A 72,089-nucleotide genomic window follows, 5' to 3' on the forward strand; every position below is an offset into this window, starting at 1 on the left:
ATTATTCTTTAGACTTCCATTATTTCCCATCTTAACTATTGCTAGGTCCTCTTCCCGGACTCGCATTGCCTCTTGCATTCCATATAATCTCTGGCTACTGAAGTTCTTTCCCTTGCCTATCATTTTGAATGTCACCCTGCCCTTCCATTGCCCCTTCGAATCTCTCCACTGGCTATCTTTCTGCCATTGAACAAAATACAAACTTCCTGTCACTGTCTTCAAAGCCCACCATTGATAGTTCTTCTTCTCCTTACTTATTGAATAGAATTTATTTAGTGATATATAAAAACATATTCTTGTTTTCCCAACAGGAAGCCAATTTCCACCTTAACCCCCCCAACCCCCCCACACTTATATGTTGTACTCCTTTAACTTCTTCTTGTCTGTCTGGTAAGTGCCTAGCACACTGTGGGGAGGGGGTCACCATAAACAAATAATAAATGTTACTCCCACTTGAGATGCTTCTAACTTAACAAAAGGAGTCTGTGGACACTTTATTCATAAAGTAAAGGGCTAAAGTTACTGAATATTTTTTTCATTGTGAACTGCTTGATTAGAACTATTATGAGAAAGCACAGTCGTTGTCATTATAAACGTATTTGGATATCATGGTGAGGAGCATAAATGGTATAAAAACCAAGGTACTAAAGCTGCTCAAAAAATAGAAATTCAATCTTGTGCTAAATTCTGACATTTTGAAATTTTGTCTTTGTCTGAAATTGAGATGAAATCAAAATATTTTAATTTTTTTATTGAACAGAAAGTTCCAAAATATTTCAAATATGAGATGTCAAATATTGCATTTTGGCTCAATTCAACATTAATCTGTGTTCCCATGAGCTGGCGCAGTGCCTCATGGGAATTGTAGATCAGATGTCTCATTCCCCCATTTATCCTGTCTGGGCCTAGACCGACAGACTACATTGCCCATGATGCATTGTATCTATTCAACCAGAAAATGCATCATGGGTGATGTAGTCCAGAAGACTAAATTTTTTGGTCCTTATTAGTGAAGTTTCTAGGTTAGGCTTTATTTACCATGATGGGACAGTATGCATATGTGTATGCATGAGGCAGTATGGATGAAGCTTGCTCTTCTACTGTCTTTTTGTTATACCTTTTCTACAGATAAATATAACACATGAGTTTGAATTCACATGTTCATAAATATTTTGGTCTAGTAAAGAATTACTTAATGTTGTAATTTATCTGGTAAAATTATACTTAAAGCTAGAATGTTGTGAACAATCGTGAGTCACACGTTGTTTAGAAAATGTACTTTTTTGAACTGTCATGGTTATGGAGCTAATTTCACTTCTGTCCCCATTCTGGCTTCTCTGAGAGCTGCCACCATAGGTTGTGGGCTTCTTGCCCTTTCCTGTCTTGGGATGGAATCTCACAATTCTTACCAGGCCTGGGCATGGGGCCCTGTGTATATCAAATGCTTATCCTGAAGAGCTGTCTTGGATGCAGGTACCTGGATATCTCCCTTTTGGGAGCCTGTGACCTTTAATCTACCCCACTTTGAAATGTGGTAAATCACTACAGAACTTTTAGTGCATGGAAGCAGGGTCTACAGAGACGATTAGTGCATGGCAGGCTAGTGTGAGGTAGATTTACATCCCATTTTACAGTGCATTGTGTTCATATAGACAAGTCCTTAGTCCTGTCTAATCTTACACTTCCACTAAAAGCTAAATTAAATAGGCAGAACGAAACCAATTTGCATCCTTCTAGCAAGCCCTTAATCCTCTTCTGTGTCTCCCACTCTGATTGTCTCTGCCCCCCCCTTGAAAGAGTCTGTCCTTCTAACAACCACCCTCCCATTTCTTTATCCTCCTGGCTTCTTTAACATATTTACATGATTCCTGACTCTCCTTGTTCCAACCAGCTTGGGAGCTGCCTGGAGAATGGGCTAGAACCATTAAAGGTACATCTAGACTGCAGTTAGACACCTGTAGCTGGCCAATGCCCAGCTGACTCAGACTCGTTGGACTTGGACTAATGGACTGTTTCATTGCAGTGTAGATATTCACATTTGGACTAGACCTGTGCTCTGGGACCCTGCAAGCTGGGAGGGTCCCAGAGCCCAGAATGCCACCCAAGCCTGGATGTCTACACTACGGTAGACAACGGTAACAAACCCTTAGCCTGTGCCCCATGAGCCCAGCTCACATGGTTGAGTCACAGATGGCCAATTGCAATGTAGACTACCCTTGGGCTAATGACTCTGCTATTGTACCTCAATGACTCTTAAAGGCATTTATGCACCTAACTTTCCTCAATTAAAATCTGGCCCTAAAATATTGCCCAAAAAGTGATAATCTGAGACAACCCAGACAGGAGGAATGAGGATGGGGCTCAAGATGGTCACTTAACTTCCATTCATACATCCCCCACAGCAGATACTTAAGTATCATTAGGCTATTTCTTTATTATTCAGGGTAAAGCTAGCCAGCTTTGTATTTGGAAATGATTAGTGACACTGTGATTTCCTTCCATAATTTTTATCATGCATATTTGTTGGTATTTCATATTGTAGTTCATGCAGTTGCTCTATTTTGCCTGGCAACCAATTTGTGATTGTTGTCTGAGTGAGAAAAATAAGAATGGCCCACTATATCTGTTTTAGTCTACTGAATATGATTGAGTTAACTTTCTGCTAACTTTCACACAGATGTACTTTTATATTTTTTGTGTGTGTATATACAGTTAGAGGTTTTGACTCAAGTTCATCTCATTGAGCATAAACTCCCAGTAAAATAGTATAAACTTTTAAAATGCAGTAGTTTGGTGTGAAAGAAGCCAATGAGGGACTCCTAGGAATTCACTCTTCAGTAGACACAGTTTGTGAAGAATTAGTTTGAAAGGGATTATTGCAAGTAGTTTTAGGTCCAAATAGCAGAGCTCAAGGCACACATTTGCGTCTGTATCCAAAGGGTACAAAAACTCAGGGATATACAGCATCTGGTAGGGTCCAACAATGACAGTGTAGAACCCAGGGTGAAGCTTAAGGCTATTTAGATGTGGGGGGTTTTTCTTTTGGCGAATCTCCATTTTAAACTCCCCCTGATCCTACCAGTACTGGAAACCTAAAGATAGCCAGGCAGGAATCAGCATCCAAGAGGCACATGTGGTTGCATGAGCAACAGAGAAAAGGCGACACTGATTCTGGGGAATATTAAAACTTTTATCAAACAAACCCTTAAGGTACTTTATAGATCAAAGAAAACCAAAAAGTAAAACTGGACAGTGACACAAGGATTTCATTATCTAAACTGAGTGAAGTGTGTGTATAAATCATCTAACTGACAAATATATTCCGTTTTTGTTTTTTACACTATTCACTTTTAATAATCTAATCTGTGAAGGAGGTAAAGTGTTTGTTTGTTTTGTTTGTTAGTTTCGGGTTTTTTTTACTCAACATTGTTCTTTTAAAGCTCAACTGCAAAGCTATTAACTTTGGTTCCATTCTACTAGATTTGATTCTGCCTAAAGGTAGAAAAGTTAAACCAAGTGTTCATTGCTTCTGTAGCCCTTCTGAGCAAAGAATATTTGCAGACAAGAACACTTCAGCCTGTTATCACATTACACAATGAAAAATAGTGTGTATTGTATCATTTCACAGTACTGTTGTTAATATCAACATTGTACCACACTCAAGAAATAGTATTGTCTCAGGAATTTCAGTGCTTCACTTTAACACTTTCAACTTTTAAGCCGAGTATGTAATAAGAAAGAAGGAATAAATATGCAATATTTCAGCTGTCAGTGAAAGACAAGGAGTAATAAAATATCCAGGTATAAATGCAACAACAGATCAGAAGAAAGTGCCCTTAAAATTCTTACCATAACAGCTGCTCAAGACCTGAAAGTGTCTTTTCTATTTAACCATAGCCCAAGGTTTACTTTAAACCTATGAATGCATCTTAAAGAAAGAAAAACCATAGGAAACATTGTCCCATTGGACCTCAACAATCTATGAATATTTTTTTTCTTTATTACTGTAAGGAACTCTATCCTTTCAGTGGAAGGTTTTAAAGGGTTGATAAACTGCAAGCCTTAAGTCACCATGCACTTTTACTTAATATATCCTCCAAAATGCAGATTATGGGCAAGATTCTGGCTTTTAAAACCAGTAACATGCTGAAGGGCATGCAAAGATTCCTTACTACATTGAGAGACCCCAAAAGATTCCTTTTGTAGTTACCTGGTAATTCCGTGCTGTAATGTCAGATGTGACCCCTTACAATGAGCAATGTCTATTAATCACATACCTAATGTAATCTCACCCTATCTATTCCTGCTGTATTTTGACTAGCTAGTGTCTATGAGTGCACAAACCAGGATCATTGCCCATATTCATCAGTGGCTCTGTTCCTGGCCCCTGTGTGGCCCTCTCTTTTCCCTCCGTTGACTTCCACACAGCATAATATGATCTGTCCCTAAATGTATTTAATTTCCTTGGATTGCCAAATTTCCTAACTGGATGAGTGTGTCATGTGACCTTATATATTGTTGTGGTAGTTGTCACCAGATGGCACTGTTACAATGTGAGCAAACATTCAGTCTTAGGAAGACATGCTGTGTGGTGGTGTTAGTTTGGAGCTATGCAGGGTTCTAGGTGGAAGGAGCTATATGCGTCGCAGGCATTTACTCTGTACTTTGATCTCTGATTATATTAAATTCTCTCAGGATCGTTGCTCCCTAAGAACTGGGCACAGGCATCAGACTGATATTTCTGGGGAGAAAAAGGGGATTGCCTGTATGCTGTTTGTGACCATCTAGCACTAGGATGCATGGAAAATAAAACAAGTTCCATTTAAAATATTACCAGACTCTGCATCACTGATTTCTCTTCCAATGAGAAACTGACCTGAGAGGCCCCAGACATCCTAGTACCACTCAAAAGAGGGGCAACAATACTTTTGCACACTCGCTCACCTAGTTGGAAAATAGTTTCTGGTGGTGTTTACTCAACCCCTCCTACTTTTTATAACCGCAGATAAGTAACCTTTATCTCTCTCATATACTTTAAAGTAGGGGGCTAAATACTGATCAGTATATCTTCTTGTAAATAGTAAGTGGTGGTATGAGCGCCATAGGCTCTGAAACTTCAGAGTCATTGAAGTTGGTTTAAATGGATAATCACCATGGTGATGTTGTTTATTATTTGTATTATCGTAGCACCTAGGAGTCCTAGTAAAGGAACAGAACCCCATTGTGCTAGGTGCTATAGAAACACCAGCTCCATTTATGGTGCAGTGTGAACAGAATGGAAATCCCCTTTAAAGGAACCATATTATTTGAACTACTTTCCCTTTTTCAGTGTATTTTAAAAAAATCAAATAGTGTTTTTACATGGCTTAATACAAAGACTGAAATTACTAATTCTGCTGCTTTTACTCTATGCACAGTATATATGCTTGGAGGCCTCCTTATTTGTTTCTACCTATCTCCAGCAAGTTTCAATAGATTCTTATTTTTAATATCTTGTAGTGATTTTACAGCTGTGTATTTGTCTGCATCTGCTAACTGAAAGTTTTTTATAATTTTGAGTACAGTATTTGGAGATATGCTGAGAGAGTTGTCACCAGTCCTCAGGATCACTTTAAGCCTACATCTAACTGCTCATTCACAATTAGGCATGTATAGCCTAATTATGTTGTCATAATACCCCCAAAAGTGATAGCTCTAATCATGGTGCTTCAGTGTAAAGGCTGATTGACTAGTGTAGCAGTGAATGTCATTTTGGAAACTGCTGTTCTGGATGCAGCACACGTGATTGTATGAACACTGATCCTCTGCAGGACCAGGTATATTAACCACTTTGCTGCTGTTGAAGCCATCTTTCTGCTGCTGTCTGTGACTTCAGTCCTTCAGCTAATGTTAGTTGCTGTTCATAGTTGAAAAGACTGAGAGATTTGGTGGCCAATACGAGATACAGTTATCTCAACCAAAGAAAAATCAGGAGTGCTGCATAGATGTATTGCCATTTGTTATGTACACTATATTGAACAATTAATTTACACCATATATTCTGGAACTTTGAGACATACAATTTTATTAACTTTCCCATTTTATGAACTCCCCAGTTCCCAGTTAGTTGATAAAAATAAGGTTCTACTGTACAGGCACAGTGAAGCTATGTGCTAGTCATGTAGGTACACGGGATTGTTGTATAATAGTGATTATAAAGATTTTTATTCTAGCCCAGTGTTTTTCAACCTGTTTTTCATTTGCAAGTCCCTAAAAAATTTCAAATAGAGGAGTGGATCCCTTTGGGAATTTTAGACATAGGCCACAGACTTTTTTTGGATCCCTTGCACATGGTCTGCAGAGCCACCCTGAACACCACTTTTCCATCCCTTTTTAATACTTGGAACCTGGCTAAAGATTCTGGCTTGCTAGCTGGGGAGCCCTCCTATCATCTCTTTTTTTGGTGCTTCTCTTGTGGAAAGCTTTGCCCCTACAAGGACAGTCCATACAGCTGTTCTCAAAGTTCCAGAGGATGTTCCGAAAGTCAAGGGTAAAAGCACCAAGGTGGTCCAGAATAAGTGGAAATTTCCTCGCAGATTAAATATGCTGTATAAATGTTTGTTTGGCTCACTGATGCTGAAGCACAGTTAGAATAAAATAAGTGCTTATTTAACCTAAATAATTTCTTGTAAAAAGCACAAATTAAAGTTTCCAGAAGGATTATGAAATATGTTCAAAGGTTTTAAAATCAATATTTCATGTCTGGTTCTCTTTGTTTACTGCCTACAGTATTCCTCACTATTGACTCTTTCCATGTATCATTCGATAAACATTTGATCTTAAAAGAGAGAGAAAGAATCCAAACTTCTTTTATAGTCTTGTTCACTTGCTTTATAAAATACCTACTGGGGCAAATATTTGTAAGAGCCACATATTATAAAGTTCTAAATCCATAAATTCTTTCAAGAATTGTTTTAAAAGATTACTTTTTCCTGAGTTACTGGCAGGAATGTCTATGTTGTAATTTTTTTTGTTTTGTTTTTACTTTTTGAACTAAAAAAGACATGAGGTGCTATGTATTGCAAAGAGTGAAAAGGATTTTAAAAGTACAACTTTTTCCTTCTGTTTCTTTTTCATGTATTCTCTTCCCCAGCTGCAATCAAGGCAGTGTTGTTCCACACAGCAGTTGCATCATGCAGAGAGATGTGCTTCCCTTCACAAGTGGGATATAGAAATGTTCTGATCTAAGATAGAGGTTCTCAACCTTTTCCTTTCTGAGCCCCTCCCCCCCACACACACACGCTATAAAAACTCCATGGCCCACTTGTGCCACAATAACTGGTTTTCTGCATATAAAAGCCAGGGTTGGCATTAGGGGGGAGCAAGCAGGGCAATTGCCTGGGGCTCCATTCCACAGGGGCCCCCACGAAGCTACATTGCTCAGGCTTCAGCTTTAGCCCTGAGTGACAGGGCTCAGGGACCTGGGCTTCAGCACCATGTGGTGCGATTTTAGCTTTCTGCCTGGGCCCCAGTGAGTCTAATGCTGGCCCTTTTTGGACACCCCCTAGGGGGTCCTGGACCCCTGGTTGAGAACCAGTGATCTAAGGAGCTCAGTTGGTACCACGTAATGTCTGTAACTCTACAGAGCTATTTGATATCCTCACAGTTTCTTATGCAGAAAAGGCTCAAGAGGAGTTCCCTGAAATCATTGAAGCCCATTTCTGGTTTCACAAACTGACTGTATCATGATTTCCAAAAAGTTAGGAAGCTTTACATCCCAGAATTGATTTGTTTCCCTTTTATGAATGTTTAATATGTACATTTCATGCAGAATAGAGTTTTAAACGGAGATGACTGTTAAATTATACTATTTTTGATATTTAGACCCTACAAGTACAAAACTTCCTTTAGCATTTAGCTAGTTGTCCTTTTCTCTGTCAGCAATATGCCATATTCTGTCAATTAATTGTATGGCACTGAAATTTTAAAGTGGGTTGTTGCTGTTGTAACCACAAGGGTGACGGTTTTTTGTATCTGAGCCTCTTTTGAGGAAGACCTGGGAAGACTGATAACAGCAAAGTTAAGGGTTATTCCCCTCACTCTTTCACAGAGCTCATATTCTTTCTTTCTCTCCTCCCCCCTCCACTGGTGCACCCTGAGAATTGTAATTCATGGACTCAAAGCTGTAGTAACCTCCTAGGAACAAACTTAGCTATCCCAGTTTGTGTTTCTATCAGTGCCTATCTAGATTGAACACACCCTTTCCTTTTAGAACAACCAAAATAAAACTTTAAACAGTCAGTTCCAAACTGCCACTTGAGTCTGGTAACAAATTCTTCCAATCTTTTATTAAGTCTCCTTTGTCTCTCACCTCTCCTAATACCTGAAGAGGCAGGAACCTGACTAGGTGGTGGAGCAATTCCTACTTCTATAGATTGAACCAGTGAACATCAATATCACTAATAGTGATGATGAACAAACAAGAGTAGGTGGTGAAGCAATTCCTAGCAGTATAGACTGGTCATCATCACTATAGGTGTCATCAATGTTCTCTGGTCCAAGGTGAAAAAACACATTCTCTTCTTCAGCTACTGGCTGATTAGCTACAGACAATATTGAAACGTTCCATTTCTTTCCAGATATTAATACAGCAGAATCTCCTCAGATTTCTGTTATCTGCAAAGGACATGAATACCTTGAACGTCCCTTTTTGACTCTGTATGGCAGTTTCACACAAACAAAATCTCCAATTAGAAACTTGGAGAATCTACATACTGTCTGTATTTCTCCTGTTTGCTCTTAACACATTCACAAATAGTTTCATCAAAAGGTCTGGCTGAAAAATGACAATGTGTGAGCCCTTCACAGGTCCTATATTAACTCTGTTGTCTTAACAGTTCAAAAGATGATACTCCTGTAGTTTAGTGTGGAATGGTCATGAAAGCAAACAGCATTTCATGTAAAGTTCCCCCCCCCCCATGGTCTCACTTGCAAAGTGGTAATTTGCAAACTTTCTTTCACTAGTCTAGTCTGTTTTCTCAACCAGACCATTAGTTCTTGGATTGTATAAAGAAACCATTTTGTGTTTTGATACCATTGCTACTGAGGTAGTGTTACATTTCAGCAGGGGTCAATTGCTTTTAATTGTCAGTTACCAATTTATTGAAAAATCCTTCTTCAGTGAAGACTGATTTACATTAACTGAATCATTGTCTATTTCAGTGAAAACCTTCCCACTGAATATAACTTCCGGCTACTTTGAATAATAGTTTGCTATTACTATGCCAAACTTTAGTGTAACTGGCTCATCTTCAAATGGTCATGTTATGTCAAGAGCAAGTTTCTCCCATGGACAGTTGGGATAGTCAACTGGTTTGAGAGGGGTGCTGAATGTTTTCTGTGAGTTTTCATTTCTAACACAAGCCATATCATTCTTGATTATTTCCTTAACCTGCTCGTCCATCCCTAGCCACCAGAAGTCTTGTTGCAGTAGTCTTTTGGTTAGATCATCCCCAGATGTCCTTCCGTATGCCAGGTGAATTCTCTCAGAAGTGTAGTCGCAACCAGATGGTCAATTCTCAAATCCCTTCATTTACAAGGGACAGCTCATGTGAAACTTGTGTGCGTGGTTGCAAGTGTTCTGGTGTCATAGTCTTCTCATATCATCTGTTGACTATATGTCTTTAGATACTGAAATACCTTCTCTTATTTCATAGCTGTTCCCTAATTTAAAACTGATCATTCTTTGATTTGTAGCAGAGATTTGTGCAATGACAATTTCTTCATCTTTCTCTCTTGCACCCTTATGATAAGGTATGGGCAGGGAAGGCAGACAATCTGTAGTGGTGTTCTTGGTACCTGAAAGATGCAACATATGGAAATCAAAGTCCATTAGTTTGGTGGCCCATTTGGCAATTCCTGGTGCTGCTTGTCCTGAACCTCATGTAGAGAATAAAGCTGAACAGGTTTGTGATCAGATCTTAAGTTAAATCACCTATCCCACAGCTCAGTTCTGAAGTGTCTTATGCCCAGAAATATGCTATAGCTTCTTTCTTAATGATAGAATAGGATTTTTCTGGATTCGTCAGGGTTCCGGAAGCAAATGTAATAGTGAGTTCTCATCCATTTTTTAGCCAAGTCAAAACATCACCAGCATCTATTGTGATCATTGTTGTTTCTCAGAATCAAGAGGGCTAAAAGCCAGGCTGTTGGAAATTGCATGTTTTATCTTGTTCTAAGTTCTGCCCCACTGTCATGGGTTGGATCACAGAAACCCCCTGGGAGTTGCTACCTGATGTGCCAAGACTACTTCTGCTCCTGCTTTCCTGCCCTGTCCGCTTAGGACTTCAGTGCCCTGCCTGGTTTGAGCCAGACCCGCTAGCCTGCTGCAAATCCAGACCCAGGTCTGGACCACGTCCCCTAACAGCTGTAGGCTTAATTGAAAGCAACTTAAGAAGTGTTCCTGTCCTTGACACTCAGATGCCCAACTCCCAATGGGGTCCAAACCCTAAATAAATCCGTTTTACTCTGTATAAAGCTTATAAAGTGTAAACTCATAAATTTTTCGCCCTCTATAACACTGACAGAGAGATCTGCACAGCTGTTTGCCCCCCACCTCCAGGTATTAATACATACTATGGGTTAATTAATAAGTAAAGAGTGATTTTATTAAATACAGAAAGTAGGATTTAAGTGGTTCCAAGTAATAAGACAGAACAAAGTGAATTACCAAGCAAAATAAAATAAAATACGCAAGTCTATGTTTAGTACGGTAATAAAACTGAATACAGATAAAAACCTCACCAGTTCCAGTAAGCTTTCTTTTACAGATTAATCTCCTTTTAGTCTGGGTCCAGCAATCACTCACACCCCCTGTAGTTACTGTCCTTTGTTCCAGTTTCTTTCAGGTATCTTTAGGTGTGGAGAGGCTCTCTCTTCAGCCAGCTGAAGACAAAATGGAGGGGTCACTTTCTCCTGTGGGTGGAGAATCCCTCCTCTCTCCTTTGCAAAGTCCAGCTACAAAATGGAATTTTGGAGTCACCTGGGCAAGTCACAGGTCCATGCATGACTGAGCTCCTTACCAGCCAAGCCACATTCCTCAGAAAACCCAGATGTGGATTCTTGACTCCAAGTTCATTGTTTCTTGATTGGACTTCTTGATTGGGCACTTATTGAAAATAGTCTTTTCTCAGGAAGCTGACCAAATGCTTCACTAAAACCTACTTAAAATCAAACAAGTACGCAGCCAATATTCATAACTTCAAATACAGAAAATGATATAGGCACAGAAATAGGCTGAATTGATTCAGTAGATGATAACCTTTACATAGATATGTTACATGGCATATGGAGCATAAAACATATTCCAGTTGTGTCAGATACATCTTGTGGGATTCTTCCATTGAGGGGATCTGGTGGTAAGTTGAGGATAAATCAAGGGTCTTAAAGACTCTCTTGCATCCCTTAAGGTGAGTAACATTTTGCTGATGTTGGTTAGAGGATGTCAATCCATAGTAATGTCAGAGTTTAGATCTCTCAAGTCCACATGTGTGGATAGCACCATTAGGCATCCTGGCAAAATGGATCAGAAATCCATTCTGATGAATCCGCTGGTTCAATATCTGCTTTGCATAGTTTCAGAATCTCCTCCTTGAGCTGTTGCCTCAGTGCAATTGGTGTCTCTTACACTTTATGCTGTACAGGCATCACATTGTGTTGTGTAGTTTGGGGTTTTTTTTGTTTTGTTTAAAGCCGGATGTTGTGCTTGAACTCTTTTTTGGAAGCACCTGTGGTATAAGTGAAAACTTCTGAAAAGTCAGAGTTGATTCCTGGTTATAGCCTATCCTCAGTTTTCAGGTCAGATTCTGTACTATTCAGATTTAATGTCATCTGAAGATCCCTTTGAGCCCATCCTAAAACAGAAACTCCCTTTTGGGAAAAATAGATTTTTTTTTCCTCTTGGGCATTATGGCCTTGAGGGTAGCTGTAAAATAGCCATTGATGGGGATGGGAGATCCACCATACCCTCTGGGGTATATGTCTGGAGGGTGCAACTCAGATTGGGAGCTGGCCAATACCACAATGTAGAGTTAGTTGGGAATTAGAGTGTAAGGCAAACCAGAATCTGCTAACATCCTCATTTCATTGCCATTGACTTGCACTTGGCAGTGTGGAGTGGTGTGGTGACCTCCTGTCACATTTCATTTGTTGGATGGTTTGTTTGGTTTTCTCCAAGATAAGAGCACCTTTTCATGAAGAGTTGTTCACAAATCTTGGAACTGGTCATTTTCATGACAATTTGATCGCTGATCATTTCACTTGTGAAATTTGCAAATTCACAGGTTGCGCTAAACTCGTGCAATACAGCTGTGTAGATTTCAACAGGTTTGTGAGGCACCTGAACTTAGAAATAGAACTTGAGGCATTCAGCAACAATATTTAATATAGGATTAATTAAAATAATCATATCAGGGATCAGAGGGCATGATATGGAGTCACATCTTGCGGTAAGTAGGTAACTGGGGAGATTCTTGAATTGTTGCCCTTCAGAACCAAGGCAATGAAGCAGTAAGGTTTTCTGCTTTTCTGGAGTGTAAGTAGAAGTTTCTATAGCAAGCATATAGCTGCTGAAGTAAGACTTTCATTGCTCCCATGTGAGCAGAGTATCTCTTGGGGTATTCATGAAGAGAAGCAGAGAAAGAACTTGCATCATTCTAGTAAGTGTGGAAGCAAGCTGGAGATGTCTGATAACTTGAGGAAGAAAGGTAGCGAATAAATGCTGGTCACAGAAATTGCCGACTGGCCCTGTAAAACTGTTTGTGCTGCACTTGAGGTACTCAGAACTTCAGAGGAACAAGCCATCTGGAAAAATGTCTCTCCTCAGCAAGCTGAAGTTGTAGCTAGCAGCAGGCTTTATTTAGGCTTATGGAATTTCCCTAGGAGGAGCAGCAGCAGCAGGTCGCAGCAGCAGGAATCATGAGGCCCTTGGGTAAGTCAGTTTTTTCTTTCTCTATGGTTCTTACATGCTCATTGCCATTTTATTTTGAAGAAGATTTGTGAAGCTTGATAACAGCAATTCCCCTCATTCTTTCACAGAGCTCACATTCTTCCTTTCCTTTTCCTCTTTCTCCTATCTCTCCTCCCCCTTTCCTATCCTGGGAACTGTAGTTTCTGGACTCAGACTACAGGAACCACCTAGGAACAAACTTACAAATACAAACTGGGGTAGCTATCTGCACCTAGGTGGATACAACAACAGTCCCTCTTGTCAACCATTTACATTGTCAGAAGTAGAGCTGGGTGAAAAATATTTTTTTTCAGTTTGTTGGGAATTCTGAAAAAAAAAAAAAAGCTTGCTTTTTAGATTGGACCAAACGCTTTTTGATTTGCTGTTTTTTAAAAAAAAAAAAAAAAACACCCCACATCCGGTTGGGTCACAATGAAACACTGTCTCCATCTGACTGAATGAATGTTATATTTGGTTTCAAGATATCTTATCAAAATGTCTTGGAAAGGAAGTCTAGGTTCACAAAACGGGAGGAGGTAGTGAAGGTGCCTCCCCTAATAGCCTTAGCCCAGTGGTTAAAGAACTCACCTGGGAGACCCAAGTTCAATCCCTTTTCCACTACAGGCCAAGGGGGGGAATGGAACCGAAGTCTCCCACATTCCAGAAGAGTGCCCTAACCACTGGGCTGAAGCTTACAGGGGAGGCAATGACAGCACCAGACTCTCCTTCGCCTTCCTGTTTTGTTAATCTAATCCTCCTTTCCAAGGCACTTTGACAAAATGCCTTGAAAACTCCAAAACTTTTTTTTTTGAGTTGGATCGAAACAAAATACTTTGTTTCAACATTAGAGAAACACTTGTTTGGGGGTTGAAACTATTTGGCAAACAGTTTCAGTTGACACCAAACTGTTTATTGGCTTTAAAAAAAAATATTGCCCAGCAGGTCCTATTCACTTGAGTGAGAAAGCCAAAAGACTGCAAGAATCAATCTCAAGTATAATAATCAAAATCTTTAGATGCCTTTGGGAATCAAATTCAATGAAAAGGAGATGAAAGGTGGAGATAGGGAGCTAAAGGACAACAGAAACAAAGTGGGGAAAGAAAAGAAAATGAATTTCTTAAGGAAACAACTTCCACATTATATAAGATCTTATGTCATAGGGGCCATGTCAAATGTTGTGCCACATTTTCCAAATGGCACTCAAAATCTGCAAATTACGATGTTAAATTTTGAGTACTAAAGGAATTTAGTGCCCTTTCTTATGCAGTTGCCATCATTTCTAAGTCTAGGATAAAAATTATCCTACTATGCATATATTACAAAGATTGTATTAACTTTCTTTTGATCTTGTGAAAATGTTAAATGCACTAATTTTATTTTTAGGATTTGAAGCTTGGATTGAATTGACCATCTGCAGTTCTAAGGTGAATCACCAAGTCATTATTTCTTTTAGAACCACTGTATTAGGTATAGAACATTTATTTCTATATAAAAAGAATGCCATACAAATACTACATATCTGTCTTACCAACTGAGTCTGTTTCTGCTAAACATGTTTCTTCAATGAAATGGAAAACACTTTTACCCTATTTGATCTTTTTTAGACTATTCTCTGTGGCCCAATTGATTTCTCAAAATCCTTTTCTTTTTTAGAAGAATATGTCAGCTCTCAAGTGTCCACTAGTTCTTTTTATCTGATGTGGCCTCTTTAAAACCCACAAGCATGTCTAGGTTATCAAATCTCCTTTAAAATGCTGCCATTCATCTGTTCAGTTTAATGCGTGCTCAGTAGGGAGTTACTATATTGGCTAAAGGCTATGCTACACTGCAGCTTAGAAGATGAGAAAAGAAAGGCAGGCAGGCCCAGGCTAACTATAGCATTAGCTTTCCCTCAGCCTACAATACATCAATAGAGAATCAGACCTAATCATGTTTTATATAGCTGGTCTACCACAGCAAATAATAATCAGATATTTATTCCGCAAGAATTCTGTTTAGTCCTTTGAGTATTTGCTATTCTCCTCACTCTTAAACATGATTTATAGTGATTGCCCATTAATCTTGTTATGCACTTTCTCTTCACTTTTAAAACTCTCCATGCTATGAAAGATAGAGGTTTTGGGGAAAGGGGGGGTGAACTTTTTGCCTGCAAAGTGCAAGGTGTGGTTCTTAATTTATCCCATAGAACATCATACATTAAGTATAAATAGATTTATGTTGCCTGTTCTATCGGTGAATATTTTTAGAGCTATATATGTATTGATTAACTAGTCATGTAAACGGACCCTTCAGTGTTCAATTGACTGGATCCACTTTGTACTTGTTAATATCGAATTAAGTCTCAAGGCAATAAAATTTGCTTTCAGTTTATAGGCAGTTTGCTTTCATCCTCAGTCTGTAAGGGGGGTGGGGGGGGGTTAAATACTATGGGAACACAAGATCCAGAGCTAATTGCCTGTAAATATTGAGGAAAATCAGTATGTGTTAGGATTCCTAAAAAATAGGTAAGCAATTGCAGGAAGGAATATCACATACAACAGATACACAATAGTGTTAATATGTATGATCTATTGTGAAGGGCATTCTGTAAGTTCAGTAATGAGTGTAGTCTTTGAACATAGATGAGCTGGAATTGAGAGACATATTTTCATATATTTCCTGCATTGCTGAATTAACTGCTTACCTCCACTGGGCCATGTAAATATGGGAGGCTGAAGTTGGAAATCAATGTATTGGTTATTGAACACTTTTAATTTACCCCCATCCCACCACCAAAATTCATTATTCATTTTTAAAATAAAATGAAGAGGCTTTTTCATGACTTTTTTTTAAATTCAATTAGGATAAAAATATTTGCATTCATTACCCTTTGCCATTTTTGTTTAGTGTAACTTGACTCTATTTCAGTGTTTGAAAAATTATCTTTTGTTTCCAAAATTTTGCAACTAGAAGTCATAGTAGTGATAAGTGACATGGCATAAAACTAAACAATTCTCGGAAAGAGATTTGGTCAGATGGGTTATGAATTACAACCAGGTTTATCTTTTGTCTTTGAAAAGTCAATAATGAACTAGAGAAAACTGAACTAGCTAATCCTCAAAGTCCGATTGTTTACACCTAAAACATAAAATAATTCCTAGAGACTTTAACTTTAATCTAGGACTCAGGAGACCAGGGTTTAGGTCCTTGCTCTGCTGTAGGCTATTCTCTTTGCCTCTCTTTGTCTTACTTCCCTGTCTATAAAATAAGAATAATAACACTTCCCTGTCTCACAGGGTTATTGCAAGGATAAATACAATAGATTGTGACATGCTCAGATACTATAGTAATGGAAGCCATATACTCGTAGAAAATAAATAGAAAGTGTATTGAGTTTTATTCCAGCTATCTCTGAACCAGTGGGCTTTTTTTCTTCTTTATCTGCAACTGGGGGGGGGGGGGAAGCAAGGAACTTACCTACATTTCAGTCCTTTGTATTTGGCCCTGTAAAGGAAACAAAACAAAAAAAAATCCCCCTGCAATAAGAACATTCTGATTTACAAAACGTAAAACATTTCTCTCATTACTGTTGATTACTCTAACTCCCAAATTCTCTCTCAGCCTTCCCTTTTTAGTGATATGTTCAAGAAAGTTTCTCTCATTTTTCCAATCACATTTAGCATAGCACTATCACCTGTCATTATCAATATGAATTTTATCCTTTTTTGCTTGTATTCATGGCACTCCTTTCTGTATAGTTAATGACTTCTTCCTTTCTGCTGATAAAAGCACATTCTTAGTCTGTAATTTATGTGCAGCCTTTGACACTGTAGATCTTTCCATCCTCCTGGATCAACACCATACTTATGCTGACATCTGGTTTCCTTTTGTCATGATTCCCATAGGGCTCAATTCTCAACAATGAACTGTTTTGTGTTCTTGGTCTCAGACAACTAACTTTACTGTCACTATCACTTTTATGCTGATGGAACTCATCTGTACTTTTACTTTGAGACCTTTAAAGACTCCCCTCTTGCCATTTTTTTGCCTATCTTCATCAAATAGCTTATAGTTCATTTTATCATCCTGCAGTTGAATAGCTCAAATAGAAGTGCTTCTTTTGTGCAAGGAGGACAATATCTCTTCTCTTGATTCAGGCCTTCCATTTTGTCTCCAGTGTCTGTAAACACTGGCAACATTTTTTTTGCCCTGAATTAGCTTCTCTCACCTTCTGCCATGGAAGAGGATAGGGGGAGAATGGTTTGGAGGACAGAGAATTGATTTGAGGAAGCTAAGAGGGGAAAAAATTGAATTGGGTGGGGGAAGGACAATGACTGAATGGGAAGCCTTGGAGAGGTATGGGTGTGGGTAGAGAAATAGCTGACTGAGAAGTTAGAGAACAAAAGTTGAAAATGGCTTGATTGTGGACAGAGAATTAGTGGTGGCAAGGTGTGTGTGTGTGAAAGGAGTGAGTGGAGGAAATGCTGGGAATGTCAGAGGACTAATAGAGGTGAGACTGGACAGACGGTCTGAACGCTGCAGAGGCTGCACTGGGGTGTGAGTAAAGGCAGAAGATGGATTGTGATATTGATCATGGGCTCTGAGGAGGGAAATAATTTTATCCATAGGCCATGGGATGTGGCAGTGCAGATGATCATGAGAATGTGACCTGATAGATGAAACTCCACAGCCCTCCGCCCCCCCCCCCCCCACACACACACACTGGGTAGGGGAGAATGTAATCTGCAAAATCCCACAAACAGGAGGTCTTGGCTGGATAAAGAAGTGGAAACTCAGAGTTGATTATATTGAATCAGCTCACTCCTGCTGCTACTGCTTTTCTTCCATCTCATTCTCCCCCCAAATTCATTTGCAGTGCAGATTTTCAGCCTTCCTCCCACACCCTTCCCCCCCTCCCCCCCACCCACTGCTGAATTTAAATGGAAGGAACACTTTAGGAAGCTGTGCAGCCAACTTCCTATGTATGGTGCTCATCAGAGCTGAACACTGTATGTGGTCAGAGCAAGGTTGGAGAAGCCTTCTCACCTAGCTGGCTGTTCACCAGCCCCATACATGCCAGTACCCCCTAAACAGGACCCCAAATTAGCCTTATTTGCCATGATCATAAACCTTGAAAAGTACATGTTTTATTAGAGATTCTCACTGATAAATTGGAACACGCCCATAGTGCTTCCAAGAGAGGCAATGTGACTGAGGGGGTAGGGCATTGGGCTGAGAGTGAAGGGACCTAGGTTCTAATCCTGGCTTCACCACTGATCTGTTGTGTGAAGTCACTTTACCTTTCTGCCTTTTGGTTTTCCCATCCTTTATGTGTCTTATTTAAATGGTCAGCTCTTCAGAACAGATGCTCTCTCTTAACTCTGTCGAGTGCTTAGTCCAATGGGAGCCTTGGTCTCAGCTGGAGCCTCTGGGTTGCTACTATGATGTAAATAATAATATAAACTTTCCTGGGTAGTTCTTTGGAAGCTCTCCTGTGGGTCTGCTCATGTTAGCCAGCACTATGCCTGATACTGTTTGCAACACTGATCTTTCAGCATTTACTCTTCTGAAACTGCACTCTTTGTCCTACCAAACTTCCTGCTGATTTCAATGGAGATTTTGGATGCCCAAAGAATGCAGGATAAGTACAAACAGAAATAATTTACTTCTGCACTTTTTTCAATGTGATATATATATATATATATATATATATATATATATATATATCCCCCCTTTCTCATCTCTCAAAATAATGTAATTTATTTTTAAATAAATGATGAATCCTAATCACACTGTTGTGTCAATGGTTTCACTTTAATGCATTCACTTTCCTTAGAACATTTACATGGAAATAAAAACCTTAATATTATTTAAGTTGAATCCCTTTTGTTTTTTAAACAATGTTCTTTGTTATACTATTGTTAAACTATTTGTTTGTTTGTTATACTATTGTTATACTTTGTTAAACTATTAACGCTTAAAGAAAGAAAAGTTTTATTCATTTTTGCGTCATTTTTTACATATTAAAGATTTATTCCAAAAATATTGTAATATTTCTCTCTACAGTATCTTTTCTATGTGGTATGCTGCAATCCTTTTCCAAAAAACAATTGGATTATTAGAGACCCTTCAAGAGGAAAATGAAGCAAGTAGCTGTTGGTTTATTTTTAACGGCTTTTTCAAAGAAGTACTTTGCTAAGCTTAACAAAAACCTTATCTCCCTAACTCTTTCATCATGGTAGCTTCTAGTAAAAATCTGTTTACGTGCTAAACTAAAAAGACCTCAACAAAGGATCTTCTTTGTATTTCTCATACAAAAGTGTGCTATACATCTGGGGATGAATAACTGAGAGAAAATGTCTCATAAAACACTATGTACATTTTCCATGATTATTTTGCTTTTCAAAATTGACTCAGTCACATTGGGAATTTTCATTATACAATAAGGTACTTAAGGAGTTCAACATGGGCACTATTATCTTCTACTAGAATTGGAGTCAATACTGCATATGCAGACTGTATCTTATCTGACAGGGTAACAGAGAGTAAAAGATATTGATTTGAAGGAATGCTTGGGGGAGTGACATTTGCAGTACAATGGATTAAGTTTAATGAGAGGGCTTACTACTTGTCAATAGAAGGCTTAACCATATCCCCATGTTGGTTAAGCATTATTGTTAAAATAAATTAAAGTAGATTAAATGATTTATTGACCACCTACAAATGTCTTAAAGAAGATAAACTTTTCTCTCCCTGATGTAAAATTGTTGTCAATATCCTTAATAAATGTTTTATTTCTTTAAAAAAGCCCAAAAAACACTAGTTTCTCAGTTAGTGGAACAACACTTCTTTTAAAAGTATTTATAAATACTATATTAATATACTATAGTTATAATGGCAAAGATGTACAATATTTTAAAAGAAAAAAAATGCATGCCCAAAATATTAGACATCTTCATAAAATGTCTTCACAAATTCTTCAGTAGTAAGTAAATTGAAGTAAGCACATTCTGGGTAACTGGGCCATAAGAAGAATAGTAGTTACTCCATCACTGTGTATAATGAGGACCTTTGCATCTTCCCAAGTATCTGGTACTGGACTACTTGCAATGTGACAATTCCAAGTTCCTGTTAAATGTACACTAAATACATATTGCTTTTTGAGAACATAATTCAAGCACTTGATTACATTAAATTTTTGTGAGTCTAAGAGGCTTATTGAAGTTCTTTGATTTCATTGTTAAAGGCCTATAATAGGAAGTTGGTGTGTGCAGAACCAGAAATTCTGGGACAAGTTCTGTTCTTAAGTTAGACCAGCATGAAGTCCTGAGCAATTCCATTGACCTCATGGTGTAAATGAGAACAGAATGTGAAAGAAGAGGGTCATATACAGTACTTGATTTGGTATTGCGTGGCTCCCAAAGTGGAGGGTATGCAAAAATCTCATCTGTAGGATCAGCCTCCAAAGTTACCAATTCTAAGGGTATGTTTACACTACCCGCCAGATCGGCAGGCAGTGATCGATCCAGCGAGTGTCGATTTATCGTGTCTAGTCTAGACGTGATAAATCAACCCCCCCCGAGCGCTTTCCTGTCGACTCCTGTATTCCACTGCCATGAGAGGCACAGGTGGAGTCGACGGGGGAGTGGCAGCATTTGACTCACAGCAGTGAAGACACCATGGTAGGTCAATCTAAGTACATCAACTTCAGCTACATTTTTTCACATAGCTGAAGTTGTGTAACTTAGATCGATCCCCCTCCAGTGTAGATCAGGGCTAAAAGACCTATGAAGAAGGTCAACTGGCTATTTCTTGAAGTGAGTGTTGCAATAAGTGCAGAGGAACTCTGTTAAGGTAAAACAAATACAAGGATGCTCAATGCACAACAAAAGAAAGCTGTGTGTTGTTTTAATAACTCTCTCCATTAAAACAAATATTTTCTTAATCACTAAGAAACCCTCTAACGTTATCAGCACAACTTGTTAATTTTGGATCTGTAATATTTTTTTCACTTGTAAACCTTTTCCCAAAACAACAGAACAATAAAGCATGAATAATAAGTCTTTAATGAAAATGCATAGGTAATACTGGCTACAGTCTTGTTGTAGTAATAGCAGTGAGAAGTGCTACCTACTGTTGTTTAAATTATGCAGATCATTATCTAGCACAATACAACAGATAATGATATTGTTCTCTAACACCTTAATTATGTCTTTTTGACATAAAAGAAACTGTTAACACTCTGCTGATTAACTTTGCTAATTAATACTGTATGGGTTGTTTCAAATCACTGTGGTTTAAAATAGCAAATATATCATTTATTAAAATTGATACTAAAACATGTAAAATAATCCTGTCTGTCAGATGTGCATATTTAAAGGCTGGGGTTTTTTGTTTGTTTTTAGATGCATGTGCAAATTACTGCAATAATATCTGAGTCTAGAAAGCTCTGATTTTTTTTAAAGTTTAAAAATAGTATCATTTTACTTTTAAATACAGCTTTAGGTACCAATATTTTCAGTCTCTATAGGGTTTATTGTTCTTTTCTTCCTTGGTTATATGTCTCTAGAGTGCCTAGCCTACCCTTAGGCTGTGCGAAAATAAGTTCTGTGAGGTTTTTGGTTCTTGCCAACCCAGCATCTCCTCTTTGACAAATCAATCACTCTGTAGATAACTCCTTTTGCTTTTCTATGACTTTTTTTTTTAATTGGAGTTAAGTAAATTACTTATTTCCCCATGAAAAGATAGTATTTTGCTATGTAGAAAAGTTAAATTGAATCCAGATTAAATGAAACAAGAGGTGTATTCATTACAAGATACCACAGAGAACAACTGAGACAAAAGGAGTTTATATCTTAACTTCACCAATCAGCATACTATCCAGAGGTCTGGTGAAGCAATTTTACTACGTTGTTTACAAAAACTAAAAAGGTTTATTTAAGACATTCAGAAATCTAACTCTCTGAATTTCCTTTCCAGAACTCATGTATCTCAAACAGTCTGTTTTGTCTCATTAAAAGGGAACACATTCCTCTTCTCCTTCAGATGGAACGATGTTGTGACACAAGGACATCTTTATGCCAACAGACAGAGGGCACAGAGGGTACACAGAATCCTCAAATCATAGGACTCAAAGGGAACCCGGGATGTCTTCTAGTTCAGTCCCCTGCACTCAAGCAGGACTAAGTATTATCTAGAGCATCCCTGACAGGTGGTTGTCTAAAACCTCTAAAAAATCTCCAATGATGAAGATTCTATAACCTCCCTAGGCAATTTTTTCTAGTGCTTAATCATCCTGACAGTTAGGAAGTTTTTCCTAATGTCCAATCTAAAGCTTCCTTGCTTCAATTTAAGCCTTTCATCTTCATCGATGAAACACACTCAATTTTTTCATAGGTCATGTTTTCTAGCACTTGGTCATTTTTGTTGCTCTCTTCTGGACTCTCCCCAATTTGTCCACATCTTTTCTGAAGTTTGACACAATAGTCCAGTTGAGGCATTGGCAGCACAAAGTAGAGTGGAAGAATTACTTCTTGTGTCTTGCTTACAACACTCCTGCTGATACATCCCAGAAGGATGTTTGCGTTTTTTTTTTTTTTTTTTTTTTTTTTTTTTTTTTTTTTTTTGCAACAGTATTACATGGCTGACTCAGATTTAGCTTGTGATCCACTATGACCTCAGATCCCTTTCTAAATTATTGCTTCCTATGCAGTCATTTCCCATTTTGTATATGTGCAACTGATTTGTTCCTTCCTAAGTGGAGTACTTTGCACTTGTCCTTATTGAATTTCATCCTATTTACTTCACGTCATTTCTCCAGTTTGTCCAGATCATTTTGAATTTTATTCCTATCCTGCAAAGAACTTGCAACCCCTCCTAGTTTGGTATCAACTGAAAACTTTATAAGCATACTCTCTATGCCATTATCTAAAACAGTGGTTCTCAACCAGGAGTATGTGTACTCCAGGGGTACACAGAGGTCTTCCCGTGGGTACATCAACTCATCTAGATATTTGCCTAGTTTTACAACAGGCTACAAAAAAAGCATTAGCAAAGTCAGTACAAACTAAAATATCATAAAGACAATGACTTGTTTATATTACTGTACGTAGTATACTATATAATGAAATGTAAGCAAAGCATTTATGTTCAACTTGATTTTTTATAATTATGTGGTAAAAATGAGAAAGTAAGCATGAAAAGGTTCCTTCCCCACTCTGAATTCTAGGGTACAGATGTGGGGACCTGCATGAAAACCTCGTAAGCTTACTTTTACCAGCTTAGATTAAAACTTCTCCAAGGTACAAACTATTTTACCTTTTGCCCTTGGTCTTTCACTGCCACCACTAAACGTCTAACAGGGGTTTTTTTTATTAGGAAAGAGCCGTATGGAAACATCTTCCCCCACAAAATCCTCGCCAAAACCTTGCACCCCCCTTCCTGGGGAAGGTTTGGTAAGAAACCTCATCAATTTGCATAGGTGACCACAGACCCAAACCCTTGGATCTTAACAATGAAAAAGCATTCAGTTTTCTTAAAAGAAGAATTTTAATAGAAGAGACAGTAAAAAGAATCACCTCTGTAAAATCAGGATGGTAAATACCTTACAGGGTAATTAGATTCAAAACATAGAGAATCCCTCTAGGCAAAACCTTAAGTTACAAAAAGACACAAAAACAGGAATATCCATTCTATTCAGCACAGCTTATTTTCTCAGCCATTTAAAGAAATCATAATCTAACGCATATCTAGCTAGTTACTTACTAAGTTCTAAGACTCCATTCCTGTTCTGTCCCCAGCAAAAGCATCACCCAGACAGACACAGCCTCTTTGTTTCCCCCCCCTCCAGCTTTGAAAGTATCTTGTCTCCTCATTGATCATTGTGGTCAGGTGTCAGCGAGGTTATCCTATCTTCTTAACCCTTTACAAGTGAAAGGGTTTTTCCTCAGGCCAGGAGGGATTTTAAAAGTGTTACCCTTCTCTTTATATTTATGACATGCCCCCCAAATCACAGATAGGGTGAAACCCTGGCTGGGATTTCTTCCTGGAGCTCTAGGAAAAAACAGAGTTAATAAGACACATGCACCTCTAAATACACTACCAAGTATATAAAGACTAACAATATTTTCCACATCTCAAGGACCATTTTAACTAGTTGATTCTGGGAAACTTTCACGGGAGAGTGCATCGGTCACTTTGTTAGAAGTTCCTGAGATGTGTTGGATGTCGAAATCAAAATCTTGCAGAGCTAAACTCCACAGAATAAGTTTGTTGTTATTTCCCGTGGCGGTATGAAGCCACTGTAGTGCAGCATGATTGGTTTACAGGTGGAAACGCTGTCCCCAAACATGTGGGCATAGCTTTTCCAGAGCGTAGACAATGGCGTAACATTCTTTTTCACTGACTGACCAGTTGCTTTCCCTCTGACGGTTTTTTGCTAAGAAACACTACAGGGTGGAATTCTTGAGCCGGTCCTTCCTGCATTAAAACTGCTCCCACACCACGCTCGGACGCATCTGTGGTTACTAAGAATGGTTTGTCAAAGTCTGGGGCCCTTAGCACAGGGTCAGACATGAGTGTCGCTTTAACCTAGCCTTCTGACACTCTTCGGTCCACTGAATGGCATTTGGCTGTTTCTTTTCGGTTAGGTCTGTCAGTGGGGCGGCGATTTGGCTGTATTGCGGTACAAATCGTCTGTAATAACCGACCAAGCCTAAGAAGGATTGAACCGGTTCGACTTTGGGACAAGCCACTTTTGGAGAAAATCCACTTTGGTCTGTAGGGGGTTGAAAGTTCCTTGACCCACCTGGTGTCCAAGGTAAGTCATTCTGTTTAGGCCTATTCGACACTTCTTAGCCTTAACAGTTAGTCCTGCCTCCCTTATGCACTCGAAGACTTTTTGTAGATGTTCCAGGTGTTCTGCCCAGGAATCCGAAAATATGGCCACATCATCAAGGTAGGCGACTGCATATTCTCCTAATCCCACTAGGAGACCATCTACAAATCTTTGGAAGGTGGTGAGTGAATTCCGCAGCCCGAAAGGGACTACATTAAGTTCATACTGCCCAACATGTGTGGTGAAGGCTGACCTTTCCTTGACAGATTCATCCAGCAGTACCTGCCAGTACCCCTTGGTTAAGTCCAAGGTAGAGATGAACTGGGCCCATCCCAGTTTCTCTAATAGTTCATCTGTGCATGGCATTGGATAGTTGTCTGGGGGAGTTACAGCATTTAGCTTTCAGTAGTCCACGCAAAAACATATCTCCCCATCTGGTTTGGGAACTAGAACCACTGGAGATGCCCATGCACTGCCAGAGGGGCAGATTACATCCATCTGAAACATATCTTGGATCTCCCATTCTATAGCAGTTTTAGCTTGAGGAGACACCTGGTAAGGATGGACTTTAATTGGGTGAGCATTACCTGTGTCAATGGAGTGGTATGCCTGTTCAGTCAGTCCTGCATGGCTGAGAACGTCGGCGCATAGCTGGTGCACAGCTCCTTGATCTGCTGTCACTGCATATGCCCGAGGGTCATGGAGAGGTTCACCTCTTCCATGCCACCAGCACTTTTCCCTTTGTAGTAGACACCTTCAGGCCACTCTGCATCATCTCCTCCCTGGGCTGTAAACTGACAAACTTTAAATTCTCTGGAATAAAAGGGCTTTAGAGAATTAATATGGTATACCTTAGGATTTCGGTTGGAGGTGGGGAATGCTGTGAGATAATTAACAGCTCCCAGGCGCTCCTGCACTGCGAATGGCCCTTTCCACAACGCTTCCATTTTATGGGCCTGGAGCACCTTTAAGACCATGACCAGGTCTCCTACTTTGTAGAAACACTCTCTGGCATGTTTATCATACCAGGCTTTTTGCTCTTTTTGAGCATCCTGTAGGTTTTCTTTATCAAGGGCTAGAGAGGTTCAGAGGATGTTTTGTAGGTTGGTTACAAAGTCCAGAATGTTAGTTCCTGGAGAAGGTGTAAATCCCTTCCTTTGCTGCTTCACCAACTGTAATGGCCCCTTAAGCTTGCAGCCATATACAAGTTCAAATGGTGAAAACTCTAAACTAGGATTCAGAGTTGCAGTTGTGTTCGTCTGTATTCACAAAAAGAAAAGGAGAACTTGTGGCACCTTAGAGACTAACAAATTTATTTGAGCGTAAGCTTGTGAGCTCCAGCTTATGCTCAAATAAATTTGTTAGTCTCTAAGGTGCCACAAGTACTCCTTTTCTTTTTGCTAAACTAAGAGGTGATACAGCTCTATAGGCAAAGAGCAACTGCTACAATACTAGGTCCCAATCATTGGAGTGCTCATTTACAAATTTACGTATCATGGCCCACAAAGTTCCATTAAACTTCTCCACCATGCCATTTGTTTGATGGTGGTAAGGAGTGGCAACCAAGTGATTTACCCCATGAGCTTCCCAAAGGTTTTCCATAGTTCCTGCCAGGAAATTAGTTCCTGCATCTGTGAGGATGTCGGAGGGCCAACCTACCCTGGCAAAAATGTCTGCTAGTGCCTGGCACACACTTTTAGCCCCGGTGTTGCTTAGAGCTACTGCTTCCGGCCATCAGGTGGCAAAATCTATGAAAGTCAGTATGTACTGCTTTCCTCTGGGTGTCTTTTTTTGGAAAAGGACCCAGAATATCCACAGCTACTCGCTGAAATGGAACTTCAATGATGGGGAGTGGCTGGAGAGGGGCCTTGACCTGGTCTTGGGGTTTTCCCAATTTTGGCATACCTCACAAGACCGGACATGGGTAGAAACATCCTTGCCCATTCCCTCCGAGTGGAATGACCTCCCCAACCGGTCTTTGGTCCTGTTCACCCCAGCATGGACACTAAGATGATGGTGGGCTAAGCTCAAGAGTTTGACCCGGTACTTAGTTGGAACTACCAACTGTCTCTGAGGATGCCAGTCTTCCTGGTGTCCACCAGAAAGCATTTCCTTGTATAAAAGTCCTCTTTTTCTACAACAAACCTGGATTGATTAGAAGAGCTGAGAGGTGGTGGGTTGCTCCGTGCCGCCCTCCAAGCTCTCTGGAGGCTTTCATCTACTTCCTGTTCTGTCTGGAACTGTTCCCTTGATGCTGGAGACATCAGTTTCTCATTAGATTGTGGACCTAGGCTTGCTCTCTCTGGAAGAGATGTAGGGGATGCGGCTGTTTCCGTTGACTGTGAACCGCTCTCCGCTGGTGCACTATGTTGGGGTTCAGGCTCTGGCTGAGTCTCTTGTGTAGGGTTATCGGCTGCTGCTGGTTCAGGTTTGGTGGGGCCCTCTGGGGTTGGGGTTGCAAGTACTGGATTCAGTGCTGGCAATGGGTCTGGTGCTGGCTGTTCCTCTGGTTTCAGTTCTGAGACTGGATCCATTACTGCTGTTGCAGACATTGGCCTGGTGTTCAGATCCATCACCTCTGACCGGGTCCTGGTAGAAGTTTCTGGAACAGAGCTGGGAATGACGGCTTGTTTAGCCTGGCTGTGGGTGACCATTCCCACCCTCTTGGCTGACTTCACACGATTGGCCAAGTCTTCCCCCAACAGCATGGGGATGGGATAATCATCATAGACTGCAAAAGTCTACGTTCCTGACCAGCCCTTGTAGTGGACAGGCAACTTGGCTGTAGGCAAATTGAAAGAGTTGGACTTGAAGGGATGAATCATTACTTGGTTCTCTGGGTTGATTAAATTGGGGTCCACTAAGGAAGCATGGATAGCTGACACTTGTGCTCTGGTGGCCCTCCATGTGGTGACCTTCTTCCCACCCACACTCACAGTTTCCTTCCGCTCCAAGGGTATCTAGGCCTGAGGACCTCTGGGGTGATTCTGGTGCAATGAACTGTAATCTGTTGGGGTTCTTGGGGAGGTTGGCCTTTACATGCCCCGACTCGTTGCATTTAAAACATCATTCAGCTGGCGGGTCACTGGGCGAGGTGGGTGGCTGGAGAATGGTGTGGCGGGACGATAAGGTGTCTGGAGGGTTCCTTGGGTGGTAGTTGGGGCTTTGGGTGGCCCCCAGTAGTAGTGGGTAGTCTGAGGTTGTCCCTTCTGGTATCTGCTCCAACTGTGACCAGTTTTCTTTTCTGCCACCTCCACCTATTTGGCTCCAATCTCCCCCACCTCGATTACAGTTTTGGACTTCCCATCTAGGATGTATCTTTCTATTTCCTCAGGAACACCCTCTAAGAACTGTTCCATTTGCATTAGGAAGTGCAAATCTGCTGGAGATTTAACACTTGCTCCTGATATCCATGCATCCCAATGTTTCACAATGTGGTAGGCATGTCGGGTAAATGACAAGACTGGTTTTCACCTTAGGGCTCTGAACCGCTGACGGGAATGCTCGGGGGTTAGCTCCATTCTGACTCTCGCCTTGGTTTTAAACAGTTCATACTGGTTCAGGTGTTCTTTAGGCATTTCAGCCACCACCTCAGCTAAGGGTCCACTGAGCTGCTGCCTCAGCTCTACCATGTATTGGTCTATAGAGATGCTGTACCTAAGGCAGGCCCTTTAGAAGTTTTCTAAGAAGGCTTCAGTAGCATCGCCTGCCTTGTAGGTGGGGAACTTTCTGGGATGGGACGTGGTACCTGGAGAAGGATTGCTAGGGTTTGTTGGTATATTCTGCTGAGCCTTTGCCTTCTCCATCTCCAGTGCATGCTTCCTCTCTCTTTCCTTCTCCTCCTGTTCTTTGGCCCTTGCCTCCATTTCTTTGTCCTTTGCCTCCATTTCTCTCCTGTGGGCAGCTTCTAGGGCCTTTTCTGCCTCTTTCGCTGCCTCCACCAAATGTCTAACCGGATTTGTTTGTTCTTTTTTAGGAAAGAGCCATTTGGAAATGTCTTTCCCCCAAAAAATCCTTGCCAAACCTTACACCCCCCTTCCTGGGGAAGGTTTGGTAAAAAAAATATCACCAATTTGCATAGGTGACCACAGACCCCAAACCCTTGGATCTTAACAATGAAAAAGCATTCAGTTTTCTTAAAAGAAGAATTTTAATAGAAAAGACCATAAAAAGAATCACCTTTATAAAATCAGGATGGTAAATACCTTACAGGGTAATTAGATTCAAAACATAGAGAATCCCTCTAGGCAAAACCATAAGTTACAAAAAGACACAAAAACAGGAATATCCATTCCCTCCAGCATAGCTTATTTTCTCAGCCATTTAAAGAAATCAGAATCTAACGCATATCTAGCTAGATTACTTACTAAGTTCTAAGACTCCATTCCTGTTCTGTCCCTGGCAAAAGCATCATCCAGACAGACACAACCCCTTTGTTCCCCCCCCCCCCAGCTTTGAAAGTATCTTGTCTCCTCATTGATCGTGGTCAGGTGCCAGCGAGGTTATCCTAGCTTTTTAACCCTTTACAGGTGAAAGGGTTTTTCCTCTGGCCAGGAGGGATTTTAAAGGTGTTTATCCTTCCCTTTATATTTTTTTGACAAAGCAATTTTTCAGTAAAGTGTACTATGATACTTTTTTGCATTTTTATGTCTGATTTTGTAAGCAAGTAATTTTTAAGTGAGGTGAAATTTGGGGGTGTGCAAGACAAATCAGACTGTACTAAAGCTGTACTAAGGTCAAGATATACCCTATCTACTGCTTCTCCCTATCCACAAGGTTTTTACCCTGTAAAAGAAAGCTATTAGTTAGTTTGATGTGATTTTGTTTTTGACAAATCACATGCCGTTTGTTAGTTATCACTTTATTATCTTCTAGGTGTTTACAGATTGCTTAATTATTTGCTCCATTATCTTTCTGGGTACTGTAATTCTCTGGGTTGGCCTCATTCCACTTCTTATAGAAAGGCATCTTTGCCCTTTTACAGTCCTCTACAATCAATCCTGTCATCCATGACTTTTTGAAAATAATTGCTAATGGCTCAAATATCTCTTCAGTCAGCTCTTTGAGTATTCTAGGCAGTAGTGTAGCTAGTGGGGGAGCTGGGCAGTAACCGCTCCCACACCGAGCAGAAGTGGCGCCTTTTTAATTACTTGGCGCCTTTAAAATTTTTACTCGCTCCAGGTCTTCGGTGGCAGGTCAGGGGGAGCGGAGATAAAAAGGCGCCATGCTGTGGTACTCACCCGGCGGTGCTCTGGGTCTTCAGCAGCACTTCGGCATCGGGTCCTTCACTCATTCCGGTCTTCAGTGGCATTGAGGTGGCAGGAGTGGGGGGTGTCCTTCAGTGCCGAAGACTGGAGTGAGTTAAGGGCCCAATGCTGAAGTGCTGCTGAAAGACCTGGAGCGCCACTTGGTGAGTACCAGGGGGTGGCACTTTTTTTTTATCTCCACTGTTTTTTCCACCTGGCTATGCCACTGATTCTAGGATGTATTTCATCAGGCCCTGGTGACTTGAAGACCTCTAACTTGTCTAAGTAATGTTTAACTTATTCTTTCCCTATTTTATCCACAGATCCTACCTCATTGTCACTGGAGTTCACTATGTTAGATGTCCAATCACTACTAAAATTTTTGGTGAAAATTGAAACGAAAGAGTCATTTAGCACTTCTGCCATTTCCACATTTTTCTTTTATCTGCACCCCCTTCCTGCCCCCAATAACAGAACTACCCTGTTGTTGGTCTTCCTCTTATTCTTATATATTTGTAGAATGTTTTCTTTTTACCCTTTGACTATAGCTAGTTTAATTTTGTTTTGTGCCTTGGCCTAAGTTTATCCCTACATGCTTGTGGTGTTTGTTTATATTCATCCTTGGTAATTTGACTTAGTTTCCACTTTTTGTAGGACTCTTCTTTGAGATACCTCCTGGTTCAGCCAAAGTAGACTCTTGCCATTCTTCCTATCTTTTCTACACAGTGGGATAGTTTGCTCTTGTGCTTTTAATAATGGCTCCTTGAAAAACTATCAACACTCTTGAACTGTTTTCCCCTTAGACTTGCTTCCCAAGGGATCTTACCTACCAGCTCCCTGAGTTTACTAAAATCTGCCTTCTTGAAATCCATTACATATAAAATTCGCTGCTCCCTCCTAGCTATTGCACCTACACTGCAATAAAAGACCCATGGCATGGCCACAGCTGGTTCAGGTCAGCTGACTTGGACCCGTGGAGCTATAAAATGACAGTGTAAGTGTTTGGGCTGGAGCCTGGGCTCAGAGACCCCTAAGAGAGGGGGTGGCTCTTGGAGCCCAAGCTCCAGGCCAAGCCTGAATGTCTACAGTGCTATTTTAAGCCTTGCAAGCCCAAGTCGGTGCCACAGGTTTTTTATTACCTTTATGTTCCACCTACACTTTTTTGGAGATAGCTGCTAGAAAATGATCCACTGCCTACAGAAGTCCAAGATTTCTGAGATTAACTTCATGGAAGATATTAAATTAAGCCATTCACCAATATCTGTTCATATTTTTTCCTTTTGAAAAATGATTTATGACTTTGCCACATTGCAATGCAGACAGACCATGAAGCATTAACTTGGGTAGATTAAAACATCTTGAGTCAACAACTTTGTTGTCTTCTGTATTTTCCTCAACATAGTGATTAGGGAGTGTTTTTGGCTAATCCTGAATAGGCAGAACTCTTCAGGCTAATTTGTATTTTAACTGGCTAAGGACCATTATGCATCTGTTTTGAGAAGATATTCTAAGCCTGTGCAGGAATGAAGCACATTCCTTCTGTACTCCATAATAAAACAGATTAAGAACCCACAGCACAAAATCAACTGAGTCATGAAACCATCTTGAAACACAGTTAACTTTGCAATGTAAACTGTACTTAACCCTATTGTACCAACCCTATTGTAATCATGTTGCATAAACAGATGAAAGCTCAGTGCCTTGTGGAATTATCGAGTCTATTATCCTCAGTGTCTGTGCTGAGGTTATCCAGAAGTTCCAATTGCATTTGAAAAAAAATTTTGAGCTAGAGCAGTGGTGAGCAACCTGCAGCCCTTGGGTAGTCCACTGGTGGGCTGTGAGACAGTTTGTTTACATTTGCATGGTCACCCACAGCTCCCAGTGGCTGAGATTCACTGTTCCTGGCCAATGGGAGCTGCGGGAAGCTGCACGGGCCGTAGGGACATGCTGGTTGCCACTTTCTGCAGCTTTAATTGGCTGGGAATGGTGAACCGTGGCCACTGGGGCTGCAGGCGGCCATGCAAATGTAAACAAACTGTCTCGCAACCCACCAGCAGATTACCCTGATCAGCCGCAGGTTGCCCACCATTGAGCTACAGCCATGTTTTCGGGTGTGAGGCCACCAAAATCATTTCACATAAGCCATAAAACAGCCATCAGGTAAGTGACTGGTCACTAGTCAGTTGGGTGAATTGAAGCTAATGACATGAACGTGAAAGGGCTCTTCTTTCATGTGTATGTAATCAAAATATATAAAGACTTCATTGTAAAAGCTACACAAGAACAGCACAGAAAGCATTTAGGGCTGGATTGTCATCCTGGCACATTCAGACAAATTGGACAGATCTATGGAGCAGCAGCACTACACCCAGTGTCCCAGAAAAGAATTAGGTCTCACTCAGCCTGAGCTCTTCCTGAACCACACCCACAAGCATAACACTGGCTCAGTGTCACATCCATATTTATTTTTATTAAAGATTTTCTCTCTCTCTCCACATCCCCTCTTTCCCTTTTTTCAGTCTTTCTGGATTTGTTTTTTTCACTCTGCTGGCTCTTTGCTTCACATTTTTTATCATCTTTCCTAAGCAGAAGGTAACTGTAATATTTGCCATACCAATTAAACCTTCAAATTCATGGAACCTAATCCATCCTTAGTGCAGTGCCAGTGAATTCAAAGGTGAATATGGCACATGATGTTTTGATTTGAGAAATAAGCAAGATAAAATTCATCGATCCCTAAGATGATTGTCTGTCTTGAAGAAAATTATGATATGTAGCAGCCTGATGGTCTCATTTCTGTCAATATATGTTATTCAGTTATTTGCTTTTGTTTCAAATAAACTAGTATGCAAGAATCAAGTCAGAAGAATTGGCATAAAACCTGAAGCAGAAACATATGGTGTAGACTGATGAATCAACCAAATCAAGCTAATGCTTTATGAATTCCTTATATAATGGACAATCTGGCCTAGTCTAGTTGGTAATGGAAAACATGGAATTTTTGGATTCAAGACTCTACCACAATAACTATTAAAAAAAATATTGCTGAGGTTTTCTCGGTAGAGTTGGTCATAAAACTAGAATTTCCATCCTGCGGGAAATTCTAATGCTTTGTTTTCATTCCAAATCAGAATGAAAAATTAAACATCAAGATTTTTCACAGAACAGAAATTCCATATATATCCATGTCTATAGATAGATAGATTTGGAAACAGTGCAATATTTCTTTTTATTAATGTTGAAACCTTAGGATACATGTTAAATGTAATATTATAATTAATATAATATAAAAGCCAAAATGAAATTAAACTTTAAAGTTGAAACAAAACATTTTGCCCATGTCAAAATGAAACTTTAACATTTGCAAAGCAAAATGACAATGTTGAAAGAATTTTGTTTCAATATTTTTCTATGGAAAATTTTGTTAGTTTTCCATAGGAAGACAGTTTCACATTATCAAACTTTTCAACCAGTTTTAGTTTATCATCTGTTTTCTTTTGGACTGTCCTTGTTGTGGTATGTTCAGGGAAGATCACCACCTAATTTCTCCTGAAACTTTGCAACAAACAATGAAGAGGCAGCTTCCATGAATCTGTTCTTTATTTTCTTGGGGTCAGAGTATGTTAAGGCAAGACTGGGAGCCTCACCTTACTGGTTTTACACTAGTGTAATTCTGATGTCTTCAGTGGAGTTATTTGTTGTTCCTGATTTACAGCAAAATGTGAGCAGAATCAGGCATTAGGAGACAGGTCTATAAATGTCCATGCCAGTTAGACAGGTTTAATAAAGTTGATAATTGCTGGCTTCAATATCCGGTCTCAGGGCTTTAATCCAAGAAGCTCTCAGTAACCTGGGCCACTACAGTTGCCTGGCAACAACCAAGAGACTTGTAACTGAGTTAAATGACTAATTTCATAAATACTATGCTTGAAAGAGAAGTAGCATTTTGCAGAAAGCATGTGGAAATTTATCAGATTGATCAGATTCAGTTGGCTTTCTGACTGATCAGATCTCCAGCTTGATTTTGGTTGCAATTAATACAACAAAGTACTAACATTTGAATTACACAACTTTTCTGATTAAAACCTCCCAAAGTTTTAATTAAAAATATGCATGATGTTTTTATAAGCATCCAGTTCAGTGGACTTTAAGTATGAGTTTTACCATTTAATCTGAAATAGTCAGTTCACATTAATAGCTGTGTTACTCTGTATGCTAGAGTTGTCTTTGGGAATAACTGCTATTTCGGTTTATAAAGCATTCATTAAATGTCTGCTAAATTACATAAAGATCATAATGGGCATTTAATGGATGCTTTTTAAAGGGAACTAGAAATTACTTTGGATTATAAGTAACTGTAGGTTTATAAAGCTATCATTATATGTCTATTAAGACCATTTAACTTAAGTGTTCCATAATTAGAGAAGAGAGAATTTTAATTGCACATTTGCAAACTGCTAGCTGGGATTTCTAAGTACAGTCTTCATTTTACCCACTATAGGAAAGGTTTTTTTTTAAAAAACCCTGATATTCTGCCTGGCTATATACGATTACGTGGGGTAACATTCACATGAAACAATGCATCTTTTTCTATATAATGAGACCTAAATAATAATAATTTTCAGAATATCAATAAAGGAAATGTATTGAGCTGATGCCCTGGTTCATTAACAATTAAACTTGCTTCTGGATGAGAACAACTTAGCCCAAGGTATTGACAGTGGGCTACAGAGCCTTTCACCTCCACGTCATTAGCTCAAATCAGGTTTTGGTCAGAAGGACAATTAGAAAGCCATCCTTTGACTGTTCAGCTTTCGTCTGGTTCCTATACATATGTTTGCATCGTAAAAATATCACACTAATTGCTTCTCTTATTGACAGTCTCAGCAGAGATGCTAAAGATTATTTTCAGCAAGGAAAAGGAAAACTACATTCTTGCCCATACAGATGCTCCACATCAGTCAAGGTTAGCAGAGAATTACAAGGAAGCTTGCCCTGTCTCTGCCCTGCCTTTTTCAATAAATAAAAGACTTCAGTTCCTAAAATTCACTTTAAGAAAAAAAAATCTTTAACTGTTAGTCAAAACTCCAATTTCCTGTTGAAAAACAACCTTTTGTGTGGGAGAAAAGTGTCAACTTTTCATTGAAAATTTTGATTCCCAAATATTGAAAATGTTCAAGGTTCAGAAATGTTGATGCAATATATCATAGAAGTTTCAGTCTACATATAGCTACATCAGTCAGGGATGTAAAAAAATCCACATACTTGACCAATGTATCTCTGCCAACAAAACCCACAGTGTACATGCTATATCGATGGAAGAGGGCTTCTGTCAATATAACTAATTTAATTCAGGGATGTTGTGTTCAACCCTAACAAAACAAATCCTTGTGTCAAAATAGGCTGTGTCTACACTACAAAGCTAGACTATACCTATGCTGGTAATAGTCTCTGTAGTATAAACATATCCTTAAATCCAGTTCCCCTCTATGGCAGGATTCTTCAGCATTTTCCATGATGCACTACAATGGCTCGATAAGGTGATAGATCATCATGGGAGACCAGTGAGAAAGTTTGGAGCAGAGGAGGTTGATAGGGCACGTGAGGCGCTTCAACAACATTTCTCAACTAAAATTTTCGGATTTCAGCCCACCAAAATCAGTATATTTATTGCTGACATGTTGAAATTTTCTAAGGGAGAGGAAGGATTATTATCAGCTCTAATATTAACTCAATATATCTGCACTAAAGGATTTTCTCCTGGAAATCTCTGAAGAATGCTGTACTTGAAGAAAATTCTGTTTACATACTGTTTTTTCCCATTGTATTTTTTCATTTCCAGATCGTGTATTATTTTTATTTTATTCAATCAGTCTTCTTTTTTTCAGTTTCGGTCATTGCCTTCTTTATGCTCAGGCACCATAATGCTTATTCTTTATTGTTACGCTATGTCATCATCTTCAGTGTTCATGTTTATTTGTCCATTTTTCCTTGTGTTTATTTTTCAATATTTGTCTGTTCTGTTCAAAGTCTTATACCATACCCAGCATTGGAGAATATGAGTGCCTTCCAAAGGTGAATTAACTGATATGACTAGCATCTGTCATGTGTGGTTCTCTTTCAGTATTCAGTTTTGGGTTTTCTTGCAATTTTGATTGGTAAGATTAATCATCTGGTAGGATTTTTTTCCAAAATTAGAAATTGTTGGTTTAATCTGGCTTCTGACTCAGATTTAATATGTCAAACCAATCTACCAATGACTGAGCCAGTCATAGTACATTGGTTGCATGATTCCTGATACCCTCTTCTAACTATTAGACTATTCTGCATCTAAAGTTCATCTACCAGTGTTTATTTCCCTTTTAAATCCAAACCAAATACCTTTGAGACTGTGACAAATTAAAGTGGTACCAGCAGTGAGTAAATTTGCTGCTGATACTTTTTGTAGCTATCTAAGGTTTTGCTGTGATCACTGTGATATAATTTAGCTGGCCCTGTTTTTCACTGTGAGATTCTTTCCTTTTTCCCTCATCAGGGCCCACTTAGAGTGGGAGTTCTGGGCCCGTAGTTTTTTTCACTTTCAGTAACAAAGATCAGTTCTCTTCTCTGCCTGAATCACAAGGGCAGAACAGGAAGCTAAACATCTATGAAAAGATTATTTCATGTAGTGAACTCTTACAACATGCACTCATCTCCGCAGTCTCTCAAGGTTCTGGATACAGGGCAGAATCCCCATCAGAGGAGATGCCTGTACAAGTGGTCCAGTGCTAACATCTAATGAAAATCCTATATTTCATTTCCTTGTTGCACATAATAGCTGCATATTTATGTTTCATAAAGGAAGTCAGTATTTACTTGATGTTGTGTGATTCGCCATTTATTCCATTCCATATTTTGGTGGAATGTTCTGGGTTTATTAATTGATGAAACATTAAAGCAATACCCTTCCTGTCTGATTTAAAGGATACTTAGCCTCCAAAGGTTTCAGAGTAGCAGCCGTGTTAGTCTGTATTCGCAAAAAGAAAAGGAGTACTTGTGGCACCTTAGAGACTAACAAATTTATTAGAGCATAAGCTTTCGTGAGCTACAGCTCACTTCAATGCATCCGATGAAGTGAGCTGTAGCTTATGCTCTAATAAATTTGTTAGTCTCTAAGGTGCCACAAGTACTCCTTTTCTTTTAGCCTCCAAAGTATGTGAGTGTCTATGGCCTTTCTTCACTTCTATTGCTAGTGATGTCCAGCTACAACAGAAAGTGGGGAGAAATAAAGCAAGCAGCATAGGACCAAAATGGGTTGCACTGATCTATACTGGTAACAACAGAAAAGGGTAAGAAGAATCTAGTGCACAGATAAGCACATAATTGTGACAGCAAGAATTGTTACTGTGGAAACGGTAAGTTTCCCAGGACACATCTGTGGGTCTTTAAGATACTAGTTTTCAATAAGAAGTTTTGCATCTGCAATCTACTTATACTATAAGAAAATTTGCTAACAGCTTTTAAACCACTTGCAGTACAAAAAGAAACAGTGCACACTAGTAGGAAAGTGATTTCCTACATGAGTTCAGCATTATCTTTGACGATCGTTCACTGCTTTACTACCTCCTTCAGCACATTTGTTGCTGAGCTGAAGCATGGTTTGTGACAAATACTCTTAACTGCAGCAAGAAAGTACCAGCTGGTTACTACAATATAAAATATGGAAGTATGTGATGCTTCCTTTTAAAACTGCAATCCATCAATCACCACAAGTTTCTAAAAAGTCATAAGCTGCACTGGCTTAAGATAAAAACTATGTTGTATTAAACTACTTAGCTTCTAACAAATCAACTTTGTTTTCTATCTTAAAAGTTAAAGCAGTCCAAAGGGAAGCTCAGAAAACGACTGAGTCAGCAGCTGCCCCTCTTCAATATTTTATTTTTTATAGAAAGGATCTGCCAGTCAGAACTTGTGCTGTTTTACCTTCCTTTCCAGAGTTTTACTATTTCTTTCATTCAAAAATTCATGTTTCTAGAAATGAATCCTCCCATATATGCATGCATACATGGGGTAAAGGTTGTTTAAATCTTGGAATATGTTACCACTCACTCAGCCTTAAACATTAACAATTGTTCAATTTCAACAAATATTTAATAGGGTATTAAAAGAAAATATCATGGGGTCAAATCCTGGCTTCATTACTCAATGGCAAAACTCCTGTTGATGCAGATATTGCTAATATTGTTTTCTGAGGTCAAACCCTGGCATGAGGCAGAGACATTCCGGAATATGGTCAGTCTTCAGTTGTGGACCTTCTTACATGTTATTACTTCTTTAAGGCTAAATTCTCAAACACTTTTTCAGGCAAAGCTCCCATTGGAATCTATCTCTTGCAATCAGTGAGATTTTTGTCTGACAATTCAGGAATTGTCCTATATTGTTTGTTTTTGTTGCTTGCTTTATTTTTGGTGGAAATAAATACATTTGATATGTTTAAACATTGGAAGCTAAGCATGCAATTCAGTTTGGGAACAGAGTAAAGCACAGTTAAAAGGGAAAGAAAGTTGTGAAAAGAAATAAAAGCTAAATTGGGACCAATCTTGACAAAAATAGAATTGAGAAACACTTTGGTGTTCTGCCTGTGGGTGAAATGCACTGCACTGCAAAGGGCCAGCACTGACCTAATGCTGCACCTCAGTCATAGTTAAGACCTTCAAAATATGACTGATATAGGACTTGAATGATGCACCAGCCTTGGGCCGAGCACCATCACAAGCCTAGTGCACCATTCAAGGGCAAATTTTATCCTGTATGGATTCCTAGATTCTTAAGGCCAGCCTGGATTATTCTGATCATCTAGTCTGACATCTCTAACACAGGTCATGCAATTTTACTCAGTAATTCATTCTTCCAGCCCATAACATCTGGCTGAACCAGGTGATATTTTATAGAAAGATGTCAATTCTTGGCTTACACAACTGAAATCGCAGAAAAGGCACTGCATCTGTTTGTAAATTGTTTCAAAGGCTAATTACCTTCATTGTTAAAAATTTGCACCATATTTCTAATCTTCATTTGTCTAGATTCAGCAATTAGATATCACTATACCTTTTTCTGCTAGATTAAAAAGCTTCAACTATCAGAAATCTTCCGCCCATGTTGGTACTTAAAGACTGATCAAATCACCTATTAACCTTGTTTTTAGTATGTTTAATATAAAAGGAGTTTCTTAAGTTTTTCTCACTGGAAGGAAAGTTTTTCAAGACCTCAAATCATTTTTATAATTCTCTTCTCAACCCTTTCCAATTTTTCAATATTTTTGAATTGTGGAAACCAGAACAGGACACAGTATTCTAGTAATGGTCTTATTCATGCTACGTACACAAGTAATACCACTTCCCTACATCTAGATCAGGGATCGGCAACCTTTGGCCCATGGCCCGCCAGGGTAAGCCCTCTGGCAGGCTGGGCTGGTTTGTTTACCTGCCGCGTCTGCAGGTTCGGCCAATCGCAGCTCCCACTGGCCGCAGTTCGCTACTCCAGGCCAATGGGGGGCTGCAGGAAGCCGCGGCCAGCACATCCCTCAGTCCATGCCGCTTCCCGCAGCCCCCATTGGCCTGGAGCGGTAAACCATGGCCAGTGGGAGCCGCTGTCGGACGAACCTGTGGATATGTCAGGTAAACAAACCGGCCCGGCCCGCCTGGGGGCTTACCCTGGCGGGCCACAGGCCAAAAGTTGCCGATCTCTGACTAGTTGATATTCCCCTGTGTATATATCCAAGGTTTGAGTTAACCCTCATGAGCATCACACTCGTAGCTCACGTTCAATTGGTTATCCACCATGACCACTGATTATTACTTATTGTCACTACTTTCAAGGATACCGTTACAGTGTCATGTCATATTTGCCTCCTATATCTGGCAGTCATAAGAATGGCCATACTAGTCATTGAAACAAATCCAAATTGGTGTTTAAACTAAAAACTGCTTCGAGCCCATGAGAATGTGTTCGCATATTCTTATTTTTTCAGAAAATAAATCATAGCCACATTGTACATTAATGATCACATATAAATTTTTAACCATTTTGTTAAGAATTTCTAAATTGCATATTAGGTAGATACTTTAAACAGGAAATTATATTTGCCAGGTTTTGACTATATTTTTCTCCTATGGTTCATCTTTTAGTCAACTTTTCAGCATATGTCATAGACATCTAAATCTTTATAGACTTTAATTGCGTGGATTTTTATGGCTGCTGACAACATAAGGATAAAAAGATTAATCCCTGCTGCAATTCCTGAACGTACCAGGGCCTTTTAAATATTTAAATATTTAAAACTTGTACATGTTTCTAAAAGGTTCATTTAAATGCACAGTAGCACATTTTGATTGACTGCCATTCACACTTATTCTTTTGGCAAATGAAAGGAGGAAACATCAGTCAATGTATAGAAAAAAAAATCCACTCGTAATACTGCAAGAGCCAGTGTGACTAGAAGATAAATTTAAGTCCTTTAGTCCTTACTCAAAAAGTCAATGGGCGATTTCTCTAAGGCTTGCAGAACTGGAACCCCTAACACCCCTATATGTTCTGAGAGCAAGTTGCAGGTACTAAAGGAAACATAAGGATTGAAAATTGCAATAATTCATTTTATTATAATACAGATAATCATAATTTCCCCCAAATCATAAAATCAAAGTTTTCTGCAAAAACAAAACAAAAATCATTTTTGCCCCTCTCCCCTGCTTCTCCTCCCCCGCCACCCTGCCCTCCCCCAAAAAAAACCCACCACTAGCTTGTTTTTTTTTTTTCTTTTGGTCAAAAAACAGATTTTTTTTTTTGGCTTTTGGCAGTTTTAAGCCAACTGAAAAGAATCATTTTCAGTTTTTGCTTTTTCTGATGAAATGCTGATTTTTTTTTTTTTTTTTGGTAGGAAAGCAGACACTTTCTGCAAATATTTTCTTTTAATATAAAATCCAATTTTCTCTTAATATGTTTCAACTAACAATTCTCAACGCTATACTGTATGCCACTTTATATTAAATATTTTTTCAAAGAATTTTTAATTCCATTTTTGAGCTTCTGAAATCAGTTTCTAAGTTATTACCCATAAAGAAAATATTTTTCCAGCTATATTTACATTAAAATTGGCTTTTTTAAAAGAACATATATCACTTGCTTTGTGGAAAAACACCCTAAATATTGCAATTTCCTAACTTTAACATGTATTTGAAACTACAAAACAGAACAAGAAGTTGTCTATTGGAAAAACTTGCGGGGGGAGGGAACCAAGCTTCTATGCATGATGTGTATATATAGTTTGTGTAAACAAACAATCTATGGTAGCATTATTTATCAAGTAAGTTAAAATACAGGTATAATTGGGTGCTGATGGATTCAGGACAGTCCTACTGCAAAGTATACAACATCCGTTATTCTCTTAATAGGATCAGTGCTATTCAGAAATAATTATAGAACTAGGGATTTTACCTCTGTCAAGGTTCCTTCCCCACTCTAAACTCTAGGATACAGATATGGGGACCTGCATGAAAACCCCCCTAAGCTTATTTTTACCAGCTTAGGTTAAAACTTCCCCAAGGTACAAACTATTTAACCTTTTGCCCTTGGACTTTATTGCTGCCACCACCAAGAATCTAACAAATATATAATGGGGAAAGAGCCTGCTTGTAAACGTCCTTCCCCCCCCCCAAAAAATCCTCCCAAACCCTACACCCCCTTTCCTGGGGAAGGCTTGATAAAAATCCTCACCAATTTGCATAGGTGAACACAGACCCAAACCCTTGGATCTTAAGAACAAGGAAAAAGCAATCAGGTTTTTAAAAGAAGAATTTTAATTGAAGAAAAAGTAAAAGAATCACCTCTGTAAAATCAAGATGGTAAATACCTTACAGGATAATCAGATTCAAAACATAGAGAATCCCTCTAGGCAAAACCTTAAGTTACAAAAAGACACAAAAACAGGAATATACATTCCATTCAGCACAACTTATTTTATCAGCCGTTTAAACAAAACAGAATCTAACGCATATCTAGCTAGATTACTTACTAAGTTCTAAGACTCCATTCCTTTTGTGTTCCTGGCAAAGGCCTCACACAGACAGAGAGAACCTTTGTTTCTCCCCCCCTCCAGCTTTGAAAGTATCTTGTCTCCTCATTGGTCATTGTGGTCAGGTGCCAGCGAGGTTATCCTAGCTTCTTAACCCTTCACAGGGGAAAGGGTTTTTCCTCTGGCTAGGAGGGATTTTAAAGGTGTTTACCCTTCCCTTTATATTTATGACAACCTCTTATTTCCTGAGTACTCCTGAAACTAGCTTAATTCTGAGGTAAGCAGAACAGGTTGATACCTTTTGAGTTTTGGCTAGCATATGCTAACAGATCAGTGGAAAATGTCTACAGAACTTTCCAGCAGAATAGTACGCTCCATGCCAAAACAGCTAATGAACAGAAGAGGGAATAGGAAGCACTGAATAAACACTATTGTTATTGTTTAAAAATGTATATTTATTGGTTCAAACTACTTAAGATCAATATTGTCCATAACTTTGTCTTGCTCTGTATATGCAAATTGTTTCAAGGTTTAATGGTTTTCTTTGTATCGTTTTGAATCCATGCCATCTGTTCTAGTTTTTTTTTTCAAATGTGTGCATATTATTGTCTCAATGAAAACAAGTATTTCAAATGCTACTTTTTTACCAGGTATCAGATGGTATTACGGTGTCATTCATTCTTCCTTCTTTTGTTCCTTCCCATTTTACAAGCAGTTAGTAGTTAGAACAATGTAACTATGTACAAGCTGGTGCACAGTGCAAACCAGAGGGAAAATCTGTAACAGAAAGCAGGAATAAGGTGAACCCAGGTGCAGACCACTACTCTCCCAGGGTTCACTACAGCTACACAGACAGAAGGTAAATTTTAGGGAAAGCGAATGTCCTTATATAACATTAAAGGCCTTATCTAAATGAACAAATAAATTCCCCCCCTTCAATAATGTAGCTAAATCAAGCTGATTTAACTTGATTGAAAACCCCACTTATCAGTGTAGACATAGTTTAACACCTTTAGCATTTAGTAGGTAAAAAGTTAAGATAGTTAGAATGAGCTTATTCAGTTTGGAGGTGGGGGGAAGCACCTTTATTCCTAGTTGAGACAAGGTCTAATAGGATGGCTACAGTGGAATTTTTAGTAAAACACATTTAAGTTAAATCAGTTATAAATTCTAGCACTGGCAAGGTACAGATATTTGTTCCAGGTAGTATTTAACAAAGTTGAACATGACAAGGAACAAAGGTTTATTTGCAAGAACAAATGTTTGTATCATTTACACTAGAATTTACATAGCATCTACACTAGAATTTACAGTCATGTTAGTTAACATGCTTTTAAAAATTCAAGTGTAGACATACTCTAAGGCAGCCTAGTTTCCTTCTCCAGGGAACACATGAGCAGGGCAGAGGGCAGTAAACTTTAGTAGACTGACCCAGCTTTAAAATACATACAGTAATGCCTGAAGTAGCAGGAGATTGTCACTGGCAACTACTCACCTGGCAATCTGTTTATCGCATATCAATAAACTGTTGGATTTATAATAATAGTTATTATATAGCACTTTTCTTCCACTGATCTCAAATTGCTTTTTAAAAGGAGTTTAACAGCATTACCCCCATTTTACAGATAAAACTGATGCCGGAGAGATGAAGTGAGTTTCCCAAGATCACTCAGCAGGCCAGTGGCAGAGCCAGGAATATGCATGACTTTGTTCCTCCCCCTAAATTCCCTCAATCTTTTCTAATTTTTTGGTGCTTTGTTGTGCAAGACTATAACTTTGAGTGGTGTTTCCTATTATCCTTTTTTTTTCCTTCAACCATCTGTGTACCAGTGTTCACTACTCTGTGATCAGTAATGACCATACAATTTCCTCATCCTTTTGTTGTACATCTGTAAGTAAAAACAAAGCCCCATATTTTGTAATGAGCACTACATAGACAGAACTTTTGTGCTGCAGCAAGCCCCCCTGACTTGCTTGGGTCTCTTTCTGAACAGGAATCCATCTGCAAGGAGTTGACCGCAGAATTAGGGCTTGGGTAGGTTCTCAGGCTTTGGACCAGCAGAGTTGCAAGGACTCAAATCTTATCAAGATATCCCATTTTTTTTATTATGTGTAGGGTTAGTAATTGTTACTGGAGATGTATTTCTGCAAAGATGACCATGCTGCTGAGCTTCTGCTGCTGATTATATATAGATTTCCATGATCCTTTTTGGCCGGGGGGAATTGTCCATTTTCTTCAGGAGCTCTATGCCTCCTTTTTTTCCAACCAGTAAAAGGGTTTATTTTTATTAGGACATAATTTTTTCCAAATATACAGCTCTCTTCAATACCCCCACAGTGAGAGAGAGAGAGAGAGAGAGAGAGAGAGAGAGAGAGTGAAGTCCTGAAACTCAGTGTCAACGTTTGCCTTGCTTATTTTGCTGTGTGACTACTTAAAGGTATGGAATATATCACTCTACAAGCTAATCTCGCTGGCCAGATCCAAGACTGTAGATGATTAGTTTCATGTGAAGAAAAATAATACTGCATTTGGTAGGATTTATCATGTCATCATAGTCGGTCAGACAAGAATTCTTTAAGTAGCTTTAAAAAACCCTAGCCTTCCTCTTCCCCATTGCCCATGCGTACATACACACAGGTATATATTGAAAAGACATAAACTGTCTCTACAGCTGAATGGAAAGAATGTCTTGAAAGATGGGCTCATCATATTATAAAGCCCTTTCTGGCCTCAGTGCTACTGATACTGTGAAATGGTCATGATTATGATCGTGATGTGTTCATGAACTATTTCTTAGAGGCATATAGTCTGTGGGGCTGATTCATCAATAATTTATTTCTGTTGCATATTAGTATAAATCCACTTACATCACTGGAGTACCATTTCACAAAACTGGAGTAAGACAATGGTGGTTCAGTCTAACTGAGTCTTTGCCTTCCCCTTCCCTAATTGTCTTAAGACTGTACAGAACTGTATATCCATGAAGCATTTGATTTGTATAAGTGAGTGGCCTCATTTTTAATTCCTGCAGTAGCGGGTATAAAATGATGACTTTTCTATGTATATGATTTTTCATGCAAATAAAGGTGGGTACAATATTGGAGAGAAGTGAATTATGGGATGTGTTATTGCCTTTCTTTCCCTTTATTCAATGAGTTGCTGTCATTGCTTTGTAAATTTTCATCAGAAAAAAGTTGTGGAAACTGTTCTATTGGTCTGAAGTTTGACAAAACTTACATATGAACCCGATTCTCTCCATCTGTCATGGTCCTTCTCCAGTTCACCACTGCCCTCTGCACTAAGGTGCAAGATTTTGGCATAAGAGAGAATCTGGCCCTATACATTTATCACTCTTGGAAGCAAGAGAAGCAGTGGGAAGTACCTGGGTGGAGATGAGCAGTAGAAAACAAGCTGAAAAATGAATATTGAGGAGAGATCCCAAGAAGAGTCTCTTGTATCCCAGACCAGCCTGATTTTTCCAGCGTCCCTTTCTGCTTATCTGGGCTTAGCATGGATGTGCTGTGACAGCTGCAGGAAAGTTTCTCTAACATAGGGATATTGAGAGAGGGAAATGGGAATAAAAAATAGGGCACTCACTTGATTGTAGGAAAAATTAAAGAGACACTTTCTTATCAAACATGGATCCAAATTTAGGTTTCCTAAAAGAAGCTTTGATAAAATCCAGTGCCAATAAACCTATTTCCATGATGCTTTTTTTTCTTATTCTAGTGGTAACTGTTTTATAGAACGTCCCTTGGGGCGTTGTCAACTCCTACATTGGACCCTTGAGAGTGATGTTGATTAGTCAATAAAAGTGACCCTGATTATTTTAATTTCATTGTTCAAGCTGTGAAAGATGCAAAAAGTAAACTGGGAGCATAATTCTTTTTTTTATTATTATTATTTTAAAAATCTAGGCCATGGTTTGTAGAAATGTTAGAAATTTTGTTTTTAGAAAACATATGGGTTTCCCTTCATTCTTGGTGTAACTTCAGGGATTGTTAATATGATAGTGTGCTATTGATAAGCTACTGCAGATTTTTTAAAATAAAATGTGTTAGTATGGAAACTTTGAGTCATTTCCCTCCATTTCCAAACTTCTGGGCCAAATTCTGCCCTCCTCTAAAAATGCAACCCCACAGTGTATTGAGAGAGAGAGAGAGAATTTTCATGCAGCATCAATGATGTGATATGGGTGCAACTCAGGGCAGAATTTGAACCCAGGTGTCCCTTTCATTTCAGAATAATATTTTGTTGACCGTATTTACTCTTTGCTGTTGGGGTCATAATGAAAGCATATACTTTTACTAGGTGCCTTTGCACAGTAGCTTCAATTGTTGCCACTAAGAACAGATGTCCCAATCAGTGTTCAGCATTATAGAAATGGTGTACAGTGAGCAATGTGGTATAGAAGGACAATAAGATTAAGCTATAAATTTCAAGCATTTGTTAACTGAACAAGCCTTTCATAGCCAGTGAAGTCTCCTTTAGCTGTAGGTTTCAATTATCCTGATTAATAACCTTGTAAATGTCTATCATCAAATGATAGGATCAAATGTATTCCTACAATAACCCAGTGTCCAGAGGCTTTAAATTACAATTTCTTTTAAAGGTGCTTTACAGTCAAACAATAACATGTCTTGCACCTGGGTATGCACAAATTATTTTTCAAAGAGAAAATCAAAATGTTATTTACCTGACAGTCAGGTTAGAATGGTCAGTTGATGGTATTTTGAAACACCTAAAGAAAGCTAATAAAATACCCCTTTATTATTATTATTTATTATTTTCTGGATTTAAGGGGAAAAAAATTATCTGAAAGAAATATAAACATGAGTTATAAATATCAGATTTTCTCTCATCCCACAGGCCTATGTTCAGATTTCTGAGGTTTAAAGTTTTCTGTGGAAAGTAAGTGTATGGAATTACGAACATAATGCTGATTTCCTCCCTCAGTCAGATCTTTCATTAAGGACCTGATTCAAGAGGGAAAAAAAAACCTGTGAAAAATGTAGTTGTTGGCTTTATGTCCAGCAGACTTATTTATCCTCTGCAGGTCAGCCTAGCCCTCAAATTGTGTCTGGAACTGAAAATTTTGAGAAGATTGGTCATGAAGAGAGAAAAAAGAATGGAGGACTCACAGTAGTAAAGGGAAAATTTATTCCCAATACATCATGTAAAGACAACTGACGTGTGGATCTGCATGACACTGTCGGGGATTCCAAGTTACTCCATCCAAAGCGTGAAGTAATTCCTCTATACATCAGTAGATTTATAGTGACAATAATCCACCTCAAATTTGTCACTCTCATTTTCCTGTCATTTGGAAATTCTCCCGTTTTCTTTTCTTTGTGACAAGTTTCCTTTTCAAATTTCTCCTTTTGAATGTCACACTGCCATCTATAATCATCGTGGATTCTGCAAGTCTTACTCAGTTTTGTTTACTGTGGTATGCTGGCAAGGTAGTGTGCATATATACTATTGGATGTTGGACTTTTTTTGTTGTATGTGATCCTGTCTCCTTTTGGTGGCCAAGAACTAAGAAGATAAGTGCCTATACAGCTGCAAGTAACTATTTTATTTCCGTTGAAGTGGAAGAGGCCTGTGATGTTAAAGCAAATGTGCCTTTGTTCAATCATGTGTACAGCGTAGCTGGTGATGGGGGTGTCTTGTATTTATACAGCCATGGGATCATCACACTATCTAGTCGGAAGAAATTACTATGTATCCTCTCAGAAGATTTCTTGAGTTTGTAAAAAAACAAACAAACAAAACCCCAACCTCTAACTATTTGAGAATTGTAAATTCTGGAATGTGGTAAAAACCCCATGCAGGACATTGTGTTGGTATTCGATTAGGTGGCACTGTTTCATCTGAGCTAATATTGAACCAGTGTCCTAGCAGCATGCTGCAGGACATTTTTCTGCTGAAGCTAAAATATCTTAAGTAAGACATGTGCTTATTAAAATATTACCTGATACAATATTGCAAAACTATAGCAGTGGTGTGAACAATGGCTGGATTCCAATTTAAGTAATAAAATTGTTAATCTAAAAATTGTGTTTTTTATTTCCCATCAGACAATATTTTTTTCACTGTGTTCTGTCGTCTGCCTGAAACAGAATGGTTGATATGTTTTCTGTGTAATGATATTTCATTGGTAGATGAGTGATTCTTGAATATGAAGTGTTCAGCCAAGGGTGCTATGGTGTTTTTTGTCTTTGGTCATTTTTCTGAGAGAGTTCATTCGGAAGTGAAACAATTGTCTGGTTCACTCACATGGTTATTGGGGCATTTGATGCACTGGATGAGGTTCACCATATGTTGTGACAGGCATGGATAGGACTGATGGATCTTGAAAGGTGTGTTGTGGGTGGGGAGTATTGATTATTGTAGCACTGGAGTTATGTCTGCATGTTTTGTATCTGTTATGGCAGGGTCTGTTGCCGTTTTGAATTGGTATGTTCTGGACTGTGGAGATCTTGCTTCTGATGATGAGCTTGGTGAGGCTGAGGGGTTTTAAAGTGCAGAGGAAGGGATCCAGGCAACATTTCTTTTCTCAAAAATGATCACTCTATATTGACGTCTCAGTCCTTGTCCTCAAAAGAAACTTGCACAACATTCCCAAAGATGAGTCTGAGAGCTTAAATTCATAACTCCACTAGACACTAAAAATCATGGACTAAACAGAGACACTGGATTCATGGCTTATTACAATAATCTGTAACCCATTAATCCCCTTTTTTTCTCCTATAACTGCAGAAGTGTTAATGGGACACTCTACCTTGAATGGTTCTTAGAATATGCTAACTACTTACACTAAACAATCCATTCCACCTTGCATTTAACTGTGACACTCTTAGGCTTTGTCTAAACGTGTTGACATGGCCATGTCGCTAAATGTCAAGCAGTGTAGCTGCTGTTTGTTGGCAGTTTTGCTGACAAAATACTTCAACCCCAATGAGCGGCATCCGCGTTGTCGACAGGAGAGCACTCCTGCTGACAATGCTCTGTTCACACGGACACTTGCCGTGGCAAAACTTTTGTCTTTTGGAGGGATGGGAGGAGGTTGCACCTCTGAATGACAAAAGTTTTGTCGCTCAATTGCCAGTGTAGACATAGCCTTAGTATTCCCAGAACTGAAAAAACGTCCTGTGTGGATAGAAAGCTTGTCTGTCTTTCACACAGAAGTTGGTCCAATAAAACACATTAACTGACCCACCTTGTCGCTTTTTAATATCCTGGGACAGACACTACTACAACTACACTGAATAAGCCTGTCTAAAGACGTTTATCTCACTGAAAGTCCTCTTCAGCATTTTCAGTCAAGGCTGGTTTGAGATCTATTTTCATGAATGCAGCTACACTGTCTATTTACTTCCAAGGTGCAGAATGACAGGGTGTCACTTTTGCCTTCTAGAAATACCTCCAAAGTCCATTGTCTTTTACTCATAGACAGGATAACCTATGGATTGTTTCTCCCTCCCTCTCCCCCATCCCCAAGTGCTCCTTTCTTGCTAGGTTTCAGAGTAGCAGCCGTGTTAGTCTGTATTCACAAAAAGAAAAGGAGTACTAGTGGCACCTTAGAGACTAACAAATTTGAGCATAAGCTTTCATGAGCTACAGCTCACTTCATTGGATGCATTCAGTGGAAAATACAGTGGGGAGATTTATATACACACACAGAGAACATGAAACAATGGGTTTTATCATACACACTGTAAGGAGAGTGATCACTTAAGATGAGCTATTACCAGCAGGAAGGGGCGGGGGAGAAGAAAACCTTTTGTGGTGATAATCAAGGTGGGCCATTTCCAGCAGTTCACAAGAACGTCTGAGGAATGGGGGGGGGAGAATAACATGGGGAAATAGTTTTACTTTGTGTAATGACACATCCGCTTCCAGTCTCTATTCAAACCTAAGTTAATTGTATCCAGTTTGCAAATGAATTCCAATTCAGCAGTCTCTCGTTGGAGTCTGTTTTTGAAGTTTTTTTGTTGAAGAATAGCCACTCTCAGGTCTGTAATCGAGTGGCCAGAGAGATTGAAGTGTTCTCCAACTGGTTTTTGAATGTTATAATTCTTGACGTCTGATTTGTGTCCATTTATTCTTTTATGTAGAGACTGTCCAGTCTGACCAATGCACATGGCAGAGGGGCATTGCTGGCACATGATGGCATATATAACATTGGTAAATGTGCAAGTGAATGAGCCTCTGATAGTGTGCCTGATGTGATTAGGCCCTATGATGGTGTCCCCTGAATAGATATGTGGACAGAGTTGGCAACGGGCTTTGTTGCAAGGATAGGTTCCTGGGTTAGTGGTTCTGTTGTGTGGTGTGTGGTTGCTGGTGAGTATTTGCTTCAGGTTGGGGGGCTGTCTGTAAGCAAGGACTGGCCTGTCTCCCAAGATCTGTGAGAGTGATGAGTCGTCCTTCAGGATAGGTTGTAGATCCTTGATGATGCGTTGGAGAGGTTTTAGTTGGGGGCTGAAGGTGATGGCTAGTGGCGTTCTGTTTTCTTTGTTGGGCCTGTCCTGTAGTAGATGACTTCTGGGTACTCTTCTGGCTCTGTCAATCTGTTTCCTCACTTCAGCAGGTGGGTATTGTAGTTGTAAGAATGCATGATAGAGATCTTGTAGGTGTTTGTCTCTGTCTGAGGGTTGGAGCAAATGCGGTTGTATTGTAAAGCTTGGCTGTAGACAATGGATCATGTGGTGTGATCTGAATGAAAGTTGGAGGCATGTAGGTAGAAATAGCGGTCAGTATGTTTCCGGTATAGGGTGGTGTTTATGTGACCATCGCTTATTAGCACCGTAATGTCCAGGAAGTGGATCTCTTGTGTGGACTGGTCCATGCTGAGGTTGATGGTGGAATGGAAATTGTTGAAATCATGGTGGAATTTCTCAAGGGCTTTTTTTTCCATGGGTCCAGATGATGATGTCATCAATGTAGTGCAAGTAAAGTAGGGGCATTAGGGGACGAGAGCTGAGGAAATGTTTTCTAAGTCAGCCATAAAAATGTTGGCATACTGTGGGGCCATGTGGGTACCCATCGTAGTGCTGCTGATTTGAAGGTATACATTGTCCCCAAATGTGAAATAGTTATGGGTGAGGACAAAGTCACAAAGTTCAGCCACCAGGTTAGCCGTGACATTATCGGGGATAGTGTTCCTGACGGCTTGTAGTCCATCTTTGTGTGGAATGTTGGTGTAGAGGGCTTCTACATCCATAGTGGCCAGGATGGTGTTTTTAGGAAGATCACCAATGGATTGTAGTTTCCTCAGGAAGTCAGTGGTGTCTCGAAGATAGCTGGAAGTGATGGTAGCGTAGGGCCTGAGAATGGAGTCTACCTAGCCAGACAATCCTGCTGTTTGGGTGCCAATGCCTGAGATGATGGGGCATCCAGGATTTCCAGGTTTATGGATCTTGGGTAGCAGATAGAATACCCCAGGTTGGGGTCCCAGGGGTGTGTCTGTGCAGATTTGTTCTTGTGCTTTTTCAGGGAGTTTCTTGAGCAAATGGTGTAGTTTCTTTTGGTAACCCTAAGTGGGATCAGAGGGTAATGGCACCACAAAAGGTTTTCTTCCCCCCCATCCTGCACCTTCCTGCTGGTAATAGCTCATCTTAAGTGATCACTCTCCTTACAGTGTGTATGATAAAACCCATTGTTTCATGTTCTCTGTGTGTGTATATAAATCTCCCCACTGTATTTTCCACTGAATGCATCTGATGTAGTGAGCTGTAGCTCATGAAAGCTTATGCTCAAATAAATTTGTTAGTCTGTAAGGTGCCACTAGTACTCCTTTTCTGCTAATTTCACATCTTTTTAACAATTGACTTCATATGTAAATTAGCATCCATTGTGTTTGCTTACAATGCTTAATTTACATTTCAATGGAGAGATAAGTAAATAAACATCTCTTGGCTGACAGAAAATCTGTTTTTCACCTGTGCTGGTAACTAATAACCTGATACAGACTCTAAGAGCATATTTTCAGTATGTATACATACATATATTTCACAATGACATTTATAACCAGTGTGTCACCAACTTTCAGTTGAGACCTAATGTTACATTCTGTGGTGAAACAAAATATATGTACCAGAATCATGATATGCATGTAACCCTCTTGCCAATTAACATTAAAATGATCTTGGGTTACAGTAAATATTCTTGCTAAATATATTAAATGGAGTATTTTATCCAAACTAAAACATTTCCATATTTGTTAATTGTATATACAGAATAATGCTCCCCTATCCCACATCCCCACCTCAGTTTTGGGTCTCTACTTGCTAAGAGATGTCTGTTGCAATACAGTTAGGTCTGGTTTTAAAATAACCCAGCTTGTGACCACCTCCTCTTGTCCATTGAAACAGCCATCATAAATATTCTTTTTCCTGGCTAGATCACAAGGCCTCTTCTTCATTCTCATCCCTCTTGAACTGGCTGCAGTTTGCAACATCAATAACCTCACCTCTTAGAATTGCAGTTCTTCCATCTAAGTCTGTTTTCCTAGTTCATATCCTAGCTTTTTGACCAACATTTCAATTTTTTCCCCCTTTTCTCCCCTCCCTCTCTTTGTTGGTGCCCCTCCAAGTTCTGTCCTTCGTCTTCTCCCGTCTTTGGACTACCTTTAAATTCCAATTACACAGCATCACCAGTGTTCCCCAAATTTTATTTACGTTGTCTACCATCATGGATAATGTCCAACAGCTCTTTAAATCTCTTCGCTTTCCACATCAAATGTAAGGGCCTTGTTGTGGACATAACTGAGCTCCTTCTTGTATTGTTTGTTTTTACTCCCCCTTTATTCAGTCCACATCACACAATTAACCACCTCACTTGTGTCCTTCTCCGACTTCACCTTCACTCTGTTACACTGCCCCTCTGTATGTAATGACTTCTCTGCTCTGATCTGGGGTGAGTCCCCTGCCATCTTATTCTTAAAGTCCTTCCTTAAAACATAGTTTTTTGTTTAAATCACACACACACACACACACACACACACACACACACACACACACACACACACTAAACTCTAGTCTGGCCACCTATAAGGAATTCTTAGGAAAAAGTGAGATGCCAATACTTATTTATTTTGCTGTATGTGTGACATTTTCCACTGGGCTCTAGTTCTAATTTTGGAAATATTCTAAGAGGCTTGCTTTACAATCCTATTGAAATGTCAAAGATCTGGTGTAGCCAGAAGTTTTGGGGAAAGAAATTTTATGTTAGTACTTATAAGCATGTTTTCTATTTCTCTGAATAAGTTTACTGGACTTCTACTTTTATAAATTCTTAATGCCTTCAGCTGGGACATAATATTGCAAATTGTCTTAGCAATACAAAGTTTATTAAAACCTTTGTACAATTCATGGATATAACCATTTTTAATTTCCTGGATAGCTTTGCTTCTTCCAGTGGTAGAGTACCTAGGAGAATAATAGCTGTAGTGACTCCTCTCAGTACAATAGTATACAGTTAAATTTCAGAAGACTGAATTACCGCTAGACATGAAAGCAAAATAATTAAGCTATTAAATCACTCAATAATACTCCTGTGTTCCCAAAAATTTAACAGCAGTTCTTTGCTAAGTAGACTTAAGGTATTGCTTTACACAACTAACAAATGTTGATGAATATTTCTTAGGAATAAGCTCTCCAAGAAGAGGTCCTGTTTATGGTCTATCAGGAAAAAATAATCATACCACAGAGAATTTTTCTCTGAAATCGGAGAATTATAATGAAGTTTGCCAATGTAGTCTTAACTATAGGCGTGACTATCAGGCAATTGCTATACTAAATAATTCCTGTTTGATTTTTTTAAAAATTACTGGTTTATATTTGTTATGTAATTGGTTCTTATTTCTAAGGTTCATTTAAGTATATTAGGTAGAAATATATCACAAAGATATTATCAGAATGATGCTGAAGCACAAATATGATTACAGGTTTCAGAGTAGCAGCCGTGTTAGTCTGTATTCGCAAAAAGAAAAGGAGTACTTGTGGCACCTTAGAGACTAACAAATTTATTAGCGCATAAGCTTTCGTGAGCTACAGCTCACTTCATCGGATGCCTTTTTATACGGCTAAATTCAGTGCCTTGCATAATCACAGGTTTCAGAGTAGCAGCCGTGTTAGTCTGTATTCGCAAAAAGAAAAGGAGTACTTGTGGCACCTTAGAGACTAACAAATTTATTTGAGCATAAGCTTTCGTGAGCTACAGCTCACTTCATCAATGCATCCGATGAAGTGAACTGTAGCTCACGAAAGCTTATGCTCAAATAAATTTGTTAGTCTCTAAGGTGCCACAAGTACTCCTTTTCTTTTTGCGAATACAGACTAACACGGCTGCTACTCTGAAACCTGTGATTATGCAAGGCACTGAATTTAGCCGTATAAAAAGGCATCCGATGAAGTGAGCTGTAGCTCACGAAAGCTTATGCTCTAATAAATTTGTTAGTCTCTAAGGTGCCACAAGTACTCCTTTTCTTTTTACAAATATGATTGTTGCAGCATAGAGTAACTACTATAAATGTGCAATCTGAATTTTTACTGGACATGACTGATTCTTTGCAAAACTGAAGCAGATGATATTTATCAAGTTAATGTAAAATCTTTCTCTATTATAGAAATCTGATCAATCTTTTGACTGATGGTATCTCAGTTTCAGTTATGCTAGCCCATAGTCTGTTCAGGACTTGGACATCACTTCACTCTGGGAGGGGACCCATGTTTCTGTCCCTTCTGACCAGGACTTTTAAGCTGCAGTCCCCTGGTCCTACACTGTCATTATCCAAAGCAGATCTGACCAATATTTACTTTCTGCTCTTTGGTTTCTCTCCAAGGTTGAAGATAGTCTACCAGTAACCCAAACAGCTCTTTCAAAGCAGAGTACCCTGATTTAGGGACAAAAGCATGTAGGAAAAATGTATAAAACAATAAAAGATCTATGTCCATACTAAACATACGAGAAGTCACCCATCAGTCTTATGGGGTCCTGCAGTTTCTAGTCCTTCCAATCTCTCACCAGGTTTGTGTTCCTCCCTGAACCAAAGATCAGGTCCTTTTGTTGAATCTCAAAGGAAGGCTGTCACTCTAATTAAACTCAGTATTTCTATCCTAAAGGCCTTTATCTCCCGAAAAACAAGTAGTCAGTCACAGACCCTCTCCTGGAGATCAAGCCTCAAAAGGCTGTGTGTCTGCTTTGCTGAAACAGCTTTGGGATTTTGCATTAAATTGACCCCCACACTGTTTTTAGTTCCTGGACAAGCTATGATAACAGACCCCCTGTCCCTCCACATAGAGAGGAATATACTCTGTAGCCCACAACAATACACAGAACATTCATAAAATTATATACAATATGGTTCCCAAGGACACTACATGTGGTTGTGGTCAAAGATGGTTTTGTTGGCCAACATATCCCCAATGAGGTTGGCAACCTGAAAGCACTGTCAAGCATACAGTGGTTAGTGACTAAGTCTCTTGGACTACTATTGGGATGGGGAGGATGAATGAAGTATTGTGGCCAGATATGTTACGGATTCATGTCCATTCTCTGAGGAGTACAATTTATATCTAACTCACATTCTGTGTGTAATGTCACAGATGCAACTGGGTGCCCAGTTTGTCAACTGGATCTCTGATTTAGCTAATCTATGTGTAAAGACTCATTTATCCAGCTTCCTACTTATTATATATCTGGGAAGAGTCACACATATTGCTTATTCCATCAAGAGTAGGAACAGCAATTGCTGGCAATATTTTAACACGTTATTCCCACAAAAATGTTCTCATTTTGCCTGTGATAAACCCAGGGCCCCAGGGACACATGTGGTCTAAAGAGGAGTGGGAATGGGATGCATTTGTTTTTCCAAACATAAACAAAATTGTTTAATATTAAAGTCTCACTTTGCAGGGAATATTTGTACTCTGTTGCTGAAAAATGTACTGATTACACTGAAAGATGAGCACAGCTTGTATTATTTTGGAGAGTGGGGTTCAGAATAAAGATCTTGTAGAGGGTTTTCTCTTCTGGGAAATTCGCTTTTTAAAACACCTAGCTGTTGGTGAAAGTGGGTCCATTTCCATGACAAAATAAATTTGCTCTTCAGAAGATTTTTTTATGAGCCCTAGGGATAAGACATCTCCAACAGGAAGGATTTGGTGTACCCAGAGATGGGGTGATTCAGTCAGAGGCAAGGTTCCCTTCAGTTTGGTAGCAGAAATTTCAAAAGGGTCTTCTAAGGAAGCCCACAAAAGCCCCCTCTGTATAAAGAAGGGGGAAAATAGAGGAGATTAAGAGGAGAAATTACTCAGTATGACAAATAAGAATTTTCAGTATCTATCAGAGGATCCTTTCCCACTTTCATTTACTTAGTATTAAGAATTAGGGGGCTGATCCTCAGCTGGTGTAAATTGTCATAGTTCAACTAAAGCCAATGCAACAATCCCAGTTTACACCAGCTGGGAATTTCTCCCAGGTCATGATTTGTCATAATCATTTCACAAGATTGGCTGTTTATTCTGAATCTTATTTTTTAAATAAATGTTGGATTTTCCCACTGAATATTTATACTAAAAAAATATATTCAAATATAAGATGACCTAATGGACTTGGGGAATGGCTCTTGTTTAAATGACAAAAATCCCACGTTCAAATTCCAAAGGAATCCTGGACATGCAAATGAAAATCACGGTCTGGTGAAAATATTCCCTAGGGGAGAGACTTGTAAAGAGCTCAATCTGTTTAGTTTATCAAAAAGAGTGAGAGGTGACTTGATTACTGTAAATAAATACCTTCACAGAGAGAAAATACTGAGTATTGAAAGGCTCTTTAATCCAGCAGACACAGGCATAACAAGAACAAATGACTGGAAGCTGAAAAGAGACCAATTCAAATCAGAAATATGGTACACGTTTTTTAGGTGAGGTTGATTAGCCACTGGAACAAACTACTAAGGGAAATGGTGGATTCTTCATCTTTTCATGTCTTCAGATCAAGACTGCATGCTTTTGTGGAAGATGTGCTTTAGTCAAGTTACTGGATTCGAAACAGGGTCAGCTGGGTGAAATGTAATGGCCTCTGATACAGGAGGACAGACTAGATAAACTACTGGTCTCTCCCAGCCTTAAACTCTATGAATTTTATATGATGATGCAGGAATTTTCTTTAATAAGATCTTCCTCTTCCAGGAATTGCTATACTCTTCCATGCAATGGTTCTGCACTGGACACTGCATACAGTCCCATTGACTACCCTGGGACTAGGAGTGGCCATGAGGCTCCATGTGCATGGGTCTAATTGCAAGATCGTGGTCTGCGTTTTTAGCATGAGAAGAGGGTTTTTTTTATTGATAATTCAAGTCTTCTAGATCTAAATTTTTAAAATTATATTTTTAAATTGTTTAAACAAACTTTCTGAGCAATCTGTATGGGCTTAGAGCAGGAATCGGAAACCTTTGGCACACGGCCCATCAGGGAAATCCGCTGGCAGGCCGGGACGGTTTGTTTACCGCAGGTTCAGTCGATCGTTGCTCCCACTGGCCACAGTTCGCTGTACCAGGCCAATGGGGGGCTGCAGGAAGCGGCGGCCAGCACATGCTTCGGCCCATGCCGCTTCCTGCAGCCCCCATTGGCCTGAAACGGTGAACGGCGACCAGTGGGAGCTGCGATTGGCTGAACCTGCAGATGTTGCAGGTAAACAAACTGGCCCGGCCTGCCAGCACATTTCCCTGATGGGCCGTGTGCCAAAGGTTGCTGATCTCTGGTTTAGAGCTAAATTTAGATGGTTAGAAAAGATCTTTAATCTCATGTTTCTTTAATCTTTTAAAGCTCTTTATGAGCATGTGAAAGTAACAAATCAGGAAAAAAAATGTTTACTATTCATTGAGCTCTCATCACATAAAAGTCTTTTATTACCTTATTCAGTGAACTATAATTTTTGTTGTTACAAGGGTAAAAAATCCAGCATCCAAAGCAGTGATAAACAAGCTGTCACAAGATAATTTTTTTCCTCACGAAAGATATCTTTTCAGGCTACTGCTGGATGTTCAGGCAACAGATGGTATCTAATAAGTTAAACTCTAATTGCAATCAAGAGTGAATGATGATCAAATTTAAAATTAAATTATTTTCACAGAACTATCTTGATATCTTGTTTTGCTGGGGATTATATTTCTGCCTTTTAAAAGTCCTAAAATTGATTAATCATGTTGAATATGTGTGCTATTATGTTGAAATATACTTTTAAATTCCATCAGCTGGAAACAGTAAAATGTGGAGAAAGAAGATTAATCTAACACTTCATGTATCTACTGTAAGTATGTTTTTTTCACTTATTAATAAAATGGAGTAAAACAATGTTCTGCAGTTAGTATCATGATGGTAATAGACAATACATCTACACTTTATGTCTAAAGTCAGGATATGCAAACAGACAAAGCATACACAAAACACGTAACCTAGGAGAGGACTGTTTACAGAATCCACAAAGTAACTGCCGAACCCACACTGGTAGAGCCACAGAATGAACTCAAGATTTGTGGGCCATAGTTGTACATTGTTTTTCCAACTAGAGTGAGTTTCTCACTTTCCACAGAGTATGAAAAGAGTAAGCTATAGAACCCAAAAAGTCTTCTCATATGTTATCTGGTCCATCTCCTGACATTATAACAACTTGATTTTATTACTTCTAAATCATTTGTTTTAGATGGAGAAGGAGGAAGTGGAATATATTCTAGCTTTGAATATCTTCAGTAATGGCAATTCTACAATCTCCCACTGCAGATTGTTTCATTGGCTAACTTTTCTTAAAGTTCTACAAAATTTGTCTTACTATTTAAATTACCATTTTTCCTATTGCTGCTTAAGCTCATTCACACTTTTAAATGCTAGCCTACCCTTTCACATAGGATAGCAAAATTTAAAGATGACCTGAAAGGGAGTGTGGTTGGAGGGGGGAGGGGTATTTTTCAGTTCTCCCTCCACCCATTCCTCCATTGGCTTTACCATAAGAAAAGATGGGGAGGGGGGAATGGGGTATGAGAAGAAGTTGCCACCTACTCCCATTTTTTCCCAGAAGAGTCTATGGACAGTTGGAGAACTACTAGGATTATGATGTTACAACAACAACCAAGTGAAACCTGAGCTATTTTGACAGGAAAGAGATTGCATTTATATGGTTTAAACAATCTGAATTATCCCTGTTTTTTGGCAACACCTATTTAATTGATATGCCTGACAAACAATTATGATAAAATATCCCTTTGTTAAATATTCAGCTGATCATTAATGTATTTTTTCTTAACAATAACTTTTTAACAAATAATTTTGCTACTGTGGCTATTTTACACTAATTTCTACTGTAATGCAGAACAAGGAGGTAAATATTCAATGCAATAGATATCAAGAGATACCAGTTTTTCAACTTGTCTTTCGTTGTTCCAGTTCAGGATTCTTGCCTATAATATATTTATTAGTGTGCTGTTCAGTCTGTTTTTACTTGTCTCAGCCAAAGTCTTAGTGAAATCTATTAGTCTCTTAAATGCTTTCTCAAACAGGAAATTACTCCTGATATAGTCCACTTGACATCTTCCCTTTCAAACTCTCGTCCTATGATTCTTTGTGTGTGTGTGTGTGTGTGTATGTGTATGCATGTATATATACTAAACTTAAGTGCTATAAATCTAAATTAAAATATTATCTATATCATACATTTTTATAATATTTGAATTTAATTGCTAGCACTTAAGAGCCCCAGTCAAGGATCAGGGTCCCTTTTGTTAAGTAACATGAAGGCAAGTAACTAAACCTGCTCACATTCTCTTGAACTAACTGAAATAATTCCTCTCCCTCCTTGGTATTTACAGCCTTCAGATATTTGTAGATTATACTTCTGTGTCCCTGACATTCCTCTAATTGCCTAGCTAAATTACACACTAAAGGACAGGTTTTTAAAGGAATGTATATGCCTAAAGATGCAGAGAGTTACCTAGGCACTTCTGAAAATCCCACAAATCTGGTTCAAATGATTTAGCTCTTTTGATCTTTCCTTGTAAGACAGTGTATCTAGTTACCTAATTATTGTCGTCATTCTTTTCTGGGAATCTTACTCCATTAATGGTGTCTCTCAACAATCATAGCTCATCTAACAAGCTAGCTATCTCATGAGTGGTAGTGTTTATCTGGTCCTACTTCTCTATAGAGCAATGCATTGTACTTCCCTAATACCACCCCCCAAGAAGATCCTTCTAAGGATTCAAGGGTAGCTCCCCATGAAGACCTAATGAAGCCATTGAGAGGTCTCAGCAGATGAGTGCAGGCCACACTCTTCCTGAATAAAGTTAAGGTGTATATTCTATGGCAGGGTGTGGCTAAGCAGTGGTATGACAGAGATGGGCTATCCGGACCTAAATCACTGATGTCATTTCGGTGATGTTTATGAGCGCTTGGGCTAGAACCCAGCTTAAATTCTTGGCGGGGGGGGGGAGGTTGTAGGGGTTTTTTTGATTGTTCACAACAAAAATTCAAAACTTTAACTTTAATTTTAAAAAAATAAAGAATATTTGTAATAATTTATGAACTTATGTAGTCCCTTCATGAGTGGAGGTGGTATCAGCAAGACTCCTGTCTGCAGTTTCATCCAAGCTGAACGGAACAGCGGTACAGAGCTGCAGAACTCTTGCCAGCAGCTGATTAATTGTCAGGATTCAACTTCCTAGATATCAAGTGATGAGTTCAGGTGTTTAATTAAATATTCATAAAAGGGTAAGGTGGAGTCAGGAATATCAGCAAGTTATTAATTAAATGTGGACAGGAAAGATGAGGGGAAAAATCTGAGACTGGAAAACACAGCCTCGTTATGTATTTTGATCCCAATGAAATGAGAGAAATCCTGCTTGAGAGCAATATGTTGTAATAATATAAAGAGTACAAAGTTAGTTTCTTCTGTAACAGTCTCCAGAATTCTTTTGTGGTTATGAATATAGAGTAACATTGGTAAATCTTTATATATAGTTTATATATTTATGGTTTGATTCTTTGATTTTTTTTTTCACTTGGATATTTAGGTCTAAATTTTCAGCTGTGTCCTCTTAATCTATACACACATAGTTGTTTGCATATTCACCCCTCCCTCCCTTTTGTGTATACAGATGGATATGTCCATATGCAAGTTAAGTAGGTAGGGACCACACTCCCATTTGGAGATGCAAATAGAAGATCGTAAAAGACCGTTTGAAGATGGCTGGTATTTGGGATGGGAATAATGAGAGAAGTAGTGGAGGTTTCTTGTGTGCTATTCACTGACCAGTACCTCATTTAATTCTGAGGTCAGGAAGAACCCTTTCCCCTTGTTCAAAGGACCTGTTTTGGTCATCTACTCTACTCAGATATTCTGTGAGAGATAAAAGTGAGAGGAGAAGTGATGATAGAACCAGTGATGGAAGTCTGGGGAATCTATCCTTGTTGTGACAAGCTGAACTTTTAAAACTGTATGTTGTAACTAAGTAGTATAGAAATGTTTCTTTGATTCCATCATAGTATTTTCCAAGTCTCACTCAGCAGTTCTGGGAGGAGAGTGGGTTGTAAGGTTCTGCCTGCTTCCATATGTCTCTGGAGACCCAAGCCGTGATGGGGGGAGCTGAACATTTGCACAAAAAGGCAAGGACCATTTTGGAATACTTCACTGTATCACCAGTGATTTCAGTGATGTGATGTTACAGAGAAAGTACTTAACCTACTCTTCTCAGCCAGATAGCCTCGCCCCTTCCTGGTGGAGGTACTGGAGTGCAAACAAACTTCTAAAAGGGCACCTGCCTACACTTAACGCTTTGCCAATGTCCTGATCTGACTGGATTCAACAAAACCTTTCTTTACATCCCAGCAGTGTTCTCTGTGAATAACCAGCCTCTCACAAATCTGAGATCTGAGACCTGTTTCTATACCACCCTGCTGTTCTTCGTCTACATTAGGACATGTCTTCTCCATTTCTGATGATAGAGAAGCTGAATCAGTCCTGTTAAAAGCATTAATTCTAATATACAGTGTGTACAAGTCCTTTTACCTCTATGTTACCTAACCCTGTACTGAGTCTCCTTTTCTTGTGGGACAGGAAGCAAATCAGACATGTTCAGGGTTGCTCAAACAAAAATCACACTAGGTGAGCAAAGTCCAGAGCTACCCAAACTCTTGGATACTGCACAGGGAGGTTTTCTAGTGGGTGATGTCCCAATTCTCACAGCTACTTGCAAAAAGCCTCATCTTACTAAGTTCTGCTGATAGCTGGGTCGCCTACCCAATGTCAGCATATTTCAATGTTGTTTTTGAAGCTTGCCCTTGTCATAAGCACATCAGTGTGTATCTTTCTCAAGGGGCACACTAATGTGCCATTGTAGAATTTTATCCTGCAGTTGTTTTGCAGTAATTTGTGTGATTTATCTTGTACAATTTTTCAATAATCATTAAAACTAATTACATTGTAGGTAGAACAACTGCCAATCTGACATCTGGATGAATGAGCCTATTTCACCAGTGAAGCTTGGAGATTTAATGGCATACACCTCTCTTTTCTCCTTTGCTTCATGTATTCATGTATTTCCTCACATGCTGGGCTGGAACCTTGCAAGGCAGTCATGGTATAAGAGAGAAGGTTCTCTCATGGATTGGTAACTGGTTAAAAGATAGGAAACAAAGGGTAGGAATAAATAGTCAGTTTTCAGAATGGAGAGCGGTGATAGTGGCTTCCCCCAGGGATCTGTACTGGGCCCAGTCCTATTCAACATATTCATAAACTATCTGGAAAAAGGGGTAAACAGTGAGGTGGCAAAATTTGCAGATGATACAAAACTACTCAAGATAGTTAAGTCCCAGGCAGACTGCAAATATCTAAAAAAGGATCTCACAAAACTGGGTGGCTGGGCAACAAAATGGCAGATGAAATTTAATGTTGATAAATGCAAAGTAATGCACATTGGAAATCATAATCCTAACTATACATATACAATGATGGGGTCTAAATTAGCTGTTACCACTCAAGAAAGATCTTGGAGTCATCGTGGATAGTTCTCTGAAATCATCCCTCAATGTGCAGCGGCAGTCAAAAAAACCGAACAGAATGTTGGGAATCACCAAGAAAGGGATAGATAATAAGACAGAAAATATCACATTGCCTTTATATAAATCCATGGTATGCCCACATCTTGAATTCTACGTGCAGATGTGGTTGCCTCATCTCAAAAAAAAAATTGGAATTGGAAAAGGTTCAGAAAAGGGCAACAAAAATTATTAGGGGTATAGAACAGCTTCCATATGAGGAGAGATTAAGAAGACTGGGACTTATCAGCTTAGAAAAAAGGCGACTAAGGGGGGATATGATAAAGGTCTATAAAATCATGAGTGGAATAGAGAAAGCAAATAAGGAAGTGTTATTTACTCCTTCTCATAATACAAGAACAAGGGATCACCAAATGAAATTAATAGGTAGCAGGTTTAAAATAAACACAAGAAAGTATTTTTTCACGCAAAACACTGTGAACCTCTGGAACTCCTTGCCAGAGGGTGTTGTGAAGACCAATACTATAAAAATTCATGGAAGGTAGGTCCATCAATGGCTATCAGCTGGGATGGGCAGGGATGGTGTCCCTAGCCTCTGTTTGCCAGAAGCTGGGATTGGGTGAGAGGGCATGGATCACTTGATGATAACTTGTCTGTTCATTCACTTTGGGGTACCTGCCATTGGCCACTGTCAGAGGACAGGATACTGGGCTTGATTGACCTTTGGTCTGACTTAATATGGCCGTTCTTATGAACTCAGCATGTTTATTCACCACTTCATGCACAATAAGGGCCAAATGATCCAAAATGGAACTGAGGTCCACATGCAAGGCAAATGCAGAGTTAAAGGTATGACTTCACAAGTGAAATAAATACCTGCCTAGCCATTTGTGTGTACCATTATTGGAAATGTACCCATTATAGTGGTAGCATTTTTTTTTGCCTATGAACTGGTTTGTTTGTTTTTTCATGTAAGTCTAAGGTTTTACCTCTTGAAAATTTACGGCCCAATTCACTCTCTCTGATGCTACTAAATACAACTGGTTGGAAATTTTCTGAAGGAATGTAAATTTTTACATTGTAAAATGTCATCAATTTTTAAAATTGAAATGTTCCCCAGGAATACATCTATATTTGCAAAAAATCTTTTGATAGAAACCACCTCATCCACCCATGTGGCCATCTTTCTGTGCTCTCCAGCTCCTCGACAGGCGGCTGGCAAGTTTGAGCTTCCAGACTGCAAGCTCCTTGGCAGCTTCCCCAGTGGGCTGTGTGGAAAAACCAGGATCCCAGGCAGGATGCTTGGGAGCTCAGGCTACTGGGAGCCCAAGGAACATATTTCATTTTGGAAACACTGAGATGCTCCCACAGAGGAAATGTTTTGGAATTTCCAAAACTAAATATTTTGGAATTTCAGTTGCATGGAAAAGTTGGGTTTGTTTGTGTCCCCCCCCCCATTTGGAATGGTATTTTTTGGTTTGTTTTTCTGAAAAGCTCAATTTTCCCCTATGAATTTAAATTCATTCATTTTTATTTTCTGGTCAGGTCTAATGAGCAAGCATGGCAGAAGCAGGCATATAGCTATTCCCCATTTGAATACTTCTAAAATGTAATCCTTTATTGTTGACCCTTCTTAAGTTAGTCTTATTCCACAATAGCTGCATTATTTTTTTAGAACACTGTCTTGGGGTTTTTTTTGTTTATTTTATGTGCAGTATCCTGTATATTTATATGTGATGCTTTTGGCTTGTGAAATACGAACACCAGATGTTGAGTGTAGTATTGGAAAAGCATGATATTGCTTTATTTAGAGAAACTCATATACTCTTCCTGATATGGCACTTACCACATAATTTTGCATGAAGTGGTTGTTGATTGTGCTAGGTTAGACAGGCTCTACCCTGGACAAGGAAAGAGGGGTTAATGATCTGTCCAGGAGAGACTGATTGTAACCAGTCATGCCCCATGACATGATGACAATTATCAAGTCTGGAGAGATTGAAAAGGGAGGAGTTGGGTTTTAGAGCTGCATTCAGCTGGCTGAAGGATCTTGGCTTTGAAACAGAGGATCAAAGAAAGGCGGGTGAAGAAACTGTCCTGAGCTAGTGACCCTAGAAGTAGCCACGCCTGGGGAAAAGGCTTGAACTGGACTTATTGTTCATTTGTACATTCATAAATTTCAACCTTGAAGGGAGGTTCTTGAGTCTTGATCCTATGCAGCATGTGTGCACAGTATTGTACAGTCACCTACCCCCACAAGCATTCAAAATAGAATTAACCTCTTCAGAGTTAATGTTGTTATATGTTGTACAAAATCTGCATGCTGCTTAATGAGAAAAATATATCTTTTTCCAATTTTGATACAGTCTGGCAAAGTTTCATTTTTCCCCCTTCCAGTCATAAATTTGTCCCTCAAATGTATCTGGCAGGTTGTTTTATGTCTAGTGATAATTTGATGGTCTCTCTAATTTCTTAATTTTGATTATTCTGTTGTATGGAAATTTCCCTACACCCAGTTCTTATGCACAGATAATATCTTAACTTTTATACTATGTTGTTACATGAAGAACATTTCAGAGAGAAATAAGGGTGTTAAAAATAACTTCTTATCTAGTAGAAGTTATGATGGAAGTTAGTTATAAAGTATTCAGGATGCAAATCTTAAAGAAGTATATTTTAAATTGTTAAATAAGTCACCCAGGACTCCACTTAGAATACTGAGAATGGAACTGGAGAGGTTCCATTATGATTGGATTCTTCCAAACACAAGATGGACCCACTCTAGCTGCCACTGATGTTGATGACATAATTCCCATTGACTCAAGTGCAAGCAGAATAATCTTTAATATGGGAATATCCAGATATCATGAAATACTAGGAGTAAAGCAGCTTTAATTGACTAATCCAATTCACTGAGAAATTTCTTTCTAGCGTATGGTAATCTCTTTTCTGAACCATTTACTCCTCTGTAACAGAGATTATGTTCATTCAGGCAGTCATCATGTCAAGCTAGCCATCAATAACAATGCACCTGCCCACTGTATAGTTCTGCACTGAAAATTAAGTATGCACAGCCTGCAGTTCAAATGCAGTCTATATAGTATGACAAAGCTCTGTCCTTTCCTCCGTGGGTCCCACGTTTCCTGGCGGATTTCGCTAGCCTCAGAGGCTCACTGTGATCCTCCACGTAACCCTTCTTTCTCTAGAGACAAGGCTCACAGTCTACTGACCCATTTTCATCATAAGTCAGCGAGGGAGGTGAGGAGAAGTTACCCTTCCTTGCACAGTCTCTCTTGTCTCCCACTCTCAGTGATTAAACAGGGGGCAAAGGTCGGGGGGGGACCCAGGCCCACCCTCTACTCCGGGCTCCAGCCCAGGGACCCTAATCATATCAGCTATGATAGCTGACCTTTTAGAAAACATGACATGTACATTCCCTGGCTACTTCCCCCACAGCAGCCCTCACTTCCTCAAGCTCCACTTCACCCTTACCTCAGGGCCTCCTTCCTTGTGCCTGATATGGTGTGTACTGCTCAGCCTCTCCAACAGCACAACTTCCTCCCACAGCTCCTGACATGCACATCGACCTGACTGACTGGAAGGCTTTTAACTAGTTTCAATGAGCCCCTAATTGGCTTCAGGTGTCCCAATCAACATAGCATTCTTCCTGCCTTCTGGAAAGTTCTTAATTGTCCCCAGGTGTCTTAATTGAACCTGGAGCAGCTTCCATTTTCACTTACCCTGGTAGCAGGGATTTGTTTAGCCTGGAGCTAATATATCTATCTCCTACTACTTTCCTATAGCCATCTGACCTTGCCTCGTCACATACCCCCCCCCCACTCAACACCATAGAGTTGGGCAACTTGGATGCCAGGCAGTATGCTCATGACAGACCATCAGCGTTGCCATGCTGGCATCCAGCCATGTGCCATATGCAGAACTGGAATGGTTGGAGGGATAAGAACCACCTGGTGACCCACTGCATCCACTGGAGGGGTGCATGGTCCGTCACAAGGGTAAATCGCCGGCCTAAGAGGTAATAATGCAGTGTCTCCATAGCCCATTTGACAGCAAGGCATTCTCTCTCTCGACTATTGCGTATTTCTGTTCTCTTGGGAGAAGCTTTCTGCTTAGGTAGAGGATCGGGTGTTCCTCTTCTCCCACCATTTGCGACACAACTGCTCCCAACCCCACCTCGGAAGCGTCTGTTTGTAAAATAAATTCCCTGTTAAAGTCTGGGGCTATGAGTACGGGGTCATTACAAAGGCCGTCCGAATGTCTGTAATGCGCCCTCTGCTGTGTCGGTCTGCTTTACCATGTCCTGGACCTCAGGCCTTCACCAGGTCTGTTAGGGGACTTGCCCTAGTGGCAAAGTGGGGAATAAACCGTCGGTAGTAGCCTACCATGCTAGGAACACACAGACCTGCTTTTTTCCGGGTCGGCCGGGCCAGTTTTGAATTGCCTCTAGCTTATTCCGCTTGGGCTTCACTATGCCCTTCCCACAATATCTCCCAGGTACCTAGCCTCTGCTAGCCCTAGACGCATTTAGCGGGATTAGCAGTTAGGACAGTCTGCCTTAAGGTGCGCAGTACTGCCTCAACTTTTTCCAATTGGTTCCCCAGTCTGCATATGGATGATTCATCTAGGTATGCAGCTGCATAACTAGTATGGGGCGCAACAGCTTATCCATGAGGCGGTGGAATTGGCTGGGGCCCCATGTAGCCCAAATAGGAGGACAGTGTACTGGAATAGCCCATCCGGGGTGGAGAATGCTGTCTATTCTTTAGCTTCTTTGGTCAGAGGAATCTGCCAGTACCCTTTTGTCAGATCCAATGTAGTCAAGAATCGGGCACTACCCAGTCGATCAACCAGTTCGTCGATGCATGGTATGGGGTATGCATCAAACTGGGATATTTCATTCAGTCGGCAAAAGTCATTACAGAATCTCATGGTTACCGTCAGGTTTAGGCACTAGAACAATTGGACTGGACCCCTGACTGTAAGATTCTTCAATAACCCCTAATTCTAAGATTTTCTTTACTTCGGCCTTCATTTCCTCTCTTTTGGCTGCTGGGATTCGGTAGGGTCTCAATGTTACCTTGGCTCCAGGGATCGTGCAGATATGGTGATAGGTCTCAGTCATCCGCCCTGGTTTTGTAAAGAACACATCTCTTGTTGCGATCAATCATGTCGGCTGCCTCGATCTTTTGGATCGGCGTCAAGTTGGATGATATCCTCACTTGCTCGTGTAAGTTATCCTCCTGGGGAAGGGTCTCCTGCATGACTAACCATGCCTCTATCATGCCAAGGTTTTAAAAAATTGATGTGGTAAATTTGCTCCGATTTCGGCGGCTTGGCTGCCGCACCTTTATAGTTCACCTCTCCCACGGCTTCAATTATTTCATAGGGTCCTTGCCACTGGACCAACAGTTTACTTTCTGCTGTGGGCACCAGTACCATCACCCGATCCCCTGGTTGGAACCGCTGAAGCTTCTCTTGGTGGTTATATTGAGTTCGTTGGGTCTCCTGTGCTCTCTCCAAGTGTTCCTGTACAATGGGTGTAACTCGGGCTATCCGACCTCTCATCTGCAGTACATGCTCAACTATGTTCCTTCCAGGATTTGGCTCCTCTTCTTAGGCTTCTGTAGCTATATCCAATATGCCCCGAGGGTGGTGCCCATATAGTAGTTCGAATGGAGAGAAACCCGTAGAGGCTTGCGGAACCTCCCGGATGGCGAACATGAGGTAAGGCAATAGGGTATCCTAATCTTTCCCAGCCTGGCTCACCACTTTCCTGATCATGGCCTTGAGGATCCTATTGAACCTTTCCACAAGGCCATCTGTTTGCGGGTGGTACAGAGGTCTGTAGGGCTTGTACATGGAGCAATGAACAGAGATCTTTCATCAACTTGGACATGAAAGGTGTCCCTTGATCAGTCAATATCTCCTGGGTTAGCCCAACCTGGGCAAAGATCTGTACTAGCTCCTTAGCTATTGTCTTGGAAGCTGTGTTGCGCAAGGGAACAGCTTCCGGGTACCGGGTTGCATAGTCCAGTACAACAAGCACATGTTGGTGGCCCCAAGCTGTCTTCTCTAGGGGCCCTACCAGATCCATGACTATCCAAAAGGAACCTCTATTATTGAAAGAGGTATCAAAGGAGCCCGCAAGTGTGGACGAGGGCTATGTAACTGACATTCCGGACAAGAGGTGCAGTATCGCCGGACATCTTCATGTATTCCTGGACAGAAGAACCTCCGCAGGATCCGTGCCTGGGTTTTCTCTACCCCTAGGTATCCTCCAAACAGGTGACTGTGGGCGAGACTCAATATGGCTTTTTGATGTTTTCGTTGCACCAGAAGCTGTTGTATCTCTTGCTCCTGCATTTGCACCACGCAGTACAGGAGATCTTTCTTCACTATAAGTAAGGGTTGGGACCCCGGACCTTCCCATCCACGGGTATCCCATCGATCTCAGCCACCTCTTTCCTGGGGTTATCATATCTGGGGTCCTCTGCCTGGTCCCGCCCAAAAGTCTCTCTCCCGGGACTAACCTGCCCAAGCTCCCAGGGGCTGGCTTCTGCTTCTTCCAATGGCTCACCGCCATCATGGCTGGGGACAGCTTCTGGCTCACCTTCGTGTGGAAGTTTTCTCTGTTGGCTGCTCACGTCCATCTGCCTACTAGGAAGGTCTTCTAGCCCTGGGTCAGGATCTGGGTTCCCAAGGCCTTCGCGGCCTTCCTCTCTTTTTTGTCTTCTGGGTCTTTGGGGGCTGAGAAGAGATCCTGAGAAATCTCAGCTAACATTGGGGGTTGACATTCCCCCAGTGATGAGTCGCTGTCCTCAGGGTCCCCACCTCCCTCCAGCCTCTCCGGGGAGAGTAAATTATCAAACCCTGGATAGTCCCTCCCAATGACTACAGGATATGGGAGTTTAGGAATTACACTCACGGTCACCTCAATGGGGTTTCCCTGAATCTCTATCTCCACTGAGATGGAGGGGTAATGGCTTACAGCCGCATGCATGCATGTCACTGCTACGCGTTTGGCTTGTAGCAACTGACTATTTTTTACCAGCTTACCCGATATGACAGTGATAGCACTCCCAGAGTCCACAAGCACAGTAGTCTCTGCTCCATTTATCCTCACTGGCCTGGTGTAATTATGCGGGACTAATGCGACCCCCGCAAGGTGGATAAGGGAGCATGGGACCTCCCAATCCCCCAAGTTACATTGCATAGGCTCCTCGGTGCTGGGACACTGTGCTGCTATGTGTCCCACTCCCCACATGCAGAACATCATAATTGCTTTTAATCACTCCCCGGGGGTTAGGAGTTTAGTCCCAGGGTTCCCCCCACTCATGCCTATCCCATCCTTCTAGGTTCCCCGCTGATTTTCAGTCCCCCCTTCTTCCACCTAGGACTCCCTGGGGGTTTGGCTGCTAGGGTTGGGGTCGGGTGCTTGCTTCGAAAGGGACCTTCCTTGGGTAGTCGGGTCAGTTCCCTGGCTGTCATCCGTCTTTCTGTGATCATCTCGTCGTATGTGGACGGATCGTTCTGGCCTACCCATTTGCGGAGATCTGGCAGCAGTCCCCGCATGGAATGGGCTATGTCCAGGGTCTTCAAAATCTCCTACGGCCTGCACACCTCGGGCTGTAACCACTTCTGTGCGAGGTGTATGAGGTCAAATAGCTGGGACCTCAGGGGTTTGTTCTCCTGGTATTTCCACTCATGGAACCTCTGGGCCCTTACCGCTGCCGTTACCCCTGATCGTGCTAGGATCTCTTCCTTCAGACGGGTATAGTCAGTGGCATCCTTGGCAGGCAAGTCAAAGTAGGCCTTCTGGGCCTCTCCACACAAAAAAGGGGCGAGGATACTGGCCCACTGCTCCTGGGGCACGCTTCATGCTGAGCATCCTTTCAAATGAGAGGAGATATGCCTCTACGTCATTTCTTGACGTCATCTTTGGCAGACAACCAGTGGCCCTCAGGGTTTGCATCCCATTGGACCCCGGGCCTGGCTGGTGAGGATCATCAGTTGGTCCACCACCTGTCTCAAGAGGGCACGATCTTGGGTCGCCTAGCTCATCAAAATTGATTCGTTTCCTGCTGTAGCCACGTAGACTCCTGTTGTGCCATTGCCTGAACCCGGGTGGCCTCCTGCTGGGCTGCCGTGGCTTGTACCAGAGCTCCTCCATTGTGGTACAAAGCAAACAAACAAAAACCAAAACAAAAAATAAATCCAAAACCCCAGTGCACTTTTTAAAAACCTCTTTCTTCACACCACGCTGATAACGAAGTCCCACTCGGACACCAGTTGTGATAAGCTCTGTCCTTTGCCTCGTGGGTCCCACGTTTCCTGGCAGATTTCGCTAGCCTCAGAGGCTCACTGTGACCCTCCACATAACCCTGCTTTCTCTACAGACAAGTCTCACAGTCTACTGACCCATTTTCATCATAAGTCGGTGAGGAGAAGTTATCCTTCCTTGCACAGTCTCTCTTGTCTCCCACTCTCAGTGATTAAACAGGGGGCAAAGGTGGGAGGGAGAGCCCAGGCCCACCCTCTACTCAGGGCTCCAGCCCAGGGACCCTAATCATATCAGCTATGGTAGCTGACCTTTAGAAACATGACATGTACAATTCCCTGGCTACTTCCCCCACAGCAGCCGTCACTTCCTCAAGCTCCACTTCACCCTTACCTCAGGGCCCTCCTTCCTTGTGCCATGATATGGTGTGTACTGCTCAGCCTCTCCAACAGCACAACTTCCTCCCACAGCTCCTGACATGCACATCGACCTGACTGACTGGAAGGCTTTTAACTAGTTTCATTCAGCCCCTAATTGGCTTCAGGTGTCCCAATCAACATAGCATTCTTCCTGCCTTCTGGAAAGTTCTTAATTGTCCCCAGGTGTCTTAATTGACCTGGAGCAGCTTCCATTTC

General features: G+C 40.1%; 1 long non-coding RNA gene across 1 annotated transcript; it reads left to right on the plus strand.

The window, feature by feature from the left end:
• Positions 1-12,885: 12,885 nt before the first annotated feature.
• Positions 12,886-48,111, plus strand: LOC119847275. Its single transcript, XR_005290081.1, has 3 exons — positions 12,886-12,967; positions 14,369-14,409; positions 47,153-48,111. It is a non-coding gene; the product is annotated as an uncharacterized LOC119847275 (long non-coding RNA).
• Positions 48,112-72,089: the final 23,978 nt, after the last annotated feature.

The sequence above is a fragment of the Dermochelys coriacea genome, chromosome 1 (genome assembly GCF_009764565.3).
Source record: "Dermochelys coriacea isolate rDerCor1 chromosome 1, rDerCor1.pri.v4, whole genome shotgun sequence".
In the NCBI taxonomy this organism is placed as follows: domain Eukaryota; kingdom Metazoa; phylum Chordata; order Testudines; family Dermochelyidae; genus Dermochelys; species Dermochelys coriacea.